General features: G+C 52.7%; 1 protein-coding gene across 2 annotated transcripts; it reads left to right on the top strand.

Annotated features, from left to right (window-relative positions):
- Positions 1-25562: 25562 nt before the first annotated feature.
- LOC144374818 (myelin and lymphocyte protein-like) lies at positions 25563-49854 on the top strand. 2 transcript variants are annotated; one of them, XM_078037582.1, is made up of 3 exons: positions 25563-25655; positions 44833-44958; positions 48843-49854. In XM_078037582.1, the coding sequence occupies exons 1-3, from the start codon at positions 25563-25565 to the stop codon at positions 48915-48917; spliced, it is 294 nt and encodes a 97-aa protein (XP_077893708.1). In that variant the 3' UTR covers positions 48918-49854. The 2 variants fall into 2 exon arrangements, with proteins under 2 accessions (XP_077893708.1, XP_077893709.1); XM_078037583.1 differs by lacking the exon at positions 44833-44958.
- Positions 49855-70346: the final 20492 nt, after the last annotated feature.

Here is a 70346-nt window from a genome sequence, read left to right as displayed (position 1 = left end):
TATCACACTCTACTATATTGAATATTTAAAGAACATTCTTAGCTCTTCAGTTTCTGTAAAACCAGACTGTCATCAGGATGATGTCCCCAAGTCTAATATTTGTTTATTTGTTTGTTTGTTTTTTCCACTGTTTTAGGAAGAAGTAAGGCTACAGAACAGTAAGCACTTTCTTTCCTTAATCAACAAGGAAGAAAGTCCTCCCTGATTCCAAAATATCTTTCTCAGTTTAATAGATGTATACATTAGGTCAGATCACTAAAATTTTTATTCAATTTGTTATAACTTAGTACTACCATAAATCATGTAAATATGTGGTGCAATCTTAACATAATATCTAAAATATATTGCACTTTAACACAGTTAAAAAATGAAAAAATAAACCGAGTGTGGTGGTACATGCCTGTAATGCCATCAGCTTGGGAGGCTCAGACAGGAGGATCACAAGTTCAAAGGCAGCCTCTGCAATGGGAAGGCACTATGCAACTCAGTGACACCCTGCCTCTAAATGAAATACAAAAATAGGGCTGGGGATGTGGTTCAGTGGCCGAGTGCCCCTGAGTTCAATCCCCAGTTACAGCCTCCCCCCAAAAAAAGAAAAAAATAGAAAATATTTTCTATACTTCTTGATTTCAAGTCAGACTTCATTTATTTAAAATAAAATTACTGAGACTTGGGGTGTAGCTCAGTGGATGAGCTCTTTCCTAGCATGCATGTGACTTTATGTTCAATCCCTAGCACCTCAATATATAAAATTTTAAAAATAGTGCTTGAGTAAATTCTTTAAAATTTTTTAACATATAGTTCATTAAGCATAAAATCTCTATCTGGGGATTGAACGTGTGAGGAAATAAATAAAAATGTAATTCTCAACAAAATACACATTGAAGTCAAGTGCTTGTGAAATTTTTAACCTGCAAGATGAAAAAGTTTCAAAGTTCATTCTGCCTTAAGGTAACTAATGGGAATCATACGAAAGCATCACATTTGCTCCATTTTGGTTTTGTTTTTGTTTTGGGAAGAGGGCTTTTCATTTTCATTTTATGTTACAACTCGCTTTAAACAAGTATGCAAATGTATCTATTTTATATCCTAATGGAAAATCAAATTACCTTTTCTACTGGAAGTTACAGACATAAATTTACAGAACCACTTGAATGAATGATAGGCTTTTCTGAAATGAATGTAGATAGGCTTTTCTGAAAGCTCAGATAATTTCTTACATAAAGATTATTGTTTGAATAGCACATCTATCACTGTCATCATGAAAAAATAAAGAATGACATAATAATCTCTTGGTGAAGCTAAATTTTACACACCGTTAGATTGGAATGAAACACAGATGTTGCATAAATGGTGGAGCTTTACAAATATAGAACATGACAAGAAATTAAAAAGCAGTTTATGAATTATTCATTGAGTTTCCCGTTGAATAACTGGGGGAATCCTGCTAGTTCTTAGGAGCATGTCAGCACACCCAGCCACCTAGCTCACCTGGAACCTCTGATGAGCATCAGTCTTCTCAAGGATGTGAGGACAATTATGCATTTTTTAACAAAAAAACCCGCCTTCCTCCAACTACTGACCAGAGTGAAGATATAAGAACCAGCTCTCAGCCAGGCATGGTGGAGCACACCAGTAATCCCAGCAGCTTGGGAGGCTGGGGCAGGAGGATCGTGAGTTCAAAGCCAGCCTCAGCAACTTAGCGAGGGCCCAAACAACTGAGAGAGACCCTGTCTCTAAATAAAACATATATTTAAAAAGTCTGGGGATGTGGCTCAATGGTTAAGCACCCCTGGGTTGTCAAATCTGCAGTACCAAGAAAAAAAAAAAAAGAAAAACAGCTCCCCTGTCTCAGAGGAACACCCCAGCTCCTGAGTCCACTCAGGAACCATCTCCCAGCCTGGCTTCTCTGCCCTCTCTCTCCCACAGCCCTTGCTCCTGAGAGCACATGCCATGAGCCTCCTTCCTGGTAATCCAGTCTGTTTCCCAGAACTTGCATCCCAGATACTCCAGAACAGATATGGTGTCTGTCTTCTCCTTACGACCTGCTAGGTCCTGCCCAGGCCCTCACCACTGAGCATCGCTGGACCTGGGTCCCCTTTCCTGGGAACACATAGCCCCTGGCTCACAAGTCTATGTGAAAAACCCCAAATCATCACCAGGACTGCCCCGTGTGCACCTTGACCTCCCAGGACAGCCAGAGCTCAAGGGCAGGGGAGGGCTCTTGGACGTTTTGTCCTTTTCTACCCACCCCCAGTGCCCAGCATGCCCACCCCTGGCTCTGCCAACCTCAGCTCTCAGTCCAGCCCCAGCACTGTGGATAGATCCTGCAAAGACCATGCCAGCCACAGAGGCTGACCACAGAGCTTGCCGGAGCCCCCAGGTCCCCTAGCCCACCATCCACATCTGAGGGCAAAGGAGCATTCTCCACCTGTCCCTGTCTTCCTGGGTTTCCAAGGGGCAAATCAGTTCCCTCCAGCCTGAGAGCCATCTGCACCATGAGGAAGAGCCCGGCCTGTCACCACCAGAGTACAGCCTGGCTTCCGTGGCCTCAGGGAGCTGAGCCTCATGGGCGGTAAGGCTACCCTAGCTGGCCTTGCTGACCCCAGCTACAAGGAAGGCTGGGCTGCTGGGGGTGCCCAGCTAGATCCCTTGCACCCACAACACACTGGTTCTGAGCCCAGCACATAGTAGGGCTAATGGAAGAGCACTTAATGCCCCCATAGAGCCCCAGGGCCTGCATCAAGGGTGTCTTAAGGGAACCACTAATTCAGTGCCTCCAAAATGTCAGAGCCAAACTCAAGAGGCAGGTGGATTGGGGCAGGGAGATTGGAGAGGGGTCAAGAGTGACAGTTGTGGCCCTCGTGCATGACTGAGTGGGGGTCTTCACCCTCTAGGTGGAGGATGTGGACAGCCGCATGAAGCAGCTCTTCTTAGGGCTTTAGTGAGCCTCCTGGGGAGGAAGAGGGCAGTTTCATTTCTTGCACGGAGATTGTGGTATTGTGTTCAATAAGAAGAAAAAGAGCTGGGGTGGTGGTACATGCCAGGAATCCCAGGGGCTCAGGAGACTGAGGCAGGAGGATCACAAGTTTGAGGCCAGCATCAGCAACTTATGGAGGCCCTAAGCAACTTAGCGAGACATTAAATAAATAAATAAGAAATAGAGTACCTAAAACCCTTGGAATCGATAAAGTGACTGGCCCCCCAGGGGCTGGTGGGTAACCTCATGATGAGGGCTGGTTGCCCTCTAGTCATCAGCTGTGTGATTGGTTGGCCACTTTCGTTTCCTAGGGAAGGGAGGGGCCGAGGGTGGAGCTGATCACCAGGGGCCAAGGATTTAAACCACTGTGCATGCTCATGTCAGGAAGCCCTCATACCACTACTGAGGACCAGTTTGGAAAGTTTCAGGTAGGTGACCATGTGGTGGCTCTGGAAGTGAGTCACCTCACGGGGTTGGAAGTTTCTCATCCTGCCTGCCCACCCCCCAATACCTCACCCTGTGAATTTCTTTGCTGACTCTTCAGAGAAAAGAAGGAGAAGCAAAGGGGTGTGTTGTCCCCATCCCCAATGGGGTGGCTTGACAGGATTGGCCTTGTGAGAGTCGCTCCCTGTACCCACGGTCCTGGGCTCAGGGTGGCTCCTTTATAATAAACGGTAAGAGTGACTGAGCTGCCCTGGCTGATTCTCAAACATGAGGAGGGGATCCTGGGAACCTCCAGTACATGGGCAGTGGGTCAGAAGCACAAGTGACAATGGACCTTGCCAACGTGGGCAGTACTGTATTCCTGAGCCCTCAGGCTGTTGGATCTGATGCGAACTCCAGGCAGCTGGTGTCAAGGTTGAGTTAAATGGTGGCACACTCAGTTGGTGTCCCGAGAACTGGATAATCTGATGGAGTGGGGCAGCGTTGGGCAGGAGGGCCCCAACATGCATCTGGCATCAGAAGGGAAGCCCTGAGGGCCATAGGAGAGAGGAAACAGGGTTGAGATCCCAGAGACACCACCACCCTCTTCAGAAGGAGGAAACCCAAGTGCTCTTCACCTTGGGATGGGTTATGCCCTAAGAAGTGTCCTTTGGCTTCCGCTCACGATTGCCAGGCTGCCCGGGAGCTGCAGCTCACTGTTGCTGCCCAGCATGACGGGAGAGTACGGGACAGGCATTGCTACCCAGGAAAGGACCAAAACTCCAAGTTCAAAGTGTGGATTCCATGGGAACCATGTTGTTTCCCACCGTCACAGAAGCCGAGCCACCCTGAGTCCAGGACCATCAGCTCTCTCAACTTTGTCAAACCACCCATATGCGGATGGGGACAACAGGCTCCTTCTGCGTGCCCTGGCCTTGCCAACACAGGCCACATCACTGCTGAAAGACTCAAAGGTTTGTGGGTATATTGGGATGCTCAGGGACCCTCCACTACCGTTTCAAAGTGGCCAGGATGAGACACAAGAAGTGGGAACATCAGGTGTGTGTGCACCACTGTGTGGCCGGGCTGGTGTGTCAGGAGCTGTAGTCACTCCAAGGCGGAGTTATGTTGGGGCAGACGCTGAGTCTGATGTGTCCCCACCTGCAAATTCATAGGTTGGAGGCCTGACACCAACTGAGACAGTATTTGGAAACAGGATTTTGGGGAGGCAATTGAAGTTTAATGAGGGCATAAGGATGGGGACTAATCCAACTGAAAGATGCCCTTGTAAGGAAAGGAGCTACAGAGAGCCTGGCCTCGCCACCACGTGAGGGTGTCTGCAAGGTCCAAAGCCAACCTGGTCTTGCATATCCACCTCCGTAACTGTGAGAAGGCAAGGTCTGTGGTTCGAGGCCAGGTCCCCAGGTTCCGGCCAGGTACAGGGCAAAAGCGCATGCGCGGTAGGCCTGAGCGCCTAGGAGCTGTCATTGCTGGCCCGCATCATCAGACCTGGCAAGAGCCCACAGAGAGCCGTCCCTTCAGTGCCAGAGCAAACAGTGCCACTGTCCTTAAGATCAAGGACTTAGAATTAAGGCTCTTTTGATGGGAACAGGATTCAGGAGCCAGAGAAGCCAGTGGGAAGGTGTTGTTACCCGATGGCTCCACAAGGGGGCGCGTGTCACCACTCGGAAGCAGGTTGATCTGCGTCCTGTGCTGTTAGCGAGCAGCCTGGGAAAGGGGGACCCGAGTTTGAGGATCTTACCAGGGAAGGCTGCCCTCCTGCCACAAGGGTGACACAGAGGTACTCCCCATTCTTGAGGCTTTGCCTACTGCCTCGCATGTGGGCAAAAGAGACCAAGGACAGAAAGTGACATGGCTCAGGCTGCAGGTTGGGACAAAGCTGAAGCAAAGGAGGTGGGATGGCGCCAGAGACCCCTTCTGCCCCTCTCCTGTCATGGGGTGGAGGGACGGCTGCGCCCAAGCCTGAGGGTAATGGTAGGTTTTGCAGAGAAGCAGGGAGGAGGGACATCTGCCTGAAATCTTGTTCCTGGCTGCTCATGTCCCCTGTTCCTTTGAGCTCAGTCACCAAGAAGCAATTCCCTGGTCCTCAGCAGGCAAGCCTGCACTGAAGCAGGAGGTGCAGGAGCTCAGCCTCCATTCCCAGGGCAGCTAGGACAGTGGGTGAGGAGCTGGGGTCACAGGATCAAGAAGAATCAAAATGTACACACATTGTCCAAAACAGCTGTTCCTTCAACCAGCTGCTACTATCCTGCATACATCCAGGTTTCCAGAGCATCGTGTGGCACCTGACCTGCGAGGGCTCCCCACGCTCCTTCTCCAGGCCCTGAAAGGACATATTACTACAGGCGTCAGGGCCTGTCATCTGGGCCTAGCCGCTGGGGAATCTGCCCCTGGCTCTGAGGTGCGGTGGCTCAGGTTCACGCCTCGCACACGGGCCTTCTCTCCGGGCCTCAGTTAGCTGCTCTGTGGACTGAGGAGCTTGTCAAGATGCCCTTCAAGACCCTCCCAGGCCACTGCTTCCTCAAATAGAGAATGGGGAGGATGGAGGAGAAAATTGACAGGGAGGCCCCAGGCCAATTTTGGGAGTGAGAGGACAGGTCATGAGGCCCAAGTAAATAGAGGTCCTTGCAGAGCCAGGCTCCACTGGTGTGGATTCAGGAGACCCAAGTAAGGAGAAACTGAGATCTTCGGGCACAGCCCTACTAGGCATCTGGACTCAGCCTGGTATTTGCTGTTCACAAGGTTTGTTCTGCTCTGTGCACATCTGCTAAGCATCTGCAGTGTGCCTGTGCCTGGGGCAGGCCAGGAAGAGGGCAAGACAGAGGCCACAGGCCACACTCCTTAGGGGAGGGCCACTAGCCCCACCTGGAGGTGGAGGGGAGGGATTTGTAAGGGCCTTTAGAAAGCAGAAGCCAGAAGGTTACTAGGATGATCAGTGGTCAACCATACTGACCCCCCTGGGCCGGAGCCCCTAGGCTTGAGTTCTAAAGGATGAAGTGCAGCTGGGTGGGAGGGCAGTCTACAGGGTACAGGGTAGGAAAGGTCCTGGAGGTTCAGAAGTAGCAGTCAGCAGCCAGTAGGATAGTGACAGCAACAGGACCACAGCCAGACAGCATTAGCTGTGACCATGACTCCCCAGCACAGGTAGTGCCTACCTGACCCCGTGGGAGAGTGGACACTGCAGAGAGCTGACCAGAGTCTTTTGGGGACTGAGTTCATCTCAAGAATCTGTGCACTTCGAATTCTCCAAGAATTAGAAATTGTCATTTTGGATTGAGCACCGTGAGAGACGAAGATGATCATACTAATTAGGTAATGAGTGATGGATAATCAATAATTAGGTGATAGGTAATAAGCAATGTTTTTCCTTTCTTTCTTTTGTTTGGTCCTGGGGATGGAACCCAAGGCCTCATGTAGGCATGGGTTCTGCCACCGAGTCCCACCCCCGCCCCTGGTAATGGCCACAGCAGCTCATGTTCTCATGGAGCCTGGAAGGACCTGAGCTCTCCTGTGGACATTTCCCCCTTGGCCATCAGGACCGCACCTGTGAGAAGACAGGTATCAGGCAACACTCTCCCAGGTGTCTCCCAGGGATGGAGTGGAATGTCCTGGTTTGGGGGGGGGATTCGAGGCAGGTGTGAAGTGGGGGCCACCACCCCAGAGCCCTGCAGGCCCAGCAGTCCTATTTATGAAGACCCCTGGGATCTTTCTGGTGACCCAGGAGCTCTGAGAGGCTGCAGCTCAGTGGCCTTGGTGTAAGGTTCCAGATACCTGCCTCTCCCACCCCCACAGAGGGCCAGCACCTACCTCCACAGAGGCTGGGAGGCCTTGGTGTTGAGGTCACTGAGTCTGGGAATCCAAGGGGGTGGACAAGCACAGAGTCTGGGCTTGAGGACCAACTCCAGCTCACTATTGACAGGCACTTGCTGGGCACCTGCTGTAAGCACAAATGACAGAGCTGGGGACAATCCTCACGGATCAGCAGTGTCTCTTATTCAGCAGTGGAGTCGGGCATCTAAGGGGCTCACTTCCTGGGCAGAAAATGGCCACCAATTACAGGAGGGTTTGGGGTTTTGTAGGTTTCATTGAGGTGACTTGTCAGTTCAGGCATCTAGGAAAGAAATTGTGAAAACTTGAGACTTGTTTTTACTGGGCAAGGATAGGGAGTTCAGAGCTCAGCGCCTAGTGCCTACCTTGTCCTCTGGGGGTCATTGCATTGTCACTGGGACAGGATTCATGTGTGGCTTTCCTGTCATGGGGAAGAATTTGCTGGGAAAGAATCAGTGTTTATCCTCCTCCCGGGAACTGCCATTTTAGGGCTGATGTGTGTCTCCCTCCCAGGGATTGTCCTGTCACTGGGAAAGGATTTACTGGGAAGGGATCCACATTCTGTTCTTTTCCTCCCTCCCTCCTCCGTCTTGGGTGTTGTCATTTAACACGTCCTTCAGTAGGCATTCACAGTAGAGCCGTGTGTTGATGAATCCCTGGGACACGTGCTGACAAACGCAGTGTGAGGGGATTGTTGTCACTGACCCAACACCCCAAGTGTGCTTATGCCACCAAGACATCTATGCTGTCACTGGGAATACAATCAGACAGGACCATGGTCAGTGTATGCAGTCCACCATTGGCTGAAGCGTCACTGTCACGTGGCTGAAGATGCTCCCCTATCCTGGGTCCCAATGTCCCTGTGAGCCCAGTGTGGCGGCCTCTCTCCCAGCTTGGCTCAAGGCCACCTGTTTCTGTTACAGTCACTTAAAAATTGGTGCATCCCCTTGAGAGGGAAGCAGCGTGGCCAGGGAGGAGCTGGTTGTTGCTCTCTTGCTCTGACAACAGTGCCTGACCAAGGAGAGCCAGCCGGGCAGTCCCTGGTCACCCAAAGCCTTCCTGCTCCTCCATCTCAGGGTCAGCACCACCCAGGGGTGTTTAGAATGAAGCACAGGATTATTTGAGAATTAACCAAACCCATACTGATAATTTTGCATGTAAAGTTCCCAAATTCTAGAAGTACTGTCAGGTGTAAAAGAATGTGGTCCAGGCCAGGCATCGTGGTGCACACCTGTAACCCCTGACACAGGAGGCTGAGGCAGCAGGATTGCAAATGGAGCCAGCCTCAGCAACTCTGTGAGACCCTGCCTCAAAATAAAACTAAAAGGCACTGGGAACACAAGTCAGTGGTAAAGCACCTCTGGGTTCAATCCCCAGTGGGCCCCCCCCAAAAAAAAATTCAAGCCAGGAGAGTAGAAGTTTGCCTTTTGATTCTAATTTAAACATGGCATTGGATACCGTGGCATGCCTTTCATCCCAGCAACTTAGGAGGATGAGACAGGAGAGTTTCAAGTTCAAGGCCAGTCTGGGCAATTTAATAAGACCCTGTCTCAAATTAAAAAATAAAAAGGGCTGGGGATGTGGCTCAGAGTACAATTGGGGGCAAAAAAGAAATTGTCAATTGTTGGCTGAAATTAAATGCAGGAGTGAAAACTAGCTGTTTGAATTGGTGAGTGTAGGAAAGAAGCTATTAGAATTATAAAGCCCAGGAATCTGGTTAATCTGTCCTGCACCAAAAACCTGCCTCAACCAGAGACGCAGGGTGCCCAGAGGTAGAGGGACCCTTGAGCCTGGGTACTATGGGTGGAGTAGCAGAACAGGAGTGGCACGATTAAGAGGTGACTCAAACTGGCAAAGGCTGGCGAGGACAAAATATGCCAACCCCACCAGTCACAATCCTTAAATATCGCTGTAAATTCGCATTTTATAGGCAACATCAAAATCCATCCTGTAATCTATTACTTAATAACCTGTTCAGTTTTTCATCAGTTTTGCTGGTCTGGACAGGAGCAGGACGGCTGGTCGCGAGCTATGACGCCTTGGCTTCCAGGCCCTTCCAGGGCCCCGGGTCTGTCCTGCCCTGGCGGGGACCAGGAACACAGGCATACCCTGCCTGACGGTTGGCAGATTCAAGGGCCTTTGAATCTTATTGACCGAAGATGACAGCAGAGGGGCTGTGGCTCTCCTGCTCTGACAGCAGCGCCTGACCACTTGCCTGGTACCAAGGGTAGGTTGCTGCTACAGTGGCCATGCGTTGCCCCATCCCAGCTGACCACACCCATCGAGGGGGTCTCTGTCCCCCAAGCGCTGTCCTCCTGCCTTGAGCAGAAGTCCTCATGTGGCTTTGCCTGTGTTTGATTCTTCCTGGGCCCAAGGTGGGTCACCATGGGGCCTTGTGTGGTTTGGTGTATCAAACGCGCATCAGACTTCGCTCCTCACACCTTAAGGCCTAAGGACAGAAAGGGTTCCATCTCAGAAACTCCCCCCTGAGGTCGAAGACCTCAAATTAATATTAACAATATTGAGTGCCTGCTGAAACCCAAGGGCCCTGAGTGGCCTGACCTCAAGTCCCCTCCCCACCTCTCTCAGGTCTTCTAGTCAAACACCCTCCCTGTCCAGGGCCCAGGCCCATTTCCTGCTTATTCCTATGGGGTAGACTCAGTGCCTTGTCAGCCTGCAGACCTAGTCACCAGGCAGCTGCACCCCCTCTTAACACCACAAAGCCTGCTGTCCCCCTGGTCCACCAGCCCTTTGTCCTCTCCCAAGCTATGAGTCCACAGGGCTATAAATTGTGTCCATCTTATCAGGGCCATCTATTGATGACGAGGTTGGGTCCTCCCCATAACCTCGGGCAAGACCCCTCCATCACCGACGGGTGAGATGGCCACGGCAGCAGACCTCTCCCCCCAGGCAGAAGCTCCAGGAAGAAGGGCCTGGGATCTGAGTGAGCTCTGCCCTTGACCCTGCTGGGTCACATGCTTAGGTGCTAGTAAGTGGCAGCCGGGGGCGGGGGTTACCACTATTGGTCTAGACCACCACTTGGTACGGGAGTCACCAGGTCTGGTGATTCCTGCAGGCCAGAAAGAGGTCCCAACACCTGCACGGTTGTAAAACAGTTGTTTTTTTTCTTTTTTTCTTTTAATGAAGCGCATTGCTGGGCACTGTGGCACTCACCTGAAATCCCAGCGGCTCAGGAGGCTGAGGCAGGAGGATCTTGAGTTCAAAGCCAGCCTCAGCAAAAGTGAGGACCTAAGCAACTCAGAGAGATCCTGTCTCTAAATAAAATACAAAACAGGATGTGGTTCAGGGTTTGAGTGACCCTGAGTTTAGTCCCTGACATCCACCCCCTACAAAAGAGGCCGGCACCCCAACACTTCCCTGGTAGGGACCTCATACTGCAGGCCACAGTACACCAGCCCCAATCATCCGGGATCAGTTACCTGACAACCAGGGACAGCCCTGGCCCCGGAGCCTGCACCATGATTTAAACTAGCCAGCCCTCTCCAGTGGCCAAACACAGTGTCCCAGACAGCCCCCGCGTGCTAGAGGCTGACCCTGGTGCAACCCTCGCACGGCCCTGCCTGGTGGCCTGCTCTGTCTGAGTGCCTTTGTGTCCCCTGTCAAAAGAAGCTTTAATCCTTCTTCAACAACGGCAGGGTGAGGCCCAGGGCTGGCTCTGGCTGGGCCTCTTGGGGCTGCTCCCCACTCGCTGAGGGGTTTCTGGCCTGGAGGAGGAGTATGGGGCTGAACTGGAGCTTGATTTTCCCCGCTCCTGGGTCTTCCAAGTCCCTCCCTGCCAACCTGAGCGTGCTAACTGGCTAGGCTCTGGGGACTGGACACCAGCAGAAGTGGGGCCACCTCAGGGCAACTGGAGAAGCGGCCACTGGCATGGCCCTTCCTGGGTGCTCAGTGTTGGCATTTCTTTATCACTCCTGGGGCCGAACCCTAATTCTGAGGCTTTCAGGGGCCTTCATGGAGGAAGGTGTTGGGTAGCATACCTTGTTGCTGTCACTAGGTCCGCGAGGACCCTCAGAGACTCTGCGGCAGATGCCCCTGCAGCCTCCCCTCCTGGAGTCTCTGGACCACCCATGAGGCTGTGAGTGGGACACAGGCTTCTGGTGCAAGGAGCTGCCTCTTGGCTTCGTGCTATTTCCACGGTGTCCACTTTGTGCTTTGCACATATCCCTTGCTGCCCTGCCCTGAGACTTGTTCTTTAAATGGACGATTCTTTCTCTTCCTCTCTCCCTGCTCCTCCCCAATCTCCCCCTCTCCCTAATTTCAGGGGAAACAGGATCACCTGTCTTCCCCATCCTAGGCAGAGAGTACTGTCCCTGAGCACATACCCACCACAGGAACAGAGTCATCCAGACTTTTCAGAATTCTCTCCTAGTTAACCAGTGAGTGTCAACTCCAGCAGAGGACACCTGGAATTCTGCCTTTGAGTCACCTCTGTGAAAGCCCCCTGTCCCTGCTGAGGGACAGAATCCAAGCCTCAGGCACAGGAGTCCCCTGTGTTTCTCTTTTGCTAGTAAAGTAATAAACCTTCTTTTTCCCTTTTCTCAAAGCCGTGTCCTCCTTAATGGATTGACATTGGGGACAAGGACCAAGCTTTCGGCACTGTGGTTTAGATGTGAGGTGTCCCCCAAAAGGTCATGTGTGAGACAGTGCAAGTGTTCGGAGGTGAGCTGATGGGTCATGCGAGCCTGGGTGGCTGAACCCCTGATGGGGATTAACTGGGCGGTAATGCAGGCAGGTGGGCTGTGGCTGGAGGAAGTGGGTCACCAGGGGCATGACTCTGCGGTTGGTTGGTGCTTTGTCCCTGGCTCCCAGCTCTTTGTCTCTGCGTCCTGACTGCTGAGAGCCAGACGCATTTCCATCCTGAAGTCCTGCCACACCTCTGGCCCCAGCTGTGCAGTCGGCCACCCGTGAACTAAGCCTCCGAAACCGTGAGTCAGAGGACACTTCCTCCTCCACTCTTTTTTGGTCAGGCCTGTGGGTCCCAGCGACACAGAAGCTGGCTCAAGCCCAGCCACTAGAGAAGAAGTAGCCGTCATCTATTGAAAATGAGGCTTGGGCAGCGCCCAAGCCTGTGAGCCCCACACCCTGGTGCCCATCAGGTTTCAGGTCACAAGGACAGAACTGCACACACGGGTAGCCTGCAGCCCCCCTGGTGTGGGGTGGGGCAGACCTGGCCCTCCGGTGGCTGCCTTTGAGAGCAGGGGTGGCCTCGCCTGTCCTCAGAGTGGTAGAGGAGGTCACTCCCTCTGAGTTCCTTGGTTATTAGGGGTCCTGAGATGGGCTGCAGGGGGAGTCCACAGGCCTGCTCAGGGCATTACTAGCCATCCTCAGCCAGCATGTCCCTGGCAGGACAGGACCCAGGGGTCAACACGATTAGCCAGACTTTGGGCAGCAGGGTTAGCACTGGACACCTGGTCGGCAGAGAGCCCCATTTGCATGTTCTTATGGCTGTTGGGGCGCTGCCTCGGAGACAGTCCACCAGGGTAAAGCCTCACAGACACCCCAAACAGGATCGACGTCACGAGTGTCCACATATGCGAGGCACAGTTCAGGCCTCAGCTGGACACCCCTGTCTCCCTCCTAAGATTGGGTTGCTACAGGTGTGACCAGGACACTCATTCATATCTCAGCACATGCAGGCTGGCTCTTAGAAAAGGTGACAGAGAACTGTCATTATCCTGCAGGTCTCGGGCAGTGGGTTAATCACGAGGCCCGTGGGGCCCAAGGAACTCCTCTCTAAGTGGCAACAGGACAAACTCCTCTGGGCCCCTTTTTTATCCCTTAGCCTCTCTGTGCCAGGCTCCTGACCCTCTTGTGCCTCACGCTGACACTAAGAAGCTTCCCCAGGAACTCGCTGTGGGTGGGGAGGGGGTCCTGCTTCAGTGTCCCTACGTCTCATCACATGGGAGACCTCTTAGTGATGTCCCCCCTGGCTGCCTGGATTCCCATCCTGCCCTGCATCAGAAGAGCTGGAGGCTGGACAGGCGACCACCATAGACTGTCTCAGGGGTCAGACGCCTGCCCATCTAGGCAAGTGGAATGTGGCTGGAGCCTAAATTTCCACCACCCCAAAACCCTTCTTGCATGTTTGAGCTCTTGGAGTGATGATCAATCAGACTTTCTCTCTGACCCTCTCCAGGGAATCGTGAATCCTAGGGCCATTGCCACAGGCAGTGTGGATGACAAGGGAGATTTTTTTTTCTTTTTTCTCTTTGCAATACTGGAGATTGAACTCAGGGCCCTGTGCATGCCAGGAAAACTGTCTCCACTGAGCTATATCCCCAGCCCAGGAAAGAGAGATTTTTAAGGCTTCCCTTAGTAGATAAAAAAAAATCATATTCCAAAGGCTGGAGACGTGGCTGAGGGGTAGAGCACTTGCCTGGAATTCACAAGACCTTGGGTTCCATCCCCAATTCTGGAAAAAAAAATCATTCCAGAATAACCTGAGGCCCCTGTGATAGAACCAACAGCTCCTCGCCTGTGGCTTCAATGTGGTTCGTTCCCAACTCAGGCAGAGGTCAAATCCTGAAGCCATGTGTTAACGAAATTAAAAGGGTGGAAAATTATCCCTGCTATGGACTTTAGAGTGTGGGGGGTTTGGAAAGTGATTAGGTTTAGGCAAGGTCACTGGGTAGAGCCCCCATGAGGGAACCCTGGTGGCTGTATAAGGAGAACCAGAGAGAGCAGACCCTCAGACACAATCCCCGTCCCCCCTTGCAATGTGCCACCTCACAGTCCACAAGAAAGAAGCCTCCGCCAGATCTGAACTGATGCTAGCACTACGCCTTTGAACCTGCAAAACTGTGAACTAAACAAACTTCTTTTCTTGATAAATGATCATCTCAGGTTATTTCATTACAGTGATGAAAAGCTGGCTGATACAACCTCCTTGGTAACAAATGTCCCAGAGGAAAAATAACACCGGATAACAGAAGCCTGTCAGGTGTAAGTGCTCACCATTTTATGTCGATTATTGGTTTTGTGACAATTGATCCGGATGTTATCAGTTTGCAATCCAGAGGTCCAAATCCTCCAAATGAGAAATGATTTGGATCAAACGTGGTGAGTGCTGAGGCCCATGTGCCATTCCACTGAGCAGGGCTGGCCTGTCTCTGGGGCCCATGACCTCACCATCTTGTTATGTGGACATTTTAATTGGTAAAGAACTTGTCCCACTCTTAACAACAGGCACCCTAATCAGGCCATGTGTTTGATGACCTGCTGCTGCAGAGCTCTCAGGACCTGCCTGGGCAAACCCCAGCCCTGCTAACTGTGCACCCACAGCACCTGGGACTGAGAGTCACCGGCTGCTTCCAAACCGGTCTCTCCTTCCAGCTCCACCAGCAGCTCAGTCTTGTTATAAAACCATAGAGCCACAAAAGAGGTCCTTGTCCCCTCCAGGGGCATTCACTGTAGAGGACACCCCAAGCCATATCCCAGACAACCCAGGCCAGCAAACTGGCCCCAGGAGAGCGAGGCCACCAGCCCAGCGGCCCCCCTGAGGCGCCCTGTCCTTGAGGAGCTGAGGAGCGGCACACAGCAGGAGTGGCTTCTCTTCCGTGGCGACTGGGTATGTGGTGATGGTTCTGAGTTTGCCGTTGGCTCAGTTCACGAGCCTCTTGAATTCTTGAATCTGCCAAAATATTTGCCCTTGGGATTCCAGGCCTAAGGGAACCCTATGGATGTCACCACTGTCTGTGTGCAGGGCCAGGACCTCCACTACCACCTGTTTCCCTCAGTTACTAATAAAGTACTAGACCACCTGCCACCTCCTGCTGCCCGGTACCTGCCAGACCTCCACCATGGCCTGGGAATGTACCCAGACACTCCCCTCCTGACCACGTCTCATGAGTCCACCAAGGTATCGTCAGAGACCCCAAACTCTCAGCTCTGTTTTATTTATTTATTTATTCATTTATCTATCCGTCCATCCATCCATCCATCCATCTATCCATCCATCCTAGGGATTGAACCCAGGGGTGCTTAACCACTGAGCCACATCTCCAGCCATTTTTACTTTTTATTTTGATTCAGGGTCTCTCTAAGTTGCTTAGGGCCTTGCTGAATTGCTGAGGCTGACCTCAAAATTTCAATCCTCCTGCCTCATCCTCCAGAGTCACTGGGATTACAGGTGTTCACCTCTGTGCCCAGCTCCTGCTGAGTGTTTTACCCAGTGGTCCCATCCAGCCTTCTGCTCTGCATTTAGCCCTAGGGGCCCTCTGGGGACTCTGCTGCTCATTTGAGTCAAAATTCTCTTCTTGCTACAGACCTGGTCACTCAGGCCACAGCTGATAGAAACAAGCCCAAGTGACTATTTTTTACTACTGGATGCCGTGACAGACAGGGCCCAGGGGCAGGAACCTAGTGTCCTGCCTCCCTTCTCCCCATGACTTAGGGACTGTTGGGGTTGCAGGGTTTGGTGGCCAGCCACCACACTTGTCCCTGCTTTCCAACACAGGAAGAACTTGGTGACTATGAAGACCAGAACAAAAAGGAAGGGAAACGTCCACACAGGAGCGGAGTAGCCATGAGGGGAAGCAGGTGACCACCATCGGGCTCCAAGCCCCGGTGCCAGAGCCGCAGGCCCTGAGAACCCCGAGAGGATGGGAAAGAGATTTGCCCCAGGCCTGGCGCCTGGGGAGCTAGTGTGCTCGCTCCCCTTCCCAGCACGAACCCCAGACCAACAACTCAGACAGGGAAAGGTCCATCCAATGGGGGCCCTGGTTTCTGTCCATGGTTACTTGGATCTGCCACTTTTGGGCCTGTGGCAGGGCAGCCCCTGGCAGTGAGGACCACATGGTGGAGGATACTACTCACCTTGTGGAGGTCAGGAGCAGAGAGATTCAGAAGAGGCTGAAGCCCCATCCCCGCTTCAAGGGCAGGCCCCAGAGATCTGTCCATCCTCCTATGAGGCCCTGCCCCGAGCTTCCAACCCTCCCCAGGCTGGTGACCAAGCCCTTAGCATAGGGCCTTTGAGACACTGAAGATCCAAAGCACAACAACAGAGAGGGCCTGTAAATACCGTCCCAAGTCCCTGGAACTGCCAACGCTTAAAGAGCTTGAGAAGGCAAGGTGACAAGCAGTTGAGTGACAGGACCCCTCCCCAGGTGGGGCTCAGCCTCTGCCCTGCCGAAGTCTGGATGCAGCAAAATAACCGAGGGGGGGTGATGAGCAACTTGTGTACATTTATGCAGCAGGAGTGAGAGCCCTTTATTGTAGGACAACAGAGGTATTTATACATTTTGCACAGCTTATCTTAATTAGCATAAAATAGATACAGCAGTCAACCAATAAGGAATCTCCACACTTAATGTCTTGCTGGCGTTACTTCACAAACCACTCCCTCTGGCAAAATGCCAGGTGCCATCCTGACTTGTTTACAGACCCTAACACTGCCCCTTCTCCAAGTGCATCCCACACAGCTGCAGATGCACCTGCCCAAGTCTCTCACCTTGACCTCATCCCGGGCAGGGACCTTATAGGGTGCACGAGAGTGCCCAGCACCTCTGGGCTGGCAGAGCCAGAGTGGAGGCCAGTGGTTACCAGGCTGCCCTTGGGACACATCTCCACACTTTCTCAGCCCCCTGGAGACCTTGGTTGGCCACAGAATCTCCCGGCTCCGCCCTGCTGCCAGTTTCTGAGGTGTGTATTCTCAGCTCCGTGACACATACCGTGTTTTCTGTTTACAAGGGTGACATTGCCAGTTAAAGGAAAAGTGGTCAGGCAGTGAGATGAGATAGCACGGGACAAACAGTGAGCGCAGGGCACCCTTGAACCAAGGGGAGCCCCTACTCATCAGGTCACCTGAGGCAATCACACTACAGTTAGTGAACAGAAGAAAGACTGTGCAGTCCCAGAGATCTGGAGAGGGAAGGGGACTTTGTGACAAAGCTGGTTCAGGACTGGAAGCTGGGGGTAGGGGGGACAGATGACAGCAGGGCAGAACAAGGACAGGAAAGCAGGACTCTCCTCCACTGCTCCCAGCAGGCACTGCGGCAGGGTGGGCAAGGCCACCCAGCCCCTCATGTGACCGTGACAGAGCGGGAAACCAAAGGTCATCACAGAGGCCAAGGGAGCCTGCTGGGTAGAAGGCACCACTCAGGACCGGAGCCAGGCCAGACAGGCAGGACCACGCAGCCTCCAGCAGGCCTGGGTGGTCCCCACATGTGGACTTGGAGGGCTCTGAACACCCTGGGAGAGGCCACCCAGGTGACATCTCCAGAGGTGGCTGACCAGGTGACTAAGGCTTGGCGAGGCCCAGTGCCACCTGCCCACACACCCCATGACATGGTGCCAGGTGGTGGCACAGGAGCAGCACAGGAAGGAGCCCATGGGGTGGGGTTTCCACTGGGCCGAGGGAAACCCTAGGGCTTCTATGAATTCAATTCTCCCTGGAGCCCTGTGAAGCCAGTGGTGGACGGAGCTGTGTGGTCACTGGCAACGCACCCACCCCTCAGCTGTGGCTCTGCAGTTCTGTTGGGCGAGGACGATGTGAAAGGGCCCTGTGTGTGGGCAGGGGATGAGTTCCTGGTCAACCTGTGGCCCTGCTAGTGCCTGCACCCGTGCCCACACCCTGAGGTTCACTTCCTCCTGGGCTCCGAAGAGGCTGCTCAACATGTTTTATCTTGTTAATCCCCAATAACCCTGTGACAGAGGGATTACTGTCACCATTGCATAGACCAGGAAACTGAGGCACAGAGAGGCCAAGTCACTCGTCTGAAGTTGCATATTGAGTACATAACAGAAGGGACACAGCCAGTCAGGTCCCGAGCTCACTCTGGAATCTGAGGGCTCTCAGGTGTCTCTGTGCCTTCAACACGGGACCAGAGGGGGGGGCAACGTGGTAAGAAGAGTGGCTCAGCCCTGCCTGGCACCTCAGGGGCCAGGTTCCTCTGGAAACCTAAGCCAGGGACTGCCACATGCCATGGCCTGAGACCAGCAAGCTAAGAGCCGGGTGCTCCCAGGTCGGAGGCCTCTGGGGACAGGGACATAGGTCTATCAGCCGTCCCAGGCCTCAGGCATGCCGCAGTCTGTCCAGCCATACCTCCAGGCCTGTAGTGAGAGGTGGGGCAGTAGGGGGGGACTGTCCCTAGAAACAGGGACCCCTGAGTACAAAGTCTCTGTCCACAGTCAGAGCTGTGCCACAGCAGAGGTGGCACAGCGGGGCAGCGGCCGCGGCAGAGGTGACCCCTCTTTTAGTGTGTTTCTTAGTTGTTGGTGACCTTGATTTCATTATTTCTATGTGGTGCTGAAGATGGCACCCAGGGCCCCAAACAAGCCAGGCAAGGGCTCCGCCTGCCACGGGGCCCCCGTGAGCCCCTCCTCTATGTTGGAGTTGTTTTCTGCATGCTTATACCCACTCCCTCACCCACCAATCCTGTCCCCACCATGAAACACTTGGCTCTGGCTTCCTAGTGCTTATTTAGCCAAGAATGTATAAGCTTTTATTTTTTTTTTAAAGAGAAAAAAAGGATTATATTTATATATTGGCCTGTGACTTCCTCTCTTCACCTCCCAGGGACACTCTCCTGCCACCTTCCTGCCAGTATCTAGATGTCTACTGTCTTCCACCCCCACCCCCCGCAGGGTGTCCCCACACCCCGTGCAGACACAGAGGTCCTGGGTCTGGTGACCATCCTGAGCTGAGTGGATTGGACACGGTGGGGAGAGGTGACATGCTCAGGGGATCTGCTGGGGCCAGGGATCTGATCTCTCCAATTTTTTAAGGAATTTGGGGACTTGATGGATCTGAGAAGTGAGGAGATCTGGGAACTGCTGGTTTGGGAAGATAGTGGGGTCTAGGGGGTACAGGGTCTGGGGGTGCACAGTCTGAGGAGTGCAGGATCTGGGAGTGCAGAGTCTAGGGGGTGCAGGGTCTGAGGGTACAGAGTCTGAGGAGTGCAGGGTCTGGGGGTGCAGAGTCTAGGGGTGCAGAGTCTAGGGGGTACAGGGTCTGTGGGTACAGAGTCTGAGGAGTGCAGGGTCTGGGGGTTCAGAGTCTAGGGGTGCAGGGTCTGGGGTTGCAGAGAGTCTAGGGGGTGCAGGATCTGGAAGGTGAGGCAGAGGTGGTTGGTCTGAATCACCTCAGTGGTGCAATGGCTGGTCAGCTGAGGCCCCAGCCCTTCTCCTTGTAGGCCCCCCACCTCCTGGGCTTCCACTCCCATGAGCCTCTGGGGTGCACCTCTGGAGGCCTCCTCTGCTATCCAGGGGGTCAGGACGAGGCCCCTCCCTTCCTTTCAAGCTCGGCTGCTCTGAGCCACAGAACAAGCCCCGGGGCAGCCGGGAGCTCTTCCTGCCTCTTTAGGCCCTAGAGCTGGGAGAACTGACCTATTTGTTGTGTCAGGAGCAATCACTAAGGAACACACTTGGTGACAAGAGTGAGGAGGTTAGAAAACCCCGAGGGGTCATGGGCTTCCCTTGCCTGCTTTCCCCTCTCTCCCTGTCCTTTAGTGAGCATGCACTGCCCTCCCTGTGCGCTCAGCACTGGGTGTCCAGAGACCAGGGAGCAAGCTCCTGCTCATGCCCAGGAGAACATTCCATTCTTTTGCAGCAAGTTTGGATTCTGCTTTGGTTGAGATTTATGGTTTTACTGTTTTCTGATCTCATGCCATTCCATATCTCCAGGGCCAGTGGGTCAACTCAGGGACCTCTGGGCTGGTACCACCTCCTTGCTTCTTTGAACTCTGTTCCAAGTTGATTCAGGACTGAGGAAACATTGGCACCTCCCCAAAGGGGCACTCCCCCAGCCTCCGCCAGGGCTCCACGGCCCCCACCCTGAAATGCCTGCGGTGTGCTGGCCCTGCTGTCACCTCCCAGGCTCCCAAGGCACCTCCATGCCCAGCCTGGTGGCCTGTGCTCAGGCAGCTTTGGAGGGTCTTCACCTGGAGGCTGAATGAATGGATGTATCACTTCCTGGAAATAGAAGTCCAGAGAATGAATGAATCCATCTCTACATGAATTCTAAAATAATAATAATAACAACAACAAAAACCACCACCACCACCTACAGAGATGAGACAGTTGCCCTGATTTGGAAGAAGGGGTGGGCACCCTCCAGTGCTATTCTGCTGCTTTCCAAGCATGGGAGTATTTTTTTCCAACAGAAAACAGGAACACTAAATAAAAATCTACAGTCCAAGAGTATCCACGGTCACCATCGGTGGCAGAAGGGTGAGGTCAGAGGTCCCCCACTGTCGAAGGGCAACATGGTCTCTCTAGAAGGTGGGCCCCTGGTCACGCATGAGGGGGTCAGTTCCAGAGCCAGAGGGTTTTAGAGAAAGGCCCAAGTACATTCTTGAGAAGGAGAAGCCTGGGGTCAGGCTGGTTCTGGGGCGTGGCTGCTCACTTCTGGTATTTTCTCAGCAGCCAGCTGGGCATCTCAGGAGGCCTGCTGTGTGGTGAAGGCTATCTGAGGGTGTTGTTAGTGAAATCTCAAGAAAAGGAGCCCCTGCCTAGCCCCAAACCTGCTAGGACTGCATTCCCAGGAACCACTGGCCCCGCCTGCTCTGTGGAGTTCACGTTTCCTGAGGTTTCAGTCAACTTGGGCCAAATTCCTGGTGCAACTTGCTGGGCGGGTGCTGAGCTGCCATGCAGAGGTGCTGGGCCCCCACCCTGGGCAGTGAGGACCGTCTCCTAGCAGGCAGGAGCTGCGACAGCTGCCCTTGGGTTAGCTAGAGGGAAGCTACACAGTGCCTGCCACCTGTGCTTCCTGCCCGAGGACTTTTGACTCTTTTCCATGAGCCCAGAACTGCCCAGTTCTTTCCAGCCCTGCTCAGCAGCCACCCTGCTCCTGACATGGGTCAAGGGCTTCCTGTTCCCCAGCTTCTGCACCCTTGCCTGGGCCTGGCATCCCTTCTCCCTCTCCTCTTCACACCCCAATTCAATGTAGCCTGCGGGCCCCCTGTCTCTCTGGCCAGCACCAGCCCTGGCCGCAGTTCTTCCTCTGCCCTGGATTCCCATCTGCTCACGTTTGCCTTCTCTCCTCTTCACTGCCTGGCTTGACTCTACCTATTGGTGTCCTTATGTAATCTTTCAGGTGTGTAGCATGAGACATCGTGTGCCCCCGGAACCCCAGGAGATGAGGGCCCAGGGGCTGTCTGTTCCTGTATCAGAAACCCAGAAACCTCTCTCCGCACCTCTCTCTGGTTCGCCCCCGCCCAGCAGCTATAGGGCACCTCCTTCCTCGAGCACCCAGCCCTAAGCCAGGACGAGCTATGCTGGTTGATTCTCTTGGGGCTCCCCGACCCCACATCCAGCACAAAACAACAGCACACATTTATTATGTCTGGACCCCAGAATGCACTTCATAAAGGCCAAGGTGATGTCCACCCTCCTCTATGGGCTCCTCTTTGCCCAGCGCAAACTGAACTTGGACTCATGAGGGAATGCAGGCTGGGGACCTCTATTCAGTTTGCATCTGCAGGGCAGGAACACAGTTGCCACCCTAGAAGTTCCCAGAAGTGGGGACTCTGCTGCAAACTGCTCCCACCTCAACTTACTGCAGAAGGATTAGTCTCTGTGCCAGCTGCTTTGGTCTGAATGTTGTGTCCCCCAAAAAATTTATGTGTAGAAATTTAACCCCTAAGGTGGTTCTATCAGGAGGGGGGGCTTTGGGAAGTAATTAGGTCACAGGGAGGAGCCCCTTCCCAAGGATAGGATGAGTGCCCTTGTAAAACAGGCCAGAGACCCCTCAGAGAGCAAGAAGGCACCATCGGAGAGAAGAACCAGAGTTGGCCTCCCCAGAAAAATCTGCCAGTGCCTTCCCTGGACTTGAATCTTTGTTGTTTATAAATTCCCCAGTTTGTGACAACAGCCTGAACAGACTAAGATGCCACCCCTTGGTACTTGGCCTATGGTGACAGGGAAAGGGCCCAGTGCAGACCCAGCCAGCCAAAGAGGGGCCTGGCCAAGTATCCACCAATACGAGTGTGACATCCCTTTCAGATGGAACTCTCCAGAGGAGAAGGACTTGCCTTCTTCCTGGAGACTCCCAGACGATGCCAGCCCAGCTCTGTGCTCAGAATGCCAGAGCACTAGACAGCATGAGCCCAGAGAGGCTGGGAAAGAAGAAAGAGGGACTCTGCGGCTCGTTGTCCCTAGTGGTGGCAGGGCACATGGCACCCCCTGGGGCCAACAGAGGACAGCCCTCTGGTGAACAACTGCCACTTCTAGTTTTCAAGTCTGTGGCTTTGTACAGTGGGCACAGAGGAGTGGGGCAGCCTGCCTGCTAGATTCAAGAGGACAGCTTTTCTTGGCCACCACGTGACCTGGACATACTACCACCCACTCTGAGCCTGGATGGTGGGGTGACACCCACCAGAGAGACTCTGAGACCAAACGAGATCACGTGGGCTAAGTAGCTGTGACAGAGCTGGGTGCTTAGGCCCTGGTAAAGCTGTCTCCTCTCCACATCTAGGGTCAAGGCAGCTGTGGCTGCATTACCCCATCCTCCCAGCAGGGGTCCTCAGTGTCTCATGCCATCCGTGGAAATTAATTCACTGCTCTGGGTAGCTCTGAAGCAGGCATGTAACCAGCTTTCTCACCCCTACTAGGAAGAAATGACCCCACCTTCCTATGTCCCCTGTAAGGGGAAGGAAGGTCCCAGGGCCTGTCAGCAGCATATAGATGCTCCAGGGAGCAAGGGCCAGAGCCACACCTGATGATGTATGGAGCTTGGCATTTGACAGGGCGTCTGCCCATCTCAAGCATGGTTTCAATCAAGTGCTTGCAGCTTTGGAGGTCGGCAGCCTCATGTTCAAGGCTGAGTTCCACAAGTAGCTGCCTAACCTTTCTGAGGTTGTTACCTCATCCATAAAGAGGGAGTCCTCTTACTGATCTCAAAACCAAATTGCCTCTGCTGCTATTCATCGGCAATTCCTACCCCATGAGTCTTTCCCTGAACACGTCCCACTTTCCCATCTGTTCCCTCCCTACCCACAGGTAAGCTGGAGGTGACCTTTTCCTGACTCAGCTGCACAGCAATCGACCTCCAGTTTCTACTTGGTAGAAACCTGCCCTAGGCCATCAGATAATTTGAGGAAGCCCAGATTCACACCAGACCCGCAGCATTCACACCCATTGTGCTATTGGGAAGACTCAGGCCCCTGCAGAGAATTGCTGGCTGAAGTGGGTCTTTTTTTTTTCATATCCTGCTGGAAACCAAGTTGAGATCCTAGACTTCTTACAAATACAAACCTCTCAAATCATCAGGAGGGGCCCAGAACTTCCTGGGGAGGCTTTGCTGTCAAGTGAAGAGGCCCATCTAGATTTGCCAGTGCTCTTTATGTTCAACCCGGGTTGTTCCACTTCTTCTCTGGGCACCTGGCCCAGATGAGACTGGGGCCTTCTGATAGTGGGAAATATTTACTGAGAACAGAACACAGGGCTGGGTCCCTGGTTGACTGCCAAGATTATACTGCATCAGGGATAGAAATGGCAGTGGGGATGGGGACAGGAGACATTCCAGTGTTTTGAGTTTGGAAAAGAAGATGAGCATCAGGCAAAGGACTCCAGGTGAAATGAAGGCTCACCAGATAAGGACAAGCCTCCTGTCCTGGACCCAGGAGCCCTCCTAATCCTCTGTAGTGTCTTTCAGAGACTCCTCCACCCATACCTTACCCAGGGAGGGCTGGCTCTTTGGAGCCTCCGTGGGGTGCACCAGGAACCAGGTTTTCTCCCAAAGTCACTGGCCCAAGCATGAAGGACTTTAGCAACAAAGGGTTGAAAGAGGTAGTAAAATAACAAACCAAACCAAAACACAGCTAATTGAGTATTGAGTGGGCAGGAGCTTTGTGTGAGTTTCCAATTAGTATAAACCACAGAGAAATTGCTAAGCCACTCTGGCCGGATTTGCTGGAGGGTTATTGTCATCCTGTGCCCTGGGTGACTTTCTGTGGCCACTTGGCTTTCAGGATTGTCTACAGTTTCCTTGGGAGGAAGATGTTCTCTTCAGAGCCATGAGGTCCACTTTACAAGCTGGAAGACTCCCAGCATAAGTTAGGACAAGAGGGGAGGGCCCCAGAAAACCCTGCAGCCCCTCATAGCCAAAGAGGTCCTGCCAGTTCCAAGACACCAAGGTGGAAGACCCAGAAGAGGCTCACCAAGGCAGAATGGGACTTTCTCATTTCAAATGCCTGGTCCCTTTCATAAGTCAAGGGAGAGGGCATTTGCTTTGGAAAACAAGTGAAGGAATTTCCTTTCCTCTCTTTCTAGCAGCTGGAAAGGGAACAGAGCTGCTAGAGGGGGAAGTGACCTGGGTACAGGTAGGGTGTGAGTTGAAAGCTGACGCCACTGCCTCCTGGCATGCCTCAGGTTATCACGGTTGTAAAGGAAACTCAGCAGTGATACTGAGAATAATAAATTAAGTGGGCAACTAGGGGAGTGTGATGCTTATTTAAAAATAAAAGCAAATAAGAATTTCAAAATTGTTAAGAAAAAAATGCAAAACAACGAACAAACGATAAAAACATTAAACAACCCGAGGGTCAACAGAGTCAAAGCTCTTGGGGTAGGGTGAGTGGTCATCCCACTCCAATCTCTATCAATGCTCCTTTTTGCCGCGGGGATTCACTGTGACCCTGCCCAGCACCGCTGCAGGTGAGAGCAAGCCCTTCCCTCACTCAGACACAGCGGCTGCATCAAGAGGACCAGGACAGAGCGGGTGTGAGGTTCCCCTTGCTAGGTTCCCACCACCCAAGAAGGGATCTATCCATGGCCAGAGCCATCTCATTGACTCCCAGGCAGACCCAGCAGGTTAGAGCGGCCGTCAGGACCCGGAACCTGCCCCACCGTGAACCAGGACGCGGAGGTCTTGCACATTAAAACACCCAGCGGAAAGATGGAGACCCAACTAAAGAGTTAAAGCAATAGTGACCCGAGGGGTCCCTTAGGGGAGGATTAAGAGACCAGACTATTGGTGGCCATCATTCTCAAAGGACTGCGATCACCTGCAAGGAGTGCAAAGCTCGAAGTGCCCCATGGATCCTGCTCTCGACAGAGAGGTGGCAGCCCTGGTTGAACACGGGCATCAGGTCCGGGTCCCTGGCTCCGCGAGTCCACAGAGTGATCTGGGTGTGTTTCTGGGCTGCCCCTGCGGCGCCCTGACCAGGTCCCCTGGTGGGGCGGGGGCGGGGCAGGCCTGGGGCTCCGCCCTCTGATGCCCTGGACGCCCCAGCTCTTAACCCGCGCGCTGGGGTGCCCGGCCACTGGGCTTCGCCAGCAAGCGAGTGGTCAGCAAGCAGTCGGAGCCGCAGCTGCGCGCATCCAGTCCCGAGGCTGAGGCCAGCTCGCCGGCATGGCTCCTGCAGTGGCTTCAGGTAGCAGCTCCCTGCCCAGTTACTTCGCTACCTTTCCAGACTTACTCTTTGTCTTTGAGTTTATGAGTGGCGTGCGCGCCCTGTCCCAGGGCCGGGAGGGGACGGGATGGCTGGAGCGGCCGCTCTCTCGCTGCACTGCGCAGCTATCCGAGGCCCAAGCTGGAAGCTGCGCGGGTCCCTGGAGCGTCAAGGTAGTGCGGACAGGGTGAGGTGGCCACCCTCAGAAAGTCCTTCCCACCGCCCAGTCTTTTGTTCCCTTCTAGACCAATGACAGTTCGCACCCCAGGTCAGATGCTGAGAGCAAGCCTGACAGGGTCTCCTTGTGCTGGGTCTTCAGGGCGGCGGGCCCAGTTTGCTCTGCCTGGCTGTGCAGGGAAAACTCACCCCGCTCTTTGCCCTGTGGTCAGACCAAGTCCTTGTAAGGATGCCTAGAGTGTTTCAAAGGACAAGGTTTTGTTTAAATAAAGAAAAGAAAGAAATCAGCAATAGAAACCTTAGTATTGCCGACCGAAGTTTAGAGATTAAGAGAAACTGAATCCGAATTATTCTCTTCTGGACTCTTTAAAGTTTCCGACGAATGAATGTATGTGAGACAAATTTGACCTGGAATTAGGAAAATAGAGGCCAGCGTTTGCTCCGTAGTTATTCTCCCCTGGAGGGCGGGGAGCCAGTCCCCACGGCTTGGCTGACCTTGAGGGCTGGAGAAGGCTCAGCACCTGCGGCTGGTCCCACCTTGCGCTGAAGGGACTGAGCAGCCCCTGTGGCTGCAGGAAAGATCTTTTCACTGTGGGTTCCTGGTAAGTGTCACTGTGTTGCTAGGCTTTAGATCCCCAGCGGCATCAATTCCCTGGGGGCTTCTGGTGCTTTATTTTGGGGGGGGAGGCGTGTGCTTTATTAATTCTGTGGGTGTGGTTGGCAGTTGGGGAGACCTTTTCCTGTTTGTACCACCCGGTGCAGAAGCCAGAGGCTTGGTTAAGGAGGACAGTGTGGGAAGCTGAAAGGTTCAGAGCAGGACCCCAGCTTCTTGTCTGATGGTGGGAGGTGTTTACACAGAAGAGAGGAGGCCCGTGTCATCCTTGAAGGACTTGGAAGAGGGGCCATGGGAAACCCAGTTGCTTCATGGCAGGTATATCATTCATCCAGATTGACTTCACATCCTGGGCATAGCCAGAACCATGGAAATAATATTTAAAAGAAATCTTGGACACCATTGAGCCCAGCCCCACTATTTATAGACAGGGACAGTCAGGCCCCAAGTTGGGAGGGGGTTGCTCAAGATCTGAGGGGTCTTTAGCTGGCTCTGGTGCCACCTGGGGATTTTCCACATTCCAGATTATCTGGCAAAACCCCCAACAGCACCAGGCACATGGACTCCGTTCAGGAGGCCCCTTGGGTCTGGCCTAGGCCTGAGAATACCCACTGGGTTTTCCTCCTTCATGAGGTTCCTCTGGGAGCTTCTGTTTCCCGTCTCCTGTCTGTGCAAGGTTGGACTTCTGAAAATGAGCAGGTTTTGTCTGGAACCCGGGACTAAGGAGTGAGTCCTCCCTTCAGGGCTTTACAAAGGCAGAGCTTTGCAACCCTAAGAAATCCTGTCTCCTGGTGCGATGTAATGGGCAGAGAGGCTTGTCAACAAAAAAGGTCTTAGTGTCTCTTGAATGTCCTGTGAGTGACTTAGGGTCTTCAAAGCCCTATGGGGCTCAGTGAAGGCAAATGGTTTGCCCTGACTTCCCAGAAGGGACAAACTCCCAGGGCTCCCTGGCCTCCTCTTAGTGGCTCAGCAGGGGGGCAGGAGTGCCCCTGAGGGTAGGAACAGCCCAGCCAGGCAGCAAGATCTAATCTGTAGGGGAGTGGGGAGGAGGGTCCCAGCCAACCCATCACGACCATCTTTGGTCAAAGTTCGGGGGGGGGGGGGGGGGGGGGGGGGGCAAATCTGAGAACCTTCTGTTAAACTTAGTCCTCTAGCCTGGTTTTATCACCTACCAGTAGTAGAAGTTTCTACAAAGAATAAATTCCCCTGGTTCATACCATTTCCCTGTCAGCTGTCTTAGAAATTGCTTCTCTTCCACTTCTGTATTCTCCCCCTGTAGCTGTCACTTCCCTGGAGGCCCTGGACATCTTACTCTACCTCTGAGTTTCTTTCTTGCTTTCTGTGTTAGAGGCTGGGTCGCTGCTGTCGGGGATGGAGAAGAGGAGCACACTAACCCTTCAGGTTTTCCTCTGCATGGATGGTGCACATGGAGCTGTGTGTGTTTTGATGTGAGGAAGGAATAGAGAAGAAAAGGGTCTGAGAGGTACCTGCTGCCCCTCGGAGGGTTTCCTTAAATTGTGGACTATGAAGCAACTCAACAAAAAGACAAAAACCCCAACTAGAAAATGGGAAAATGACTTGAACAGACACACAAACACACATTATACTCTGCCATGTTAGTCACCAGGGGAATGGGATGGAAGCCATGGGGCATATTGCTTCACACCATTAGACTGGCTGTTCTGGTTTAAATGGGTCCAGCAGCAAGGCCTTCAATAAAACTTCCAAACAAAAAGAAAGTGGAAAATAACAGGGTTGATTGGGGCATGGAAAAATATTGGAACTCTTGTGCATTGTTTCTGAAAATATAAGAGTTCAGACACCGTGGAAAACAGTTTGGTGGTTCCTCAAAAAATACCCTAGGACCCAGCAATTCCACCCCTACATACCTAACACAAGATTCAAACCAGGGACTCAAATAAGTACATGTACACATGTGTTCCTAGCAGCCCTATCCGCAATGACCTATAAGGGCCAAGAGTCCAGGTACCCATCAATGGATGAATTGGATAAACAACTTAGGATAGATCCGTACTGTGGAAAATTATCCAGTAATTGAAAGGAATGCATTTCTGATTCATCTTACAGAATTGATCAACCTTGAAAGCAGCTCTTGTCTGGAACCCTTGAAAACTGTATGCAGAAACCGGGTGTGGTAGCACACACCCATAATCCCCAGAGTCTAAGGCAAGTTCAGAGACGGGTTTAGCAATTTAGGGAGGCCCTAAGGGACCCAGTGGGAACCTGTCTCTAGATAAGATATCAAAAAGGGCTGGGAATGTGGCTCAGTGTTTAAGTGCCTCTGAGTTCAATCCCTGGTAGAAAGGAAGGAAGGAAGGAAGGAAGGAAGGAAGGAAGGAAGGAAGGAAGGAAGGAAGGAAGGGAGGGAGGGAGGGAGGGAGGGAGGGAGGGAGGGAGGGAGGGAAAAATCTGTATTCAGAGTGAAAGGGTCACAGATTGTAAGATTCTATTTATATAAAGTATCCCAAAGAGGTAAATCTGTAGAGACAGAACACATCCTGGTGGTTTTTCAGGTACTCAGGGAGGTGGGAATTGGGGAGCAATTAGATAGAGGCAATGGCTACACCACACTAGGAACATGTTGAACACCACTCAATTGGTTGATTTAAGATGACTGGGTTTGGCCAGGCGCGGGGGTTCCCGCTGATCATCTCAGCAACCCAGGAGGATAAAGTAGGAGGATCATAAGCTTGAGGTCAATCTGGGCAACTCAGCAAGACCCTGTCTCATAACAAACACAGAAATGGCTGGGGATGCAGCTCAGTGGTAAAGCACCCTGGATTCAGTCCCTCGTACAATAGTAATTGTCAAAGCCTAATGCTTTGCCTTGTTTCTTGGTGTTAAGGAAATAAAGCTTATACGATGGTGTCTAAGCCTGCTAGATGGCCCCTTGTTACCTTGTTCTCTCCTTCCTTCTTCCTCAGGGATATCCCTAGGCTGAAAGTGAAGCTCATCAGGCTGCACTATGACAATGAGCCTGGTGTTGTTAATGACAGCAGCATCCTGCACAAACCCTGCAACATGATGTTTTGAGGTTTACACATGTTGATGCTCTTTATGGATTCTTCTCTTGATGGACATTTTGGCTATTTCTGGTTTGCCACTTTTAGCTGTTGTGTACAGCACTGGCAAGACCCTTCTTGTAATTGCTGCAGGAATTTTTCTGGGAATGCAGGGAGGATATAGCTCGCTGGGTCAGAGGGCACACAATCTGTTTTCCCAGGTGTTATGTATCCACAGTCCCCAAGAGTTATCCCTGTTCACCCACCCCAGCAGGGGACTTAGTAGAAAGCTCAGCACCTCCACCTGCCCAGGCTCCTTCCAAGACTCTGCCTAATTTTGAATTAATTTATAAAGAACCCTCTCCCCCAAAAAAAACTATATAAATAAGCTTCAGGCTAGACCTGGACCTTCTCTGACTCTTTCAGGCAGCCTATGAAAGTCCCCATTGTTCTTCATCCTTGTCCCCCTCAGGTAGCATCAGACTTTGTAATTTTCGCTCACCCGTCGCATGTGAAACGCTTCATTATTTTTTAATTTTGTAGTGCATCAAGCCGATGATGAGTCACAGTTCAGTTTCTTAGGCCTGACATCCCAATAGCCTGGGAGGTGCAGATGTCTGTGGCCAGCAGGGTGAAGCTGCAGTCCACTCCCACGGCAGGGGATTGCCCACTGGAGCAGGCAGGGGTGGGACTGGCAAGCTCCCCCTGGCTCAGCACCCCTATCCCAGAGCTCCTGATTCTGAAGGCTACAAGGTCCTCACATGAAGTGGGAAGCAGGCCCAGCTCCTCAGTGTGCCCCCATCTTTTCAAGCACCCCCCAGGCAGTGGGGTCATGGCATCCCCCTGGATCCCAGGGGTGAGATGTCCAGGCCTTGCTTATGGCCTCCTCCCCTGCAAGAAAAAAAAAGTCCCCACCCACTGAGGATGCTTCTTTTCGGAGCCACAGTGTCTGCTTTCTCTTCTCTCTTCCCAGCCAGGGCTGCCATGACGCCCAGACGGCCACTGCCAGGTAGGAGGCTCCCATGGAATGCCAAGACCCCAGGAGGCCACTTCTCCCACAAAGTGCTCTGAGAGAAGAGACCTCCACCCTTTCAGGACATGGGAAGGAAGTCCCTGGGGACACTGCCAAGACCCTTGACCTACCTCCCTCCTCCCCTGTAGGCAGGCTGGCAAAGAAAGAATGGAGAGAACCATTCTTGGATGAGAGTGTACTAGGAATTCCATCTCGGGTGGGTGTTTCCCCTCCCGGCATGCCCCAGGAGCACACAGAACAGGCGCGGTCAGCCGTCCATGGGTGAAAGCCAGCCCGTGTTTGGAGGTAGAGGAGGGATAGGGGAGCCGTGGAATTGGTTTGCAGCTTTAATTTCTAAGGTAATTACTAAAACCAGAGCTGTTTTGTGATCCAAAATGAAGAGGGTCTTGTTATTACTTGCGAGTGACCAGACAAGTCTTGGATGCTCCTCCGTCTGGGGAAGAGTTGCTCCACAGAGCCAGGATGGGGTTTTGGGGTGATGGCAGAGTTCCCTTGGGTGGTCCACACTCCGGCTTCATTGAACAGGCAGCCTGACTCCTAGGAGACGAGATGCCCAATCATGAAACCTAATTTTCAGAACTGGGGGGAAATTGAGGCTCATAAAAGGATAATCTTGCCCAGGTCACCGGGTCCCCAGGGTCCCTGGAGCATATCCTACTGTGATGGCAAGTCTGTCCCATCCAGGCACCTAAGAGGGATGTTGTCTTCTAGAAAGGGCAGGGCTTGGGTTCCTTCTCTCCTTGCAGGGAGTGAAACTCAGAGCCACGGGAAGCTGACCAGTACACCACCGCCCTAATCAAAAACACATTCAGCAGGTTCTGAGTCACTAGGCCCCAGAATCTGCAAGTGATAAGCCCTGCACCCCGCCCCCCCACACACACACACGGGTTCAGGGTTCAGTGGGAGTGGTCATCTGCCCCCAGGCCACCCCTCAGGCTTTTTCAAAAGGTGTTTTGGGGTTCTCATGGGTCCAGGGCATGGATTCTCTGTCCCAGGAGAAATTTTCTGATGGCCTCAGCCAGGAGCCTGGCCTGTGGTCCCCAGGGAGTCGGACTGTCCCTACTTGGACAGCACAGGACAGCAGCTGGGATGACCTTTCCTGCTGCATTCGCTGGCTCCCAGCCCGGGGTCTTTGGCCTCTGTCGTGGGCCCCTCGATGGGGCTATTCAGGGAGGGGTACAGTCCCGTGCTGCCCGACTTTCTCCTTCCTACGTCTTTGCTGAAGGAAGGAGAATTATAGACAGAGGTCTCTGGTGCCGGGGGCGGGGTGAGGGGTGATCTTGGCTTTGAAAAGTGACTTTTCTAGTTTTTCAAGAACCCGAGGCCTGCTTTGATCAGGAGTCAGGGACTTCAAGCTGTTCTCTGGAAACTCAGTGTGGCCACCGTGGGATTGCCTGCTTGCTGCCCCATGGCCCAGCGACACTTCAACAGGTTGCCTTAATGCTTTTCCCAAGTCACCCCACAGGCTCTGGCTGTGGGAGAATGAAGGCACCCCCTCTGCTGACCGCTCTCAGGAGAGAGTGGGAGGACCTGGGATGCTGCTGCCAGGAGGAGAGCGCTCAAGTTTCAGATGGCCAAGAACAGAGGGTGACCATTGGCATCTCCACCCACTACACCAGCCAGGAGATTGTGAGAGCAGTGGTGCCGCCGGTCCACGCCAGTTCTCAGGACCTCAGGAAGGGCTGGGCTTTGCTCTGGGCCCAGAGCATCCTCCCTGAGAGAAGGGGCTGGGACGGGGCCACCTAGGGCCAGCCCGTCTTGAGCTAGACAGGGGCTGGGGGCTGAGTGTAATGGATTCCCCTCTGCCCAGCAGGAGGGTCTGGGTGCTTTCTACCTTGACATGAGCCAGTCTGGGGCCTCCTCCTGCTCTCTGAACCATCAGTCTCTGGACATGGCACTTTGGGCCCACAGTCTCCAGGGACAGGCAATGGCGGGTGTCCCCTGGTGTGGATGGGTGTGAGGATGGTGGTAGCAATGACCCATGGCCTTGAAGTAGGAAACCCAGGTCATGTGGCTGACCTCCTCTGGTTTTAGGTGGTTCTGAGGAGCATGGAGAATGGAGTAGGTCTCTGTTGGTGTTGCATCATGGTGGGTCCAAGATGCCTCTACATTCTGGTGGTGAGGCCCGGCTTCTAGAGCGCCTGCTGGGCCTCCAGCTGCCCCAGGCTGTCCCAGGGTGGAGAGGCACCACCCAGTGTTCTCTACCATTCTGGGTCTCAGGGTGCCCCCGCTGCCTCCTTATGGATGTCCCTGTGGGACCACACCCCCCCCAGCGTGGAGTCGTCTTAATGCAGTGAGTCCCTGGGCCTGGGGAGAACATGTAGCAAGTTAAAGGAAAGCTCGTCACCAACCATGATGGGTCCACACACATGGACAGTAGGAGGAGGGAGGTGGGGTGACATGGCCACTCTCAGTTGACCTGAAATTCAGATTCCTGTGAGGGTGTCCAGGACACACTGGGAGAGACACTGAAGTCCCCGTGAAGCTGCTGGATTGACTCTGGAAGGTCCCTAGAGGGGCTGTGAGGTGTGAGCACCCCAAAAAAGGGAGGAAGATGACATCCCTGGCCTGTGGGTGGGGGCAGGTGAGGGGTCAAGACTGCGTCCCAGGACAGGAACCCTGCGCCTGCAGATGAGGGGTGAGGTACTACTCCTTTCCTTCCAAGGCCGGGAGTTGATGGAGGCTCATTGTCCAGGTGGAGGGTGGGGCAGGGAGAAGCCAGCTTCCTGGAGCCACCTCCTCTGCCTGCCCTTCCTGTCCAGACGCCCCGGCGGCTGCCAGTCAGGGAGGACAAGGGGGCTGGTCTCTCTCCTTGATGCCACTATTCTGGTAAACTGCCGGTGGGACCCTAGGTGACCACAGGTGACCCTGGGTGACCCTGGGCTCTGAGGCCAGCTTGTCTGCATGCAGGCAATGGGTACGTCAGTTTCCATACCAATAAGATGGGGCTGTAGTAGCCCCACCTCAAGGACTATGGTGGGGTTCTTGGACAGTTGTGCGAGAACAGTTGTACGTTCTGAGAAACCCTTCCATGGGCGAGTCTGTCATTATGTGAACATCACAGAGTGACTTGCACAGACCAAGACCACTAGGATGATGCGTCCTGCAGCTCATGGCTACAGGTCAGGCACAGTTAGGTTAGGAGTGTGGCAGGAAGGTAGCCACCCCCCTGTGGGTCTTAGGACTCCCTCAGTCCAGCCAGAGTGCTCTGGGATCACTGGTCAACCTGCCCACCCACCACTACCTGGCACCTCAGGTGGCCCTGTGTGCCACTCTCAGGGCCAAGTGTGCAAGGCAAGGTGGGGTGAGGTTTGGGATTGGTGGGGCTGCTGAGGACACTCAGCTTGTTCTTTCCGTCCCCTGTCCCATTCAGATACCACTTTCTATAGGACCTTCCCAGTGGTCCTTCTTGCACTGAGAGGGGACAGCTGGGCTGAGGGCCATCCTGGCCAGCCTGATGGGGCAGCTGAGGAGAAGGCACAGTGGCTGCCCCATCTTGTTTTCTCTGTATCGGGGACCAGGCGCTTGCTGCGCTGCTCTGTGTGCCACTCAGCCAGACTGATGTGGGATGGGTGGGGCAGCATTGTGGTTCCCAGTGTCAGACTGATGGCTGCACCTGTCCCCAGGTGTAGGAACCCATTACCATGGGCAGGGATTAGCCTTTCCAAAGTGACTTGTCACGGGTGGCAGTGCAGGGCCTGTCTGGACGGGCATCTTCTCTGGGATGGGCATGCCCTGGCACAGAAGCCTGCCCTCACCTCCCCCCTTGCCTTCCCTGACAGGTGTGGTCAGATCTAGGGGCCTAGCAGGAAGGGAACCACCCGTGGTGGGTCTCCAGACGCCCCGGAAATCCAGCCCCAGCATTCACTCATGTCCACTGCCGTGGGGGCCGAGGGGAGGCTTCTTTGCCAGAGGTGGCCCTGCAGGCCAGCCTCACGGTTCCCTCCACCCAGTCTCCCACCTGGCCAACATTTACAGGTCATGAGAGGAGTCCTTGGCCTCAGGGGCAGACAGAGGGGTGCAACCGACATCGGTCACCAATCCCCAAGAGGGTATTCCTGGGACCCTCAGGAAGAGCGCCCGCCCAGTGGGCAGTGTCTCCCAGGGCTGTGGCACACTGTCCTGTGTGTTTGCTGGCCACATTTCCAGCTGGCTTGGTGACTCCTGTCGATACCTTTGGTTTTTCTTGCACTGAAGCTGCAGCTTTCTGGTCTAGTGTTTCCACTGATTTTGTCTTTTCCAGGTGGCTTACCCTGTGTTTTTCACCAAAACTCCAGGTTTCTGTTTATCTTGTTGGCTGAAGCTGGCAGGTAGAGGTGTGGCAGGCGAAATTTTCCATCCAAATGAGGACCTGGATCCGAGAGGCATTTTGATTCACTTGGGAGCTAATGAATGTCCTGTAGCTAGTGTGGGGTGTGTGTGGGGGGGTGGCTGTGAAGTCAGCTGTCGCCTGTTCTGTGGTGGCTGGTGCCCTGGGACAGGCTTCCCAGGGACTGGAGGTTGGGTGGAGCTATGGGCCTGGACAGGGATCTGCCCAGAACGGTCACCTGTTAATATCAACTGCAGGTCGAACTTGGCCTCCGTTTCTTGGAATTCCAAGTCTCTACCCCGCTTTTTACAAACAGACCCAAATCCCCTAAGTCCTGCTGTCCACTTCAGATTAGATAAAGGGACACTGTCTAAGCCTTCCTGGGTCATCATGATGGGTCCCTCTGAAAGGAAGGAGCCTGGAATCAAAGGGGTCGGAGGAGGGAGCCCCTGGCACAGGTAAGCTGAGCTAGGTAGCCTCCTGAGTATGCTCAGGGCTCGTCCCAGGGGAAGCCCAGAGGTCAGACCCCCACTAACCTGCCTTTCCAGAGGGCAGAGGGAGAGGGGTTCTCTACACAGAGCTACCTGACCTCCTCCCCAGTTACCTCCCATGGGATCAGCATCAGGGACAGGGCAGCAGTGCAGATCCCTGGACTCTGCTCCTGTCCCAGGCAGAGCATCTTGCTGGTCTTTCTGGGGCCCTGACACTTTCACCAAAGCCTGAATCTACCCTTGGTGCACCCAGTGCTGCTCCTGTGGGGACCAGCAGCGAGTCTGCAGAGGAGAGGAAGGAGACTGGTCTACCCTCCGTGTGTGTCATTGAATAAGGCTTATCTCCCTGGGTGTGCCTGTCCCCAGGGCTCACTGTGGTCACTCTGGAGTCTGTCCAGTGCATGACTGAGTGGCAGGGTGAAGGAGGCCTGCCCAGACTAGACAGGAGACCTGTGCCTCCATACCTGGGATGTGGGCTTCCCAAGGACTAGAGAAACCTGTGGTGTCTGCTTCCTGCCCTCTCAGCCTCCCCTCCCAACAGGGAGAGAGGCCCCCAGCCTCCCTCTGGACCTATCATGGGTGGGCAGGCCAAGGGCCTTGGGAAGGCCTCGCTGTTTAGGGGTCTTGTTTTTCCCCTTTCTGTGTTCTTCTGTGACCTGACGCCCTGCGTTCACCCTGGTCTCAGAGTCTGTCATCCTGTGAGGCCATGTCTGTCCTCCATGGTGGCTCCTCTTTAACCAGCCTCTGTACACAAGAATACATGCACACGTGGGTACACACATATACCCAACACCCACAGCTGCACAAATCAGCTCACATGCTCACACATGCACAACTCGCACATCAAAATGACACACGAATGCACACTCACAGAAGAAAACCACCCGTCTTCCACAGAACACGCAGGAGGATTCGTGAGCCATCACCCTTGAAGCTGGTGAGGCCGCTGGCCTCTCCTAGAGCACACAGTGATTGTGCTGGACAAACTGCCCACACATACCTGCCCCTGGCGCTGAAATAACCCTTGACTGATAAACTAGTTGGGTGAGAGCAGAGTCCGCAGCTGGTTGGGGCTGCTGTTCCTGGAGGTCTCAGGAGAGCTCCCTGTCCGGCCCGGAGCGCCAGGCAGCCTGGATTGTCCACACGTGCCACTCATCTGGCGAGACTATCTCTCTTTTCCCTCCCTGGGGACATGATTTTTGCCTATTGGCCCAATGGCAGCATGGCTCAGCATTGGGTGCAGGGTCTGAGTGCTGTGGCCAGTTCCTCTTGCTTCTCACTCTGGTGGCATTTGCTTGCAGGGGCCTCCCAGGGTGGGGTGGAGAGCCAGGCATGGGGGTCGGCTTTGGTTGAGGTCTTAGCCTGTCCTGCTGGAGAGGAGTCTCTGCTGCAGAGATCTTGACAGGGTCCAGTGAACCCCACCCGGGAAGCATCCAGAGAATTCCAGCAAGCCCCTGGCATGGACCTCAGTCACCAAGGCCTGCAGGGAAGTGCTGGGGATGAGGATGAAGAGCCCTTTCAGCCACACAGGCAAAGGAATTTGCAGACGAATATCGAGAATGTGCTGGAGAATTCCTTTCCCCTGGTGGGACTGAGGCTCATTGTTAGGAGAAAGGCCTCCCTCTGTCTTCATGCCTGACCCATTTCCTTCTGCAGAGGCAGATGAATTTTTCTCAGCTTTCAGTTTGTGGGAGATTGTGTGTTTTGCACTTTTTGATGCTTTGGAGGTAATTATTAAATTTCAGCCCTCAGCAAGTTTGGAAGTGGAGAGTTGTAGAGATCATAGACCCCTGGGCTTTTCACCTGGCCACAGGTGACACTTTGCTTGTCTATGACAATGGTTATAAGCACGTAGAACTCTCACTTGTACCTGGTTCTCAACTTCCATGATTATCATCATCACTATATTTTAGATAAGAGAAGAGAGAGGTTAAGGAACTTGCCCAGGATCAACACAGCTGAGATACAAACTTGCTAACTTGGTCTCTGGAGTCCGCACCCTTACCCACTCTAGTATACTTCCCATGGGTTAATTCAGAAAGAAAAAGAATCTTCCTGAGGGTCACATAGAGAGAGTTCCCCCAAACAGTTATCTCCTTAGGGGATGTTTTTAAAAATCTTTGAAAACATCTTGTAGAGTTTTGTACGTGGTCCTTGGTTCTTACAGAACTTCAGCTCTGCCCTGCATCCAACCCTGGACTGAATTGAAGAAGGTGATTTCCATCCCCAAATATCAAGGCAGGGAGGGACCTCCAAGAACCCGCACAGCTCCCCCATTCACAGTGACTCTGTGTCCTGGCAGTTAGAGGACACACAGGGACAAGCTAGTCTCATGTTCAAGGCAAGGTAGAGACCAAAACAAGAAGAGAGGAAATTTTAGGGTGACATTTTTCACAGAGAGATACGCAGAGCTGCAGAGGCGAGCTCAGGCCTCCCTGGAAAGCAGGGCACTCAGGAAGGACCTGTCTCCTCTTCTGTTTGGGCTGGAGTTACCAGAACATCACCAGGAGCCTGATGTTATGAAAATGTGTCTCCAGGCCCTGGGCAAAGAGCCGGGTCCTCTGCTCCTGGGCCTGAGCCCTGCTTCTCTCTGTTTGAGTCAGCCCTGGGCATGGTGCTGGGCACCACATTTTTTTAAGGTGTCCCACCTGATGAGATGCTGAGTCAGGACTGGGGACCACAGAGACTCAGCCCAGGTCCCACCCCCAGCTTCCAGCTAGGGACAGAATCCACGGGGATGTCCACATAGAGAGTTCTACCTGTGACGGCTGCTAGAAGCTGCACTATCCTGTTAGGAGGGATGGTGAAGGGGTGCAGGTCAGGGGAGACAGGACATGTCTGGACTTTAACGTGGGTAAGCAGACACCGGGCAGTGCCTCTGCTTGGGTGAATAACATTTTTAAAACACTTGTCTCTGATCGTTCGCCCCCTGGCAGCTGCAAGTTGCACAGAGCTGTCTTTACAAAGGGAGATTCTTGACCCCTCACCTACCCCTTGCTCTTGACAAATATTTGGCCATCGGGTCCTGAGGCCAGGCAGGAATGGCTTGCTCACTGCCCACGAGTGCCTTATCTGCCGGGTGTGGGTGCTTCGCCTGCTCTCTGTTTGCTTTCTGCCCACTTAGTAGGTGGAGAGCGGTGGGCGCCGGCTCCCATGAGTCACGCTTCACCTCAGCTCTCCACGCTCACCCCGATTTGAGCCCATCTCCTGCCGCCCCATGTCCCCACCTCGTGCTGGGCTCCCCGGTCATCTGAAGGTCCTGCATTAGCTTTAGCATCCTCTGGCCTTGGCATACACTCCTCCTCGCCCTGGAGAGCTGCTCCGTCACCCTTTGGCCTGCTGATCAGCCCAGTCCAGTTCTTTCAAGAATCAATGGAGGGACTGGACTGGGGTTGTGGCTCGGTGGTAAAGCACTTGCCTAGCACATGTGAGGCCCTGCATTCAATTCTCAGGACCCCACAGAAATAAATGAATAAAATAAAGGTCTATCAACATCATTTAAATTTTTTTTAAAAAAGAGTCATGGAGCTGGGCGCAAGCCTGTAATTCCAGCCACTCAGGAGGCTGAAGCAGGAAGATCATGAGTTCAAACCAGCCTCAGCAACTTAGAGAGGCTCTAAGCAACTCAGTGAGACCTTGTCTCAAAGTCAAAAGTAAAAAGGGCGGGGATGTGGCTCAATGGCCTAGTGTCCCTGGGTTGAATCCCCGGAACCAAAAAAAAAAAAAAAAAAGAGTCAATGGATACCATGCGCCAGGTCTGACTGCTTTGCCATCCAAGGCTGGGGTTGTCTGCCTTCATTACACACTACACAGGTGTCCCTCTGTGCTGTCAGGGATTGGTTCCAGGACACTCCACCCCACTCAGCTACCTAAATTGGGGGATGCCCAAGTCCCTGTATAAAATGGCATGATATTTGCATATGATTTATGGACATCCTCTGTATACTTTAAATCCTCTCTGCAGGAGTTCTGTTTTCTAATACAACATAAATTCTACATAGCCAGTTGTTATACCATATTATAGGGGGAATAGTGACAAGAAAAAATAGCCCCTACCATATTCATTATAGATGAAATTACTTTTCTGAATTTTTTAGGTGGGGTGACATATGGGGATTGACCTGAAGGGTGCTTTACCCATGAGCCACATCCCCAGAGCTTTTATTGTTATTTTTAGACAGGGTCTTGTTAGGTTGCTGAGGCTGGTCTGGAACTTGCCATCCTCCTGCCTCAGCCTCCCCAGCTGCTAGGATTCCAGGTGTGCACCACCATCAGCTATTTTTCTTAATAGTTTAGGTGTGTGGCTTGTGGGATCTGCAGATGTGGAACCTGCAGGGGTGAGGAGGGGCAGCTGAACCTGGCTGCTGCTCACGCATCTGTCTCTGATGGGCTGCTGGTCTCCGGGGTGGGCGGTGCCTTATCCCAGTTATTGGGTGGTGCTGGGCACAGTGCTACACGCTTCACACTCACGTCCACAGTTTCAGCCAGTTCACATCAGCCCACACCGTGGGGAGACTTCTGCCACTTGCTTGGTGGCAGAGAAAGTGGAGGCTGGGCCACTTGCCACAGCCTCCTGTTCCTGTGGAGCCCCTTGCATATCCAGTGGACCCTGTGGGATGCAGATGCCCCGGGGCCATAGCAGAGGGTGGAGCCTTTGCTCACCACAGCTGTGGCAGCCGCCAATGAGCTTCTGCAGGGGACCTGCACAGAGGGAAGAGCAGCAAAAGACTCTGCTCAGGGGAAGGCGACTAGTCCAGGGCGAGGCTGGACAGGATTCATCTCTGTCACAAGTAGAGGGATGAAGAAGGGCACAAGGCCTCTTCTGAGCCCTGCCTCTACTGCTGGCTTCCTCCTGCTACTCCCCTCCGGCTGTTCTGCCCTCACCCCGATGGCCCCTGAGCCTCCACCCTGTGGCAGTGGCTGGCCAGCTGTCCATACCCTGGGCAACTTCTGGCCAGGGCAGTGAAGGGCACAAAGGATGACCTGCAAGATGTTCTCCTGTGATAACGGTCACGCAAAAGTTCAGAATAGTGAACTCTGTAGACAGAAGGTAGATTAGTAGCTGCCTAGGGAGACACAGAGAAGCCCAGGCTGCGTGTATCTGGGTGTATGAACCCACTGACCTGGACACTTGCAGTGGGTGGGCCCTGCTGTATGCAAAATGCGTCTCTTTAAAGCTATCTAAAGAAAGCGACTTTTGCCAGGTGTGGTGGCACATGCCTGTAATCCCAGCAGCTCGGGAGGCTGGGGCAAGAGGATCAATTGTTCAAAGCCAGCCTCAACAAAAGCAACTCAGTTCCTGTCTCCAAAAAAAAAAAAAATACAAAATAGGGCTGGGGATGTGGCTCTGTGGTCAAGTGCCCCCAAGATCAATCCCCAGTATCCCCCTCAAAAAAAAAAAGAGACTTTCTTTCATACTCCTACTATGAAACTTACTATAGATAAACCATGCAAAGAAAAAACCCAATCTATTAAGGGCCATTTGTTAAATGAGGTAGGGCAGAGTCCTGTGGTTTGCCCAGGGGCTGGGGGCTGGGGCTGAGCCCAATCTTGGCTTTGGTCTATGGACAGCTGTAGACAGAGGATCAGACTGTGGACTCCAGGATCCTGAATTCATGGGCAAGAGAGAGAGAGAGAGAGAGAGAGAGAGAGAGAGAGAGAGAGAGAGAGAGAGAGAGAGATAGGGACGGTGCATTCCCCAGGAAGCTGGGACATTGCCTTCGTCAGGCTGGGAAGCAGACCCAAGGCAGGTCTGGCCATCCCCAAGTTCCTTCTGTGTGGCTGCTGGAAGCTCAGAGCCAGAGTTGGAAACCAGCATGTGTGAGACCTGGGTGAGCATGTGGAGCAGGACCCCTGCTCTGATCTTCTGTCATTGGTCCTCCCCTTGACTGCGGACCACCATTCCTACCTCAGGCCACACAGGGAAGAATCTGGTTGTAAGAGGTGAATTGAAATGACTGCAGACTGGGAGCTGAGTGCCCTTTCCGACTGTGCCGTTTCCAGGTGCCACCTGGGTGCCAAGTGACCTTGAACGAATTTTACAGTTGATTCAGCCACAATTACAATATTGCCACCATAAACATAAAAACAAGCCACGATCCAATTCATCTTTGCCTGCTGGTGCTTCAGGGGAAGCCCAGGCACCCAGCTCCACGCTGCACCCTTCTTACGTGAATCAGAAACCCCCCAGAGAGCAACAGTGTTCCTCAATGCTAAGTCCACTGGCCACCACGAGCACCTCAGTCCCAAGGTCCCACAGGCCTATAAAGGAGTGCTCGCCCACCATGGGTGACCCAAGGTGCTCCTTCGGGGGTTATAGTTCATGAGGCACTTGAGTCTAGCTGTGACCACTCACCAGAACACCAAGGCCCATTAACCCGGGAGGAATAGCCAGTGGTCCTCCTAGGCCCCCAGGAGTCAGCAGCTACATGCAAGGGGGACTTCCTTCCCACCATCCCCTGGTTGGGGAAAGGGCCATATCACCACCAACCAGGTACATTTATGCTCAAGCTGAGGCCCCAAGGAGATGTGCAGGACCCCCCGGGGGGCATATGGACAAGGAACCTTAGATCCAGCTCCTCAGATGGGCACAGGTGACCAGACCTAGAGGGGGTCCCAGGCTGATGCCTCTTTCTGCCCACTAGCTGGACATGACTGACCAACTCTCCTTCCTCCATGCCTTCCTCCTTCTCCTCCTCATCCCTGTCCTGCACAGCCATTGACCTGCTCATATCCCTGGGTCAGTGCCTTTGAGGAAGAGGTTGAGTCATCTGGTCGATCTTCAACACAACGATAAGAAATCTGCACACACCCTCTCCCAGGTGGTTGGAGGATTCTCACTTCTTTGTGGGGAGTTACCAGGGTTGAACCCAGAGGCACTCGACCCCTGAGCCCCATCCCAGCCCTGTTTGTATTTTTATTTAGAGACAGGTCTCACTGAGTTGCTTAGCACCTCGCCACTGCTGAGGATGGCTCTGAATTCATCATGATCCTCCTGCCTCAGCCTCCCCAGCCACTGGGATTACTAGCATGTGCCACCATGCCCAGTGGACTTTCATTTTTTAGGTTGTCCAGTGTGTGCCACTGGCCCTGCTGCGTGTCATCAGGGAGTGAGACACCCACATTTGGTTAATTCAGAACAATTTTGTTTAGATGAACCCAGATACTTTATTGCACTGATTTTTCTACCCAATGTGACTGTCCCTGATGATCCCCAGCCAAGAGGCTGAGAGGACACTGTGGAGATGGTGGTACTTCTTACCTAGCAGGTGGGCGGCAGGTACACAAGATGGGGTCAAGGCACCATGAGGGTTGTCACTGCAGGGGATGGAGGACTGGAAACTCAGCCCAGGTGCTCAGACAGTGCCACACTCCGCAGGTCTTTGGAGACCTCCACCTCCAGAGCTACCTCCTCCCGTGTCCTAGTCCAGGCCTCACCTGGAGGGAGTCAGGCAGATGAGGCTGGGCTGATGGCCACTGGGGTAAAGAGGATCAAGGAGAGGTAGAGACAGCCCCAGCATGGGATCACTGAAGATGTTAGGGCCTCTGCTCCGTCCCCGTGCTCCCTTCTGAAAACAGCTCACCGACCCTGGGGACATCAGCTGGGGTGCCCCCTGGCTAACCCCAGGGTGTGCAGCCTTCACACCTGTCCTTGGCCATCCAAGGAGATAGGACTGACCTGGACCCTCTCCATTCCAACCCCAGCTCCAACAGAGCACTTCCTGAACTTGGAAGTGGAAGGGGTCAAATCTTAAAACAAAACAACAAAACACAGTAACATAGTGCAGCTGATTTGCTTTGCCAAGATCAGAAGAATCGACTGATTGTAAGTATTTCATAAAAGAAAGGACATTTTCATAGCCATGTAAGTGAGGATAGACTCTCAGGACAGCCTTCTCGTGACAGTGCTGAATGATGTTAAGTTCTTTTTAGAAATGACAAATTATGTCCATGTCCTCTCTACATGGGTCTTCCTCCACCAGTGTTGTTGTGAGAGCTAACTGAGCTAATATTTGTCAAGTGTGTCTGATGATGCCGGGCATGTTAGTGTGATAAAAGGCTTACTACTAAAAAAAAATTAAACTGTATTTAAAAAAAATAAAGGAAAGTGATATTGAGGGTGATTGAAAAGACTGAGGTTGGAGACCTAGTCCAGGACTTTGGGGGATGAAAGGGTCATTTTTTGGCAAGGAATATGCCCACCCAGTTGTCTTGGCCTCCTTCTTTTGTTTCTGCACCCCCAGCGCCCCCCTGAAGCTGTGCCCTGGGGGCTGTGAACCCCTCTGGTCTGACTCCACTCCTGCTCCTCTCTGCAGATCTTCGGGGGCCTGGTATGGATCCTGATCACGTCCTCCCTGGTGCCCATACCCCTGATCCAGGGCTGGGTGATGTTTGTGTCTGTGTTCTGCTTTGTGGCCACCACTGCCTGCTTGTCTTGTACATCATTGGCACCCACGGCAGGGAGACGTCCTGGGTCACCCTGGTGAGTGCCAGCCGAGGGCTTTGGTGGGAAGCGGGAGAGTTGGGCCTTTTCCCTGGGAAACTGGCTTCTTGGGACATGGTGGGGCTGCCCTAGAGATGTCTCCTGGCACATTCCAAGGCCGAGCTGGCCCAGCCTCAGCCAGCAGCCAGGGCTCCCGCAGCTAGGAGGCTTGAGGTGGAAGCAGAGGTTGATGTCTGTGCTGCTGGTCAATGTCCTCTTGGGCTGCTCAGCTTCATCTCCTGTGACCACTGTTTACCCATAACCACGGCCCCACCCCTCCTCATCCACCTGCACCTCTGTTACCAAGAGGGCTGCCTTCACCTTGTGGAGCAGGGTCCCGGAGGCTGGCCCCTGCCATGACTCCCCAGTGGCCAGGCCACGCATGCTGCAGGGCTCCCCTGCCACTGGCTTCTACACAGGGCTGACAGAAAGGATCTGGGAACACAAATGGCATGTGGCCTTTCTTCTGTGTAAGATCCACTGTGAGGCCCTGGAGACCAGCAGCACCCTCATACGGGATACCTGCCCACTAGAGAGGGCCCAGGAACCCACTCTCAAGAGGCTTCCTGCTTGGACTCTTGAAATCTCTGCTAAATTACAACTAAAAACAGCAGCGTTTCAACTCTTTTGCTTTGAAATATGCCAGGAATAGGAAAAAAAAAAAAAACACAAATAAATAAACCCAACAAAATGGAAAAAAAACAGAACACTGGAAATGGCCTTGTCCTCTCACTGGTCAAAGAGGCCGTGTTGGAGCCAGGTCTGTGACCACTCTGCACATCTCAGGCCCTGAGCCAGCTTCCACCTATTAGACTCCAAGCTGTCCCCACCTCCTGCTGGAGCCACCTGCAGGGCAAGCAGGGACCCTTCATCTCAGTGCTTTCTGGGTCCCCAAGATGAGGAACTTCAGCTCCCCTGGGCTGCACTGGTCACACCACCTCTGTGAGGAGACAGGCTGGGGACTGGTGGGTGGGAGTCAGAGGAAGCAGCCGCGGATTGCAAGGGACCTGAGCCAGGCCAGATGGGGACAAGTGGGGAGAGGCGCTGTGTCCTGGACTCTTTCCCTCCCATCCCTCTGATGCCTGCCCCTTCTGACTCCCAGGACGCAGCCTACCAGTGCGTCGCTGCCCTGTTCTACCTCAGCGCCTCCGTCCTGGAAGCCCTGGCCACCATCTCCATGCAGGACAGCTTCATCTACAAGCACTACCCCGAGAACATCGTGGCCGTGGTGAGTCCCGCCTGCCAGCAGGCACATGCGCACAAGCAGCTCTTGCTGTGCTGCCACTAGGTGTAGCGGAGGCTGTGCCCTGAGAAGGGAGTGCTAAGCCCAATGCACCCCAGTGGCCAGGCCTGGAGTGCAGGCGTCTGAGCGCCCCCAGTGTCTGATGGATCGTGCACCATCTTATTTAACCCTCTCAAAACCCCATGACCTGGGTACCGATGCAGGGCAGAGAGAACCTGTGTTCTCTGTGGCCAGGTGCTGTGCCACTCATGACCTTGGCACAAGTTTGGGGCAGTGTTTCTGGATGCCAAATGCCAATGTCTTGGCTTGGCACAAGATCACGAGCCACCACACAGCTTTGTAGGTTCAAACAGCAATTCTTTATTCCCGATCTCACACCAGCCTCCACACACGCTCAGGGGAAATTCTCAATCTCCCCCACAATACACATCCTAAATACTTTTTCTCCATGAGAACTCAGCGGGAACTCAGGCAGCAGGCACGCCCTACTCCCAGCAGCAATAATCTTCAACCTCTCACTTCCCTAAAACTCCTTTTGTCTTAAACTGGGAACACCCTAAGGAGCGGGATACTTCCTCAAACCTGATCAGCTCTAAATCCAGATCCGCCTTGGTCCTTGAGCAAGGTCACCTTACATGCAATGTCAACAGCGAAATACATTTAACATGGGGTATGCTGGCAAGGAAATTTTGAAGCGTCATTCCTACTTGACAATGGCCCTCAGCATCTGGACACTTGGGCCTTGTGACCCTGGCCCTCCCAAGGGTTGTCCACTGAAGCAGACATTCAGGGACAGGGATACTAAGGTCAGGGACAGATTTTCTTTTAATGGGATGGGTGGGAAGTGCAGGGAGAAAGGATGTTTCACAGAAGCTTTTTCCAGGGCTGCCCAGGGGTGCGCCTGGGCCCATGAACTTGCTCCGGCTGACAGTGGATTTCTAACTGGGTACAGTGCAAAACCAGAACGGGTTCCGAGAAAGAGCTCCTCAGATTTCTAGAAGTCAACCCATGTCATGCAGATCCTGGTGCAAAATATGGTAGTAGCCCACAAATAGCTGTTCCGGTGGCCAGACTGGCTCTTCCTCCTTTAGGATGGGGCAGGGCAGAGGCAGAGAGCAGCCCATGGGGATGGGCAGTGGCCAGCTTTGGGATGGGGTCTGGTGAAAAAGTCCCTCATAGCCTCATCCCTGTGGGCCAGACCCTTTCTCTCAATAAACTGCCAACTTACAGCCACTTCCCTAATCATGGCCACCTCGGGGTCCCTGACACCCCCTGAAGTGTCTCTCGGTGTGAGGACATCTCCCCACATGGCCAGTTTCTAAGCAGTAGCACAGCCAGCCAGGAGCCTGGTTGCTCTTCCCTCCCTGAAACGCTGGTCCTCCATCTCCACCATCATCCCTCGGACCACTCCGATTCTTCTCTCTGTCTCGGGGGCACCTCTACCTCTCCCTATCCAATCCCAGAAGACGCTCTCTCAACAGACATCAGCAAAGCATTTGGCAGTTCCCATAAAATTGTTGCAGACTGTGGTAGCAAAACATAGATGGATTATGGTTGGTGGGTCTATGCTTGATGAAAAAGTCCAGGTGGGGCGGATAAGTGCCAGGGCAGGTCTCCAGTTGAGAACCACTGGGCTCTAGTGGATTGTGCTGTATTGTGACTTTTCCTTTTTATCGAAAGGCAGCGTACACTCAGAGAAGTGCACAGGCCACAAGTGTACAGCTTGAATTTTCAGAAAGTGAGATTCCCTGTGCAGCTAGCGTCCAGATGGAGAAATAGGACTCAGTAAATAAAGAGCTTCCAGAAATACCCCTCTTGTCCTACCACTACCACTGTGCAACTCTGCCACCTGTCAGCTTCTGATTTCTAGCACCCAATTCAGTTTTGCCTACCTTTGAACTTCACTCGAGTAGGGTTACACCAGGTCCATTCTTTTATGACCAGCTTCTTTCTCTCAACCTGGTTTGTGAGATTCATCTTGTGGTCAAGTATAGATGTGTATTGTTTATTTTCACTGCAGTTTAGTATTTAGTATAAATATTTAGTATTTAGTGACATTTCTCCATTCCATGTTTGCTTATGTCCCCACATTTTGTTAGTGGAGTGGGATAGTCATGAGCATGCCCAGGTAAAGTCAAGAGTGCTAGAATCAAGATCCAAATGTTCTCAGCAGGCAGATGCACTGAACCAAAATCATGAAGGTAAATGCAAACCAGGTTCCATGCAGTCATGAGATCCACTAAAAACATCCACTGGATCAGGACATGGGGCAGAGGAAGTCATCGTTCCTCAGGATTTAACCCCAGATCCCTCCCAGCCATAGCATGCCCCTCAGGTGGTCTTGGGGTGGCCATTGCAGGGCATATGGGGGCCTGGGGAGGGGTCTCCAAGCCTCTCTCACTTTGAAGGCTTCTGGCCTGTCTTGAGGCTTCTGTGTGGTTCCTGATTGGGACATGTCTCAGAACCTGAGCTTCTTCCCCATCTTGTTTGGTGGTGGCAGAACCTCCTTGCAAAACAGGATTGGTGGAAGCTGCCTGCAGAGACCCGGAGATTTCTAGAGAAATCTGGAGGTTTCTTCTAATGGCAGGGTATCTGAAGCCAGAACCCATCCCTGCATGTCCCGGCTCTAACCGCCCTCAGCGTGCCATTCTTCACCCCATTTGCAAAACAGTTTCTATTTCCTGTTACAGTGGGGACTTCTTCTGGGCTTGTGCCAAAGGGCCTCTATGGCCTGGGAGTGCCACCGGATGGGCACAGGGGGGTTTTGGGGCTGCTCACTCGGGCGTGAGCACGCCCTTCAGACCCAGGAGTGCTGACATGAATTCTCTTAGGCTTGTTATTAAGTAACTCAGCTTACTCATCACCTCTGGCCAGCCAGCGGGGGGAGAGCTTGCCCAAGCGTGGGGGCAGAGTGAGAGCGGGCACCCTGATGGCTGCTGTTTATGGCATTTTTCAAGAGTCACAGAAGCGTAGCCACCCTAAGTGTTGTGCTTGGGCTAGAAACTCTTGGCCCCTGCCCAAAGTCAAAAAACAGGTGCAGAGATTGAATTTGGGGGCAGGTGAGCCTTAGGAAGGAGGGTGACAGGAGCAGGCAGTGCCCAAGTGACATGCAAGTCACCAGTGACCATTGCCACCACCCCAGGGCCGTTGTTCCCAGTGACAAAATGGCCGTATCCTCTCACAGCCTTATTATTTTTAATTGATTAATTAAGTCATTTAAATCAGGTATATATGGCAGCAGAATGCATTTTGATTCGTTGTAAGCAATTGTCACAGCTTTCTTAGGGAGCCCCTTCTTTTTGACAAAAGCTAGACATTCTCCTTACCTTCCCTGACCTGCACTTCCCATGGACCCTGGCCTTCACCCTTGCCTGGGCAATGATGGATCCCAGGATAAGAGTCCAATAGGGTGTCGGGATGTCCAGGAGCTTGGAGACCCCAGCGAGGGCCAGCAGGCCCATGCCTCAGATCTCATAGCTCAGCCACCACCATCACTGGTGGCCGCTGTCTTGCTGGTGCCTGTGAGCGGGAGGGGGGCAGTTTCCACTGAGTCATTGACACCTGCCTGGATGCTTTCCTTGCAGAGGCCCTCAGTGTTCCCATTTCAAGTCAGCTGACCACACCTGGACACTGGGTAAAGTTGGTAGTTTCATCTTGCATTCTAGGACCCAGGGATCTTGAGTCAGGTCCCCTGGGGCTGTGTGGGGAGAGGATTAGGGATGCACCTAGGCTCCCAAGGAAAGGGTGTGCGCATGAGTGACGGGCAGTGGCAGCCCCAGGACCATGTGGTGCTCCAGGCAGCATGGACCCGTGGGCCTCCCTGCCTGCCCCCCACCCCCAACACTAATGGGGCTCTCTCTGGGTTCCAGGTGTTCTCCTACATCGCCACGCTGCTCTACGTGGTCCATGCCATGTTCTCTTTAATTAGGTGGAAGTCGTCATAAAGTAGCCAGACTTGAGCTGAAAACCCAGAGGTGTTGGCGGATCAGCCCATCCTTCAGCGTTAACTTTCTAGAAGGCAGACATGCTCTCAAGGGGGCAAAAAGAAGAGAAAAAAAGCAACACTTTCCCATGGGTATCATGTTGACCTTCCCATTGACCTTTCCACCATGGCAGGGACTGGCTGCTAACCTGCAGTGCTGAGCTGTCCAGGACCTCTTCCTGTCTGTGAGAGAGCCTGTGGGGTGGGACACAGGGAGTGTGACCTCAGAAGACCACAGCATCCCCTGCTGGCCCCTGGGCTGGGTCTTGAGAACAGCAGATGGGAGCTCCCACGGGCTCCATGGAGACCCATTTCATGGGGTGCTTCTAAGCGTCGCAGGAACTGAAACTCACCCGACTGACATTTCCAGATGCCACAACGGAAGATGAGAACCCTCTGACTTTATAAAGTGCCCGTGTGTACAGTTCCTCTGTGGCTGTGCTGGGGGTTTGGTTTGAATTGTCCTGTGCTGGGAACCAGCTCCTGGCAGCCTTCTGAGGACCTTTGACTTAATCAGGAGGCAGCCTCAGTGACAGTAAGATGACATCATGCACGCTCAGCCACTGCCCTCACCCTCCCAGAATCCCACTGCCCAGATGGCATCCCCTCCCTGGAAACTCGCCAAGTGCCAGCCTGGGCCCCAGTCATTCCCCCCAGTAGTCTGTGCTCAATTAGAATTCCCTTAAACCACCCAGCGTGGTGGCACCCGCCTGTGGTCCCAGTGGCTTCAGAGGCTGAGGCAGGAGGATGGCAAATCCAGCTTCAGCAGCTCAGTGAGGCGCTAAGCAACTCAGTGAGATCCTGGCTCTAAATGAAATACAAGAAAGGGCTGGGGATGTGGCCCAGTGTGTTAGTGCCCCAGGGTTCAATCCCTGGTAAGAAAGAAAGAAAGGAAGGAAGGAAGGAAGGAAGGAAGGAAGGAAGGGAGGGAGGGAGGGAGGGAGGGAGGGAGGGAGGGAGGGAGGGAGGAAGGAAGGAAGGAAGGAAGGAAGGAAGGAAGGAAGGAAGGAAGGAAGGAAAGAAAGAAAAGAAAATTTCTTAAACCCAAAGAAAACTAGGTACAGCTGTTTCCTCTTACTTTTTGTAAAGCTGATTCGAACTGTTTTGAGCTGTGTGGTCTGTTCTGTGTTCTCTGGTGACATGGATAATCAACTGGTTTTAGAATGTCCCTGGGGAGAAAGGGGACCCGGCTGCAGAGTCGAAGGAAGCAGAAACACCCGGTGGACACTGGGTTTCTGGTGTTAGCTGTCCAGGCTGTAAGTAGACAAAGGTCCCTAAGTTGGGAATCTGGAAGCCCAGCCCCTGTTCTGAGTCCCCTTGATCCCATGGCTCAAGAATGAGTGACATTCCAGGATCACTGGTACCAAAATCTGGGTCACTGGTATCAAAATCTAGCCACTTGCAACGAGTCCACTGAACATAACCGAAATTTCATAGGAAACCATGAGCAACAGGCTTGGCAGGGGCTGTAGCTAAAAAGCAAAACTAAACTACAAATTATGAAATAATAGGGGTTTGTCATGTGTTTACAAAATTTGTCATTCAGTGTTGATGGAGGGAAATCTCAAAACTGCCCTCTGCAGGGACTCACCCCAGAACTTGGTGCAAGCGAGGCTCCATTGCAATAGGGAAGGGAGGGAGGCAAGAAGGCTGAATTGAATTTCCCAAAGTTAAAATTTTTTAATCATTTAAATAAACTTTCATAGGACCTCTCTCATTTTTGCTAATGATAAAGCCCTTACTAGTCCATGGCTTTGCTGAAGACTCTGATACAGCTTCTTGTCCCTTCTGTTCCAAGACCATTTAGAAATCTGCAGATTCATTTCCCATTTGAGTTGCATCCAATTTTTTTTAAATATTTTTCAATATTGATGGATCTTTCTTTTTGTGTGTTTATCTTACTGTGGTGCTGAGGATCAAAGCCAGTGCCTCACATGGGCCAGGCAAGTGCTCCACCACTGAGCCGTGACCTCAGCCCCTGAATTGCAAGCTACTGGAATCGGGTGTGAATGGGGCAGGTGTGGTTTCCTCAGGCCCCCAAATGCCCTCCCCAGGTCTTGCTCCCCTTCTCCTGCCCCTCTAACCCACCCACCCGGTGCCCCCTCAGCTCCTGCACCAGCTCTCAGCTGTCTGTACCCAGCTGTTTGGTGTCTGCAGGTGCAAGTGTCAGCTGAGTGGCAGTCCTACCTGCTCAGGGCACCACTCCTCTGAGAACCCACGATGCCTGGGGAGCCAGGGGTGGTGAGGGAGGACATTTAAGGAACCCGCTGGGCAAGCACAAAGGCACCCAGACCCCAGAGACTGAGCTGTGGCTGAGCCCCTGATGCTGGCTCCCTTGGCCCCTCCAGGAAGGGGTGGATCTGGTGCCCAGGCTTCTCTGCATGGGGGCCTTGGGCAGCCCCTTCTGGCCTTCAGGCCCTGATTACTCCCAGGTCTGTCCTTATGCAGATCTGACCACTGGCCTCTCAAGAAGTGACAACAATGAAGCCAGTGTGGTGGCACACCCCAGGGACTTGGGACAAGGAGACAGAGGATCACACGTTGGAAGCCGCTGCGACTTAGCGAGAGCCTGTCTCAACTTGAAAAATAAAAAGGGCTGGAGATGGATTTTAGCGGGAGCCCTGGGTTCAATCCCCAGGGCTGAAGGGGAGAGAAAAAGGGAGAAGCCAAGGAGAGCACCTCTGGTGGACATGCACGTGGCACGGGCACTGGACTGCGTGGGCAGAGGGACAGCCCCGTCCTTGACCAGGGCCTCACAGGTGGGGGTGCATGGGCCTTGGACTTCGTCTTCTTTTCGAGAGCGGGGCCATGACAGTGCCCCATCAGGCAGCCCCTGGGCTCTCCTCGGAGAACCAGAGGCCTGCCTGGCCCACCACGCACCTTGCCAAGGGGAGGGACCTGAGGCTTCCCGGGCCCCCAGAGCAGAGAGCTCACCTTTCCCTGGGCCTGAGAAAGAATGGAGGGACTCTTGTCCATGATGTGACCAAGAGCTGAAGCTTGCGGACCAGATCGAGCCGGGGCTCAGTAGGAAGTGACGGGAGAGCAGACCCAGTGGAGTGTCTAGCTGGCAGGGACCTCAGAGGTGGAGCTGGGCCTCTGGATCCCGTGAACAGTGCTCTGGCTGGACTCAGCCCAGAGAGCCACCCAGACTGTCCCTGCTGCCTTCTGGGGCCCTCATGCAACTCCCTGGGGCTCCCCCAGGGAGAGTGCAGCCCAGGAGGCCCCCGGGGAGGCCACTGTGGGTCAACTCCAACAGGGCACTGAATGTTCACATTCACCTTGTTCCTGGAGGCTCAGGGGCACCCCCTCAGGGCAGGGTGGCCCGGAGGGTCCCATGCTGCCCACCTTTCCTGGAAGCCAACCTCCCCACCTGTCCTCTCATAGTAGGTCCCCAGGGCATCTGCCCCTCTGCAGAAGACCCACTTCTGGGCAAGTCAGGCTTCCTCCACATACTAGAACCCGACGAAACACTGGCTCTTATTAGAGCCCGGCAGGCGCAGCCCCCGTGGAGGTGGATGGTCCCCTGCACCAACCCCACAGGGACAGAATCTCCGCTGCCAGCCGAGGACCAGAGGAGCTGGCCTACAGGGCCCACACAAGGGTCTCTTGTTCCAGGGTTGGGGCCGGTGTGGGGTCACAATGGGGCCTTTAAAGGAGACAAAGGGCCTCTGGACCAGCTGAGTGACCCCGCACACGTGGGCATCTGCCCAGGGCATTTGAAGTAGCACAATTTGGAAAAACAGATTGACAGTGATTCTCCCCACTCTCTGCCTGGTTCAAGGCCTTCATTCTGTCCCCACAGTGTCCAGCTTCACAGCCTGAAGGAGCTGGCATGCCACAGGCAGACACTGGCTCTGAGCTAGGACCCTCTTTCATAGGTAGCCAGGCAGAAGCACAGTGCCAGGCTCCCTGGGTGGCACCTGGAGAGTGCTGGGCTTCCCTGAGCAGCACACATTCAACAGGCACCTGCTAGGACATAGGCAGTGCCATTGGGTCCCCCTGCTGCTCTCAGCGCTTCTTTGTTTAATCCCCAAGACAACCGCATGGGTCCCATGAGTCAGCTTTCTGTCATATCATAAAATATCTGAGATAATCAACTCAATAAGAGAAAAGATTTATCTTGGTTCGTGGTTGCAGAGGTTTTAGTCCACGGTCACTTGGCCCTGTTGCTCTGGGCCTGTGGGAGCCCAGTGCATCATGGTGGGAGGGCTTGGCAGAGGAGGCCCTTTGGCAACTGGAAAGCCAAAAGAGAAAGAAAGGGATAAGCATTCCAATACCCACTTCAAGGGCACACTCCAGTGATCTAACTCCTTCCATTAGGCCCACCTTCTAAAGGTTCTGCCACCTCCCAAAAGCACTATGGACTGGAGAGTAAGCTTTCAACTCATGGCCTTTGGGGGAAATTCAAGATCCAAACTATTGCAGGGTCCCGTGCAGGTCTATACTATTTACACAAAGATTCTAAGGCACAGAGAGGTTGAGAGACTTGCCCAAAGTCACATAGAAGAAAGATATGGATTCTAGTTCCAATGGCCTGTCATGCCTGAGATCTTACTACAGTAGGGTCCCTGTGCCCTGGGCAAGTGGGCCCAGACATGTCACATGCACAACCCTGACTTCACCAGTACTGAAAGTGGAGTGGTCTCAGGAGCTTATGAAGCCTGCACTGATCCTGAAAGCAGCACTGTGCTTGGCTTTCACCCCAGGAGCAAACCCGTGGGGCTCTGTGCTGTCAGTGGAAGGGTCCCCCTGGTGTGGCCCTGGGCCTGGGCAGTGGCAGGAGTGGCCGGCAGGCTGGAGCCAAAGGTGGGCTAAACTCCACCAGGTTTTGTGAACTGAGGGGCCGAGGCACAGTCCCCCCAGCTGGCCCAGGTGAGTGGCCTCTGTCCCCTCCACTGCAGAACACCCACCCTGCCCCCAGGCTGTTGGACAGCTGGAGAACTTGGTTGAGGTAGGACCTTGAGACCAAAGGAGGCTCAGGAAGCTCCAGCTGCGGTTATGGAAAGATCTGGAAGGGTCCTGAAGTTTCTAGCACAGCAGACGATGGCTGACCGCCCTCCTGTCATCCTGTCATAAACTCAGATGGAGACTTTGCTCTCCAGTTGGCCCTCTTCCTCTGATCCCTGCTGCCCTCCTCCTTTTCCACCCCAGGGCTTTGTGCACCAAGGTGGAAAAGAGGCCAGGGGCTGAACTGGACCAGCTAGCGGCCACAGCAAGGACAGGCCAGGGCGTGGGAAGAGCCCCTGGGGACTCGCTGGCTGTGACTTCGGAGTCTATGGCTTGTGGCAGCCTGACCCTCGTGGCCTCCAATTTCTGGGGTGAGCGCTGGTGATAGCAGTGGCTGGTTCGAGGGCCATGGCTGTCCCCAAGCAGAAAGCACAAGTCACCCAGCTTGGTACCTCGTCGTGTGTGTCTTGATGATGATGATGATGGTGACAAAGGGCTGCCCAGCTTATACCCGGCCCCGCCTACATGCCCCCTCCTCCAGGAGCTGACTCACACCTGTCCTCCTCCTGGGGGTCTTGGTCCCTCATGCTCTTTCCCTGTCTTGCAAGCCCCATCCCTCAGGGTCCCTGCCATTCTCCAGTTCTTCTCCCACTCACCCCCACAGGACAGAGCGAGTCTGGAAGGACTCGGGAGCTCTGCAGCCCCCAGATGGGCTGTGGCCAGGGGACAGGAAGTGAGTTGGCCCAAGAGCCCATCCTGTGACTCATTCCTGTCCCCAAATCCAGGAAGGGATGACCTGCGAGGGAGGTGCAGGTGGACAGGTAGCATATTTTCTCGGACTTCTCCCCATCTGCAGTTGGGGTTGGTGTCTCTAGCCTCTGCCTGGGCCCTACCTCAGGCAAACAGTGACAGGAATGCCCGCCAGCCTCAGCACAGTGGCCCATGGCACCTGGCCTACCTTTCGCCCAGTCAGTGGAGAGGGCCACGTTCTGTCCTGGTGCCCAGAGAGGCATGTGGGTCTCCCACGATACTCTCCCCCATGCCCAGGCCCTGCAGATAGGATGGAGGTTACTGGCCTCTGCCTGAAGGTGGCAGGAGAGGGGCTCTGGAGGGACAGAGGTCACTGCCAAGCTCTCCTTGTGGGGCCCCTCCTGCCCCCCTCCATCTGCTGGCTGCTGCCTTCGGTGTTAAACTTGAGCTCTAAATGACTGACGGGCATTCTCAGCAGGACGGGCACCAGGAATGCTGCCCGAATTCCCTGTGACCCCTCAAAGGCATTCTACTGTGTGGACGCTGCTATCTTTCCACCCTGCAGACGAGGAAACAGGTTCCTTGGAGCTGAATCACAGCTAGCCAGGGCCACCACCAAGGCCTCACCCAGGCCAGGCGGCCAGGCTCAGGTGTCATGCAGACTCAGGCACCGGAGTTCCCACAGTGCCTTACCCGCACCCTGGTCCCCAGCTCAGGCTGGATTCAGACCCTCAACTGCTCCGGCTTCCCCTGGAGACTCAAAAGGGTGACTGTTCCCAAAGACATGACATTTTAGCCAGAGACCCTTGAAAATTGGGGAGGCAGAATCTCATGGTGACGTGTGGCCACCAGAATAGGAACTTGGAGATCTAGAAGACAGAAAATCACCTTCACCAAGTGCTGAGTTCCAACCACCCCACACAGGGACAGTGATCACCACCTGCGAGGACCCGGGTGTGACCTGGGCAGAAGAAGATCACCTGGACTGTTCTGGGTGCCCTTTGGTTTGGGGGGATGGAATTCCAGCCTTTGACCTTCTGGGCTTGCAAGCCTGACAGTGGCCAGGTCTGGGCCCAGGATACCAGGTTTCAGGAGAGGCCAGTCGGCTCCGATCTCCCCCTTTCCTGCCCAGCATCTTTCATCTCTGTGTGAACATTCCTCTTGCCAGGATGGGAGAAGGAGTCAGTAGCTCTCCAGTGGCCTCCGAGCAGCAGTCAGGAGCCCCGGCTGGCTTAGGCCAGCTCCACGTGAGGTGTTTCCAGAGAGCTGTGGGAAGAGCACATGTGGCTGCGGAAGCCACCGGAAGTCTTGTTGCAAGGTGTCCAGCAGCTGTGAGAGGGGCAAGGGACAAGCAGGGACAGAAGAACCCGGTCCTTCCTTGGGCTATCCTAGACCATGGGCAGCCGTGGTCTCAGGGTCCTGGTTTCTGTGTGGCCTTGGTCCTCATGGGGCTCCACCTCAGCCCTCGGGCCAGCATGAGGTACAGGAGAGGTGGCTCTCCTGCCACCTGCCCAAGGTACAGACCCTTGCTTCCCCCCATCAAGGAGGGCCAGCTCTGTCCTTCCACCAGGGGTGTGAAGAGCATTCTGCAGCACCAGAGCCCTGGGGCACATGGCCGCTAACTGACAAGTAAAACCTCCTCCCCAGAACCTGCTGTCACTCCCTCTGGAACAGGGAGTAATTTGCCTTCTATTCCAAAAAATAAAAAACTAGAGAGAGAGAGAGAGAGAGAGAGAGAGAGAGAGAGAGAGAGAGAGAGAGAGAGAGAGAGAGAGAGAAATTAAAGCAGTTTTCCATCAGAGAAATTTCCCCATTGCCTTGGCCTTTCCTTCTTCTTCCCCCTCCCTCCCCTCTACAAACCTACTTCCACCCCCCAGGTCACCTCATGTCCCTTCACCCACTTGAGGCCACTGCTCTCCATGTGGGGACTTAAGGCTTCCTCCCAACACACTTCCCACCCCCCATCTCCAGGGCAGACTCTGCTCCTGCTGTGTCTTCCACAGCGTATACAGCTTTCTTCCCTTTTCAACAGTTTTACTTCCCATGATTTCACTTGCCATAGAAAACTCCATGATTCATAAGTGTTAAAGCAGGTGCTGTTCTGCACAGCATGATGAAAACTTGAGCTATCCTTCATCTTGCCTTCGTCCAGTGTATCCATGCTGTATATGCTACCCAACTGCTTGTCTTCTAACAGCCGTCCACTTCTTTACATCCAGTGTACTCTTTTCATCTTTGTTAGCAATTTAAAAATTTTTACTTTTATCAAGCTTAGATACGGTTTGATCATGGCTTAAAGAGTTCAAATATTTAATACAAAACCACATCCTCTTTCATCTCTTGAGGCTGATCATTTTGGTGTTTGCCTGTAGACATAAACAAGTGTAGGAGCTTCTATTTTTTTTTAGTTTAGCTTGTTTGGTTGTTTTTGGTTTGAACTCAGAGGTGCTTTACCACTGGGAAACATCCCCAGCACTTTCATCCACTTTTTTTGACACAGGGTCTTGCTAATTTGCCCAGGTTGACCGCAAACTGTGATCTCCTACCTCAGCCCCCAGAGTCCCAGGGTTTGCAGCGTACACCACCACACCCAGCTGCTTCTTGCATTTTTTAAGGTAGTTCTCTTACATCTCTTTCTCCTCCTCTTTCACTCCCCTCCCTCCACTCTCCCATTAGGTTACATGTCCTGTGGTTGATTCTGGTGCTGAAAGGTGGCAGGAACTTAAGAGGGTGATTAGGTCACTAAGAGGGGTTCGTGCCTTTCTGGAGGGAGAGAGTTCTTGCTCTCTCAAAACTGAATTAATGGGGGTTGGGGTTGGGGCTCAGTGGTGGCACACTTGCCTGGTATGTGTGAGGCACTGGGTTCGATTCTCAGCATCGCATGTAAATAAATAATAAATAAAGGTCTATCAACAACTAAAAAAATATTTTAAAAACCCCACTGGATTAATTACTGCAACAACAGTTGCTATAAAGCCCAGCTGCCCTCGTGCTTCCCTCCCCAGGAGATAGATACCCACTGGCCCTTCCACTCCACTAGGACTTCACCCAGCACCAGGCCCCTGCCAGCACCAGGCCCGTGGGCTCCCAGCTTTCAGAACCAAGAGTCAACTCCTTCCTTATACATACCATTGTGGTTTGGATGTGAGGTGTCCCCCAAAAGCTCACGGGTCAGACAATCCTAGAAGGTTCAGAGGAGAAATTATTGGGTTCTGAGATCCTTAACCCAATTGGTGGGTTAATGAGATTAACTGAGTGGTACCTGAAGACTGGTAGTGTGTGGCTGGAGGAGGTGGGTCCCTGGGGGGGGTAATTTGCATCTGGCGAGTAACCTCTCTCCCTGCTTCCTGATCATCATGTGAGATGCTTCCCTCTGCCACACTCTTCTGCCTTGATGTTAGCCTCACCTTCAGCCCCAAAGAATGGAGCTGGCTGTCTATGGACGGAGACCTCTGAAACTGTGAACCCCCATATAAGCTTTTTCTCCTCTATAATTGTTTTGGTCAGATCGTTTAGTCACAGCAGCAAAAAAACCTGACTCAAACAATTACCCAGCCTCAGGTACTTTGCTCTAGCAACAGAAAACAGGCTAACACACATGGTAATCTTGCTCAGATCAGAGTTTATTCTTTATGGTAGGAAACCATGTTACATATTGAATTATGCATTCAGAAATAAGCCAGTTAGTGAACTATAGTTACTTTTTCTTTCTTTTTATTTGTTTCTTATGGAGCTAACAATTTTCTAAGGGCTTTTTTGAGTGTGTTGTGTGTGTGCATGCGCACGCACGTGTGCTTATTTTTTTCCCAGAGTCACTGGGTTTATTTTCTTCTATTTACTTATATTTATTCACCCTCAATACTGTGACTGTCCTCTAAATCAGTCCCAAGATCCCCAGACACATCAGGTATTCCATCAGCCTTCCAATGCTGAGGAGGCCTCTCCTGGCCATATCCACCTGCACTGCATTGCTTCCCCTCAACACCTGGGCCCAACTGTCGCTGCCTCGTGGCCCTGGATGTCCCCATCCTCTCTCTCCCAGGTTGCTCTTCTGCTTCCTGTAGCCCCTACCATCCCTGCCTCTTGTTTGGACTGCCTTCTCTTTGGGGGGAACATGTGCAACCTTAGTTTCCTAGAATACAATTTAATGGGAGTCCAGATGATTGTTAATCACTCTGTTTCTTTTTGAAAATGTCTTATTCTACCTTCATGTTTGGTTGACAGTTTGGCTGGGGATAGAATTTGGGCTAAGAGTGATTTTCTTTCAAAATGTGGGAGGTGCTGCGCCCCTGCACTTAAGCTTGCAGAGGTGCTGTGTCACCCAGTGAAGGCATCTTCTCTTGCTTTTTCTGCTTGAGCATTCTCTTCTGGTCTTCATCCCCACCCATCCAGGGCTGGGGATTGAGCCCAGGACACAGAAATGCTGGGCCAGTGCTCCACCACAGAGTGGCATGCTCCGCCTGTGGGCTGAGTGCAGTTTTCTGAGCTGCTTTTTGACATTCCCATTTTTCTCTTTGTCGTTTTGCTCTACTTTCTGAAAAGTTCCTCGAATTTATCTTCCAAACTTTCTACTGAATTTTTCACTTTACTGTTGTTTTCTTAAAAGTTTGTTCTCAAGAGCTCTTTTCTATGCCGATTTTTGCTTTTAAAGACATTTTTCTTTGCTTCATGTATCTATTCTCCCCCCTCTTTTCTTTTAATGTGTTAATTTTATGAACACTTGCTTCTCCCTTGGGCTCACTTCTTCTTTCTTAATCTCTTTATTTCACATTAAAGGCTTTCATAAAACGTCTGGAAGTTTTAGGATAATAACTTATGATCAACTTTGTTGAAAGATAATTTGACTATAATAAAATTCACACATTTTATATAGGGTGGGGCTGCCATTTCCCTGTCTGCTCAGCTTGGGGACTGTGCCTGCTTATTGCTTAGTGGGAAGATACAGCTTCAGGTTCTGACAGACGATGGCAGACCTGTGGGTTCTGCTTAAGGGATAGAACCAAGCCCCCCAAATGGCCCATGCCCACCTGTCAGGCCCTCAGAGTCTGCTGTGCATTCCATCCAAAGCCCTCTGCAGCCTTCTCAGGGACCAATGAGCCACTGTTTAGAGTCCAGGACATTCTGGCTAGGGAGAAACCGCACACTGGCCGAGAGATGACCAGCGATGAGCAGCCCTTTAACAGGTCTCCACGTCTTGATGTCTTGACACTTATCTTCCACACCAAAGAAATTAGAGTGAGGCTTCCCCCAGAAAAGGAGCAATGTCCAACTGTAGCAGCTTCCAAGTATAAATGCTGCAACGTGCTTTCAATTGCCAAATGTGTTTAGGATTTGGCTTTTGGGTGCATTCGTGAGATCAACATGCAGATTTCTTGTGTTTCCTGGGCAAAATAATACAAGCCCCGGAGAGTCTCATCCCATTGCCCAGAGATGGACACAGCACTCTGCATTTCTAAGAAGCTTCTAGAGACTCTTACAGGCAGCCAGTTCAGGGACTCATTGATTCAGAAGGTGCTGGAAGGTCCTGGCCTCGTTGTGCTGGTGATGGAAGGCTTCTGGAAGGTCTTGAAGATGACTTGGACATATCTGTTCCCTCTAGTGCCAGCTCTGCCTTAGTGGGGTGGGATGTGCGTGCCTCTGTGCACACTGCCATGGTCAGCTGTTGCTCTCCCTGGGGAGCCAGAGCAGGGGTTCTCTATGACTTTTAAACTTGTAGCTTCCATGCAAAGGGCTCTTGGGACCCGATCTGAGGATCCATCTGCAGTTCAAGTGCCAAAATATATGTATATTTTTGTCCTATTCTGGGGCCTTATTGTCTGTGTACGTTTGTTTGTTGTTTATTCATTCATTCATTCTGAGGATGGAATCAGGGCATTCCATTCTTTACTACTGAGCCACATCCCCAGTCCCCCTTTTTTTATTTTTTATTCTGAGACAGGATCTCACTAAGTTTGCTTAAGGCCTTCCTAAGTTGCCGAGACTGGCCTCAAACTTGTAGTCCTCCTGTGTCACCTCCCAAGTCCCTGGGATTAGAGGTGAGTGCCCCCACACCTGGAGCCTGTATCCTCTTTATTGCTATTTATAATGTATGTCTAGATGTGCTTGTGATGCCCACATTAAAACACTGCTGAGTTCAGAGCACAGGTTTTGATATTCTCCATCAAAAGTTACTAGAAGTGTACTGGCCATTAATACGTGTCGTGGGTAGGAGCCCATCTGTGAATTAATTTAAAATAATTAACAAGGGCTCTTCAGACATGGAGAAGTCCTAGGGCGAGGGTCTCTCTGGGCCCAGCAGTGACCTCTGAGTTAAGGAGTAGCTAGGTGGCTATTGCCCTGGCCACTAAGCAGGCAGCCACCTCACCCCTACCCCATTTGGGTGACCAGCTGGCCCTGGCCCTATCCAGGGCTTGTGTCATCCTAGTCTGTGACAATGAGAGCTCCATTAAAGGGGAGGGCACAGCCTGGGGTGGGAGAGGGCAGGTGGCCCTCAGCTTACTGAGTCCCTACCACCAACTGACTCCAGCTGACTCAGATTCTAAGGGATTTCCCCACCTGCTGTCATTGGGCAGAAAGGCCTAGGTGCAAGGACCTCCGAGCTTCGGTAATGTCCACAAAGACACCATGAACACGCCCTTAGCCAACCCATGTTGCGGCCATCCTAGGTGAGTAGAATCACGGACATGGCTTATCTGGTGAGAAGCTAATTCAGAGGCTCAAACTAAAATGACAGTTGCAGCCCCACAGGGCTTTCTGCTGAGATGACAGCAAGCTTCGTTCCCACCAGTCCCAAGGGCACAGGAAGCCCTGGCCCTGCACCATCTTGGGAACAATTAGGCCCTGAGATGAGTGTGGGCAAAGCTCTGCACTTTCTGGAACCATCTCGAATCCCCTGCTCTGCCCCATTCTCCAGGGAGGGGTGGGGGTGACTCTGTTTGGTCCTGAGTAAACTCAGGGCCTGAGAAAGGACACTGCATCTCAGGCACACTCCAGGGCCATTTGTTCCGGCTCCTGCAAGCCAACATCCTGTTTTGCTAGAAACTTCCTCGACAGAGGCTTGGAACTCCTGTTCTCTTGTTCATTCTCTGAAGTTCTGCCATTTCTTCTCAGATGGCTCATCTCCAAATCTTTCAACCCCCTCCCCTGCTCCAGGGCTTTGAAGCGGTTTCTTTGGAAGCTTCTGCACAGGGTTAAGGACAAGCCATTCCTCACAAGCTCCTTCAACAGGAGGAAGAGAGGGACCAGAGGGGCCACGGGGAGCAACCTCCTGCTCTGTTCCAGACAGCCACTTCCAGGCTGGGGCTGTAGCCTGAGGCTGTCAGGAAGGCTCTGGCTAGGGGGGAAGCCCTACCCAAGCCTGGGTCACAGCCTCCCATGCCCCAGGGAAGCTTGTGAGCACTGGTGGAGGGTGGAGGGGAAGGCTTGCCCCCAGGAGTCGGCTCTGGACAGCATTCAGGTGGAAAGAGACCACTGGTCACCAAGGGGATGTGAAGCAGGGGTGACCCAGGGCAGCCATGAGATCTCCTCTAAAGTCCACTGTGGTCCCAGCAGTACAAGGGGACTGAGTGACATTATCACTCTTCCCTGTTTTAAAGACAGAGGTGTGGAAGGGATTCCTGAGAGTCACAGAAAACAAGGCTCACAGGTTTCAGTTTGCCATCAAGGAGTGACCTTGACAGCACTGGTGGCAATTCCCCAAACCCTTGATGAGCCCCCTGGCATCTTCCCAGTGAGTCCTCCCAGGCCCAGTCTCAGGGGGCAGACAGCTGCTCTGACTGCTCTCCCTGAACCTGAGGATGACATGTTTTTTCTAATTATTTTTTTCAGTGCTGGGCACTGAACCCAGGGCCTCACACGTGCTAGGCAAGTGCCCTACCACTGAGCTCACCCAGCCCTTAGGGTGACGTGTTTTGGCAGCATTTGCTAACTGAGTCTTGGTGAGGTGAATCCCCTTAGCCCCAGAGACAGCACCTTTCTCAAGCAGCTGCGTTTGTAGGGTTAAGGTCTTAGCTGAGTTTTCCTTTATTTCTGCACTATTCTTTTTTTTTTTTTTTTGGTAGCAGAGATGGAATCCTTACCACTGAGCTACATCCCCAGCCATTTTGTGTCTTTTATTTAGAGACAGAATCTTGATGAGTTTCTTAGGGCCTCCCTAAACTGCTTTGAACTTTCAATCCTTCTGCCTCAACCTCCTGAGCCACTGGGATTACAGGCATGCACCACTGCCCCCAGCTCTGCACTGTTTTTAATCACAGAACCTTCTGGGCTAGGTTTACTAGGTATGAATTGAGTTGCTCTCAGAGATAAGAAAAAGTAACACAGCCCTTCTCTGTGGGAAAACCAGGGATGTTCCCAGGGCACAGCCTTCTCTTCAAGGAAATCCCACTGTCAAGAACGAGCGTCTGCTAAGGACTTCCATGTTGTCTGAGGCAGCTGCCTGCAGTGCGTGTCCTGCAGAATGCAGTCAATCTCCCCAGGCCTGGGCTGTGGGTAGGGGTTGACCTGTTGACCAGGGGTTAGCCCCCAGATAATGATCACTTGGTATTGTGGTTTGGATGTCAAATGTCCCCATTGCCCATATGCTAAAGGCTTGGTCACCAGCCTGTGGCCCTTGGGACATAATGTAACTTTTAGGAGGTGGGGCCTAATGGAGGGAATGAGATCATTAGGGGTGTGCCCTTGAGGGGATATTGGGACCAAGCCCAGTACTACCCTTACCCCCTACCTGCACCTCACTTCCCAGAGGTGAGCAGCCTCCTCTGTCATGTGCTCCAGCTGCCAGGATGTCCTATTGTGCTGCCACAGGCCCAAAGCAACAGGGCTAAGGTCCCATGGACTGAGACCTATGCAGCCATGAGCCAAAAGAAACCCTGTTTCCTTTTAAGGGGATTCTCTCAGATGCTTTGTCACAGCAACAGAAAGCTGACAGCACCCTTGGTCTGTACCCTTGATTTATAGATGGGGATGCTGAGGGCCCACAGGAAGCCGAGCAGCCCCAGGTCACATGGTCCTGTAAAAACAACCATTATGCATTCATTCACTGACTACATGGCAGGAGCTGGACTCCAGGTCTCAGTGTTTGAAAAAGTTGTGTTTCCTTCCTGTCCCTTAATCCCTCTCTCTCTCTTTGTGTGTGCATCCAAGATGGACCTTCAGGAGATTGCAATGCCACCCAGTCATCCTAGCCAACTTTGTACTTGAACATGAAGTTCATGGGATTTTTCTGCTTAACAATGTGTTGGTCACTAGTCATCAGAGACCTCTGTGCCTTCACCTACAGAGTGCCACCCCACTTCCCTGCTGCAAGGGCTCTTCCTGCCAGGTCACCTGCTGGATGGAGGGCACGGCCCAGTGCCCTAGATCTCTCCTGAATGTCCTGTGACCAACCCACTGCAGGCCAGGCAGACATCCACAGAAAAAACAGCGAAAGGGTCTGGCGCCCCCTTCAGAAAGCACCCCCGTCCAGGTACTGTTATATAGATGCCCACAGAATATTCCCCAAACCTGCAGCAGCTTTGACTGCATCCAAATGCAGCCACAGGCCAAGCACAGTGGCACCCACCTATGATCAAGTGACTTGGGAGGCTGAGGCAGGAGGATTGTGGGTTTGAGGCCAGGCTTAGTGAGGCACTGTCTCAAGATAAAGAATTAAAAGGGCTGAGGATGTAGCTCAGTGCCAGAGCCCCTGGTCCAATCCCCAGTACCAAGAGCGAGTGGAGATACCAGAGATGGGAACTTCTGAGTTGGGTCAATGGTAACTCCAAGTCCAATGAGACTGAATGCACAGGGGAAGCTTTAACCTGGAAAAGAAAAGGAGGCAGGGAGCTTCTGCTCCAGGTAAAGGACTAGGAATTGAACCCGGGTGCCTTACCACTGAGCACACCCCAATCATTTTTATTCTTGTTTGGAGAGAGGGTCTTGCTAGGTTGCTGAGGGTCTCACTAAATCACGAAGGTTGACCTCAAATGTGATCCTCCTGCCTCAGCCTCCCAAGAATCTCTGGGATTACAGGCATGCACCACCATGTCCAGCAGGAAAGTAACTTTTATCAGTGTAGCCACACGGGGAAGGCAGGGGGACCCACATCTTAGCCTGTCTTCAGGGAGTGACAATGACTTGGAGCTTTTATAGAAAGGGGAATGAGGGCAAGGGCTTGGGCTTTGCACAGCTGCCAAAGCAGGTGGTCCTGACCAGGTGAGGTCTGTCCATCATCCCAGGATTGGCCAGGTGGGGCCTTGTCAGGAGAGCTGTGTCACCTGCTTTGGATCTCAGATGCACATCAGATTAGACCTTGTTCCTGGGACATGAAACAGACTGCATGGCGGTGGGGGGGGTCTGGATTCTGAATTAAGAGCAACTTCCTTCTGCTGAAAATAGAGAGGGGATGCAACCCCCACCCCCACCTCAGGAGCCAGGAAAGCTAAGATGGGTCCCGCCCGTCCTCAGGCCTGGGCACAGGCCACCTGCCTAGGCATTTTCTGTGTTTTTCCCATTTTTGCTTCTTCTTCAGGCCAAGGAAATTGACGTATGTAGAACACTTGGGTTTTGTTTCTATAAACTGTAACCACTTCTGTGGGACAGGGGCTTCTTCCAAGCCTTCTAGCTGCTTCTCTCCAGTTTCATCAAACAGATAAAGTTCATTTTTTTCCTTTTTTCTTTTCCTTCCTTCCTTCCTTCCTTCCTTCCTTCCTTCCTTCCTTCCTTTTTCTTTCTTTCTTTCTTTCTTTTTTTTCCTGTTCCTTATGCTGGTGGGAACTGATGCAGCAGCAGGGTTCAGGCAGGGTCCCTGGCTGGGCTCCCAGTAACAAATCCAAGGTGACTCAGGCAAAGAGGATGGATGGGCAATATATTGAGGCAGAGATGCTGCCCTTCTAATTCTGCCTTTAGCCATTCATTGGACGTCTGCAGGTAGAGGTGGAGGGCTGGAGTCCTCCTTACAAACTCCCTATGACTCAAGTCAGCAAACACTGAAAGCCCTGTTGCCCTCAGGGACAGGGCCCCAGATAGTTCCTTGGTGCCTCCCAAGGACCGCCAAGGGAGAAGTCACTTGGGGCTCGACTCCAGGAGGATCATCAAGGGGCGGGACAGGGGAGCTTCAGGTAAAAAGCTGCAGCCAGCTCGCCCTAGGGCCCCAGCACGCCTGGCCCTGCCACCTTCCTGGACAGGAAGGTTTCCTCAAGCATCATCACTGGGTGTCCCTGCAGCAGGGCCCCAAGATTGCCCTGGAAAGGGATCTGTCAGGTGGGAGCAACCGATTTCCCTGATGCATGCTGCTCAGCCCCTTCTCTAGGCTCGGCAGAGTCCCCTGCTCCTGCAATGTGCCCGGATGTTCCTGGCCTACAGCCCTGGCTCTGAATCAGCCTCGTGGGACACTGTGGGTGCACAGTGGAGGCCCACGTGGAGCGCCCTCCTCCCAGCGCGCACCTCCTACTCATCCCTTGGCACGTCCCCAACCCTCTTTGCTCCCGGGATCCCTCGACTTTCTTTCCAAAGGCTTTGGAACCCCAGGCGGGGCTTCTACCCTTTATCCCCAAAGGATTGATGCATGAGGGAAGGGACCTGCATCTTGGGGCAGAGAGATCTCACCTTGGCATCATGTTGCCTACATGGTACCCCTGAAGATCTTTCCCAGCATTTGAAGCAGGATCGATTTAGCCACACAGCAGGTAAGCACTGCTAAGCTCAAAACATTGCATGGACAGGAAAGAGATTTCTTCTGGAATCAATTTCTACATCATAGTCTTCAGTAAAGGAAGAGACCACTTGGGGGCTTCTCTGTCCCCTGTTGGTTGTAGCTAATTTCAAAAAACAGTTTCAATTAAGGGCAGCAACCTGCACATTTCAAGCACACTCTGCTGAGTTCCAATACTATGCATCAGCTGTGAGGGCACCACAATCAATATAAACAACATGTCTATCAGCCCAAAAGTTTTCTCCTGCCTCTCTGCAATCCCTTCACACCTCCACCATCCCCCTTCACATCTCCAGGTGACCCCTGATCTGCTTTTTGTTACTATATACTTTCTAGAAGTTTCAATAAATGGAATCATACAGCATGTTGGATTTCTTTTTAAATCTGGCTTCTTTCAACATAATTATTTTGAGCATCATCAATGTTAAGTGCCAATAGCTCACCCTTTCCTATTTTTGAGTGATCAACTGTCTCTTAAGGTGGGCCTGGGGAGTCTGCATCCACTCGCCTGCTGATAGACACCTGCACTGTTTCCAGTTCTTGTCTATAAACAAAGCTGCTATGAAAATGTGTATACTAGTCTTGGCAAAGGCAGTCTGTGATTGATGGATTTCTGGAGGCTCAGTAGGCAAGTTGAATATTGAAAACTCCAGGGAGGGAACCCAGTGAGCAGAGCTTGTTCTGCAGAGTGAAGTCCTGAGCTTAACCCCCAGCACCAAAAAAGAAAAAAAAAGAAAAAGAAAAAGAAAGAAAGAAAGAAAGAAAGAAAGAAAGAAAGAAAGAAAGAAAGAAAGAAAGAAAGAAAGAAAGAAAGAAAGAAAAAAAACCTCAGAACTACTGCCAGATCACAGGGGCCCTCCACCTTTGTGGGTTTTACCTGCAGGAGTTCAGTGTTCCCACTGAGACTGTCTCCAGGTTCCTCATGTCTCTGGACCTTTCTGACATACACCAGAGCATTCTGTTCCTAACAAGGCTGCCCTCTAGAGAAACTGCTTTATCAGAGTCTGAACAACTGGGATTCACCAGAGCCTGTGTCACCTGGGGGAAGGCAGGCACCCAGCTCCAGAACCCTCCATCCTGCTTGCTGTTCCACCTAAGAGGGCAACAGGCAGAAGCACTGGGGACATTCCCAGCCCAGGATGCAGGCTCAGGAGATGGGGACCCGCTGGAGGGGCCACAGACAGCTTGCCTCCCACTCCTGGCCATTCCCCAAGGCCCATTTCCAGGAGCTCCCTTCCCCAGTGCTCAAGTTACAAGGCAGACTAAAAGGCAAAGGCCTGAGAGAGGAGCAAGCATGGACACCAGACTCCCACCAGGAGGGATGCTGGGACCCTCAGACCAGGAACCCCCCAAACAACCATGACTAACCTGCCAAGGGCTCTCATGGAAAGACAGAGAACAGGCACCAGCAGAGGGGACAAGGCAGTAAGAGATGAAGACACAAAATGCTGGGACACAAATGAGGAACAGCTTTGATGAGCTCATTAACATACTGGACTCCACTGAGCAAAGAATGTCTCAGCTTGAGGCTATATAAACACAATCTTCCAAAACAGGAAAGCAAAGCAAGATAGGGAGATAGAGAGGGAGAAGAGGGAGAGGGAGAGGGAGGGGGAGAGGGAGATGAGGGAGAGGGAGATGAGGGAGACAGGGAGAGAGAGACACGGAGAGGGAGATGGAGAGGGAGAGGGAGAGAGAGAGAGAGAGGTAGAGAAAGAGGGGGCAACAAGGGAGAGGGAGACAGGGAGAGGAGTGGGGGAGGGGAAGGGAGAGGGAGAGGGGGAGATGGAGAGGGAAAGGAGGAGAGGGAGAGGGAAAGATGAGAGGGAGAGGGAGAGAGGCAGAGGGGGAGGGAGACAGGGAGAGAAAGAACCAACATCTAAGAACTGTGGGAAGATAAGAGGTGTCATGTAGACAAGATGGGAATCCAAGGAAGAGAAGAGGAGAACTTCCCAAATTAGTACCAAATCAAAGTGGCTCAGAGAACTTCAAGCAGAAGGAACAACAAAAGAACTTTACCCAGCCTCAGTCTCCCGGAATCCAAACTGCAGCACCAAGAGAAAGCCAAGCCAACACCAAAACAGAACCACCATCAAACACACACAACCTAAAGGGGCCAGAGGAAGAAGCCCGGCCTCTGGGAACAGAGACACAATATATCCAACTGCTCAGAAAGTATTCAAGGAAGAGCGTGGAGCAAAACACTTAGAAGTGTTGAGGTGAAAGCCCCCAACCTACAGCCATGTCCTGAAAACTCAGCCTCAGAGTGAAGATAAATAGAGACTCTCAGACACACCATGGAGGGACTGTGTCACCAGGAACCTGCCTGGCAAGAAATGCTAAAAGAAGTCCTTTAAAGACAAGGACCATGATCCCAGCCGGAAAGAGACTTACATAAAAAAGAAAAACAACTTAATTTTTCTTGGATAAGTTTGTTCAGAACAAAATTAACAAATGTCCTCGATGAGAACTGTATATGTACATGTGAGATGACAGTGTGACGCGGGGTGGCAGGAGCACCAGGAATGCTTTGTTGCTGTGAGGTACTGACACCAGTCTCCACCCAGCAGTGTCATCTGAAAGTGGACCTGGGTGAGTTGCCAAAGTACATTGCAACCACTAAAAAAGCTTTTTAAAAAGAAGTATAACAGGTGTGCTGAGAAATGAGAGTAGGTGGAATCAAAAGGCACGAAAGAAGTGACAGACAAAAACAGGCACATAGAACGAGTGCGATTACACAGAACGGTACCAAGCACAGCAGATACTAATTCAACTGGGTCAATCATCACATTATACGTCAAGGGCCTAAACATACCAATTAACAGAGATTATCAGAGGGGTTCAAAAACAGGTTCCAACCCTTTGGTGTCTAGAAGTCCACCTGAAATATACAGTAGTACCCCCACCCAGGGATATATCTTGAGACTCCCAGTGGATGCCTACACTGCAGATGACACTGAGCCCTATATACACTGGGTTTTCCCCTATATCTACATTCTTATGACTGTTATAAATTAGGCACAGGAAGAGAATGACAATGATTCCTAATAGTAAAATAGAATAATTTTAACACAATTCAATAAACTTCCCATGATCACTCCCTTTATGCTTTGGGACTACTAAGTAAAATCAGGGGTATGTGAGTGTCAGCACTGATACTGCAACAGTCCATCTGATAACCAAGATGGCTACCAAGAATGAGTAACAGGCAGGGAGTGTATACAGTGTTGACACACTGGACAAAGGAACAATTCATACCTCAGGAGGACAGTGCGAGACTTCATAGCATTACACACAATGAAATATAATTTAAAACTTAGGAAATTTTTTTATTTCTGGAATTTTCCACTTAACAGTTTTGGGCTACAGTTGACCACAAGTACCTGAAACCTTGGCGAGCTGAACAGTGGGGACCACCGTAGATTAAGAGTGAAGTGTTGAAGAGGGAAACACGGGGCCAACTCTAGTGAAGGAAAGCAGTAGTCACTGTATGAAGCTGACTATATTAACTACGTGCGGAAAACTGCCAATTACAAAGAGGGACACCACCTGAATGATGATGGGACAGTTCTCCAAGATGTACCATCCTCAGGGAGCACGCACTGCACGGCAGAACATTAAAATACTTGAGAATTTTGAGTAGAGGTGGGTGACGCCATGACAAAAGCTGGAGACGGGACCAGCCTGCTGCCAGAAGTGGACAGACCCTGAAGGGTAACACCAGGACAAAGTTAAGCTCAACAGACACAGCACAGTGCGCTGACAGGATGTGCACAGGTGTTCAGTCGGCTTGCACTTAGTGCGGTCGAGGAACGGCTGGTTTGAACTTCCCAGGCTGTGCCTTCGTTTCTTTGGGGCCGCCTGTTCCTTGTTCCCCTTCTCCTCTTTTCCTGCCTTCTCTTGGATTGAGGGTTTTTTGAGTTTGTTCTGTGGTGCTGGGGATGGAACCCATAGCCTCCCACATCGATGCAAGCAATCCACCACTGAGCGGGGTCCCAAGCT

This window comes from Ictidomys tridecemlineatus, unplaced genomic scaffold, assembly GCF_052094955.1.
Source record: "Ictidomys tridecemlineatus isolate mIctTri1 unplaced genomic scaffold, mIctTri1.hap1 Scaffold_89, whole genome shotgun sequence".
Classification (NCBI taxonomy): domain Eukaryota; kingdom Metazoa; phylum Chordata; class Mammalia; order Rodentia; family Sciuridae; genus Ictidomys; species Ictidomys tridecemlineatus.
This window is presented reverse-complemented; position numbering and strand designations above follow the sequence as displayed.

Excerpts from the sequence above, each read along its gene's own strand:
- LOC144374818 (XM_078037582.1), top strand. The coding sequence starts at position 25,563 with ATGGCTCCTGCAGTGGCTTCAGGTAGCAGCTCCCTGCCCAGTTACTTC. Across the intron at positions 25,656-44,832 it reads TCTTTGAGTTTATGAGTGGC|GACGCAGCCTACCAGTGCGT; the intron begins GTGCGCGCCCTG and ends TCTGACTCCCAG. Across the intron at positions 44,959-48,842 it reads CCGAGAACATCGTGGCCGTG|GTGTTCTCCTACATCGCCAC; the intron begins GTGAGTCCCGCC and ends TCTGGGTTCCAG.